This window comes from Homarus americanus, unplaced genomic scaffold (assembly GCF_018991925.1).
Source record: "Homarus americanus isolate GMGI-L3 unplaced genomic scaffold, GMGI_Hamer_2.0 scaffold41366, whole genome shotgun sequence".
Classification (NCBI taxonomy): Eukaryota; Metazoa; Arthropoda; class Malacostraca; order Decapoda; family Nephropidae; genus Homarus; species Homarus americanus.
The window spans coordinates 7660165-7732253 of record NW_024723541.1 but is presented as its reverse complement, the minus strand read 5'-3'; the positions used below and the strand labels follow the sequence as shown (position 1 = coordinate 7732253).

The following is a 72089-nucleotide window of genomic DNA, read 5'->3' as shown; positions in this document are numbered from 1 at the left end:
ATCAGTTATATCATTACAAAATGTTCCTAAAGCATTCTCATGACATATTAATTATATATTCTTATGACATATAATATGTCAGAAGAATGCTTTAGCCCTACATTTTGCAATGATATAACTGATGGACTGTACTGATTTAAGAACATAAGAACATAAGAATGGAGGAAACTGCAGCGGGCCTATTGGCCCATACTGGGCAGTCCCGTTTACACCCAACCCCTATTGCTCGTATAAGCATCCAACCTATGTTTGAAGCTATTCAGCGTATTCGAGTTAATGATGATATTTGGTAACTTGTTCCATTCATCCACTACTCTGTTAAAAAACCAGTGTTTACCTATTTCACGCCTAAATCTAAATTTGTCTACTTTAAAACCATTGTTACGAGTTCGCTCCTGGTTGGATAGTTTGAGTACCTTTGCAATGTCCCCTTTGTTTAGCCCTGCCTTCCACTTATACATCTCTATCAGGTCGCCCCTCGCTCTACGTCTCTCGAGGGAGTGCAAATTAAGATGCTTTAACCTGTCTCTATACTCAAGGTTCCTAATGCCCGGGATTAGTCTTGTCATTCTCCTCTGAATTCTTTCCAAGGATTCTATATCCATTCTGTAACATGGTGACCAGAACTGAACTGCGTAATCCAGGTGCGGTCTCACAAGAGCAAGATACAGTTTTAGGATGACCTCGCTAGTCTTGTAATTAACACTCCTTTGTATGAACCCAAGTACTTTATTAGCCTTATTACGAGCAAAAACACATTGTTTACTTGGCTTAAGGTTCCTACTTATCATTACTCCTAAATCTCTCTCGCAGTCGGATTTCTCTATGGCATCGTAGTTCATCTGGTATCTGGTTTCCCTGTTTACATCTCCTATACTGAGTACTTTACATTTGTCCACGTTAAATTTCATCTGCTATTTTTCAGACCATTCGAAAAATTTGCTTAGATCTTCCTGTAGTTTTGTGGAGTCCTCGTCAGATTTAATAACACGTCCTATTTTAGTGTCATCAGCAAATTTACTTATGTTGCTGTCTATGCCGATATCTATGTCATTTATGTATATACTGTAATAAATAATAATGGTCCAAGTACTGAGCCAAGTACTTATGAACTTAAATTAATGTTTTATTTAAATGAGTCAATCAGTAATGTTATACTGTAATATTGTATGTACACTCACCACAACAAAGTTCTCAAATGCTCTGAGGGTCATATGATATGACAAAATAAATGAGAAATCTGAACATTGTTCTCTGAGGAAGTTTTAATGCAAAATTAAATTACAGTACAGTACTGTACTTCTTTTTACCTGTAAACACTATTAGACAAGCAACATATTTTATTACAAAATATTGAGTCACTTCACAACCAGGCATACCAACCACTGAGATGACATGAGCCATAGTGCTCATTCTGAACTCTGTCATGCCCAGCTGTTGGAAAACTTTTTGTTGCATTTACATCATGAGCACAGCCTTCAAGTTTATACTGTCAGCAGATACTGGGCAGCCTTACCACTATTTCCTCATCCACAATGCTGGACAGCCTGTAGTGAATACTCTCCCCTACAACTGACAAGCCTAGCCGCATACTGTAGAGTAGCGGCGGGATTCAGCCAACCGGCGAGTTTCTCAAGGGGAGGGGGGTCGCCACCTGCGACGCTTACATCCGGTGGCCATGTATATAAGCTCCTAGTCTCACTGTTGAAGTCTATTCTACTCTACGTTCCTGAACCGGCAAGACCTCCAAACAAGCTTCTCACCAACCAGCTCCCTCAGCAAGCTCCTAGCACTGCAGTGTACATACAATATATACAAGAAATGCATTGTGAGTTTCTATTCTACCTCAATCCTAAGTGCGAGATATCTACATGTACGTACGTATGTGGGCCCATAGAAAGAGATAATAGACAAACAAAGAGAATATGACAACTGGCCACTTACAGTACGCTATAATTGGTGACCCCTGGAGCTGTGAACACCACACTCTCTCTCTCTCTGCTGCCGTGCCCCTGGAGCTGTGAGGACTGCCCTGTCTGCTGCCATTGTGGGCCAACTGACCTGCTGTACCCTCAGCCAAACCACTACTTCAGCGCCGACACCATCTCACGACTGTTGGGTTTATCGCGCATTAGTCTGTTCTCCCCACTGGCGGTGTGAGTGACCCACATCACACTCGGAGAACTGCTATTAGCGCGATATTCCAGACGTGGTTTGAGCTCTTTTGCCTACTCCTACCATTTTTCTTTTGTTTTTTTACTCTGGCCTAGGGACCTGCACCCTCAAAAAGTGTATTCATCCTGAAGTCCCCCCTGCAACTGTTCACCTCCCTCCCAGGAGATTGTGAACCTAACAGGTGTGACGCACTCTTGCAAGAATGGACGACAATTAGATCTCTACCAACCTTCAACCACAACATCGAGGACTGGTAAATTCATGTGGAGGCAGTCCTCACCGGCTCAGCAGCTAATGACGCGCAAAAGTACGTCACCCTGCTCTGTTCCTTGCCCACGGAAGTCGCCACGCAAGTCTCAGAGATCATTACCAACCCTCCAGCTGACAACAAGTTCGATGCCCTGCAGGATGCTCTGAAGACACGTTACCAGCGGTCCCACACCAGTCTTCTCCAAACCCTAACATGTCTCACCCTCGGCAACTCCACGCCTGCATGTCTCTGGGACGAGATGTGTAGACTGAACTCCCTGCACACGGACAGGCTTCCCGACACTGTCCTGCGCCAGCTTCACGCACAGAAGCTCCCCACACAAGTTCGCATCGCCCTGTCCGCAGTAGATTACTCTACGGCACCAGATACCTACGCAACCTCGGCAGACAGAGTATTCTTTGAGTGCAATGCTGCATCCCTTGCTGCCGCGGACAACCCTACGGCCACACCATTACTTACCTCCGATCTTGTCAACCGGATCAACACTCCTCAGTCGAGCGACACCTCACAAGACATCAGAGGTCTGCTGCAGTCCCTACACCGCAGGATGGACTCCATTGAGCAGTTCTGCTCCTCCACACGTGCTGCTGGGCCTGTTCCTGCCCCATGCACCACGTCCTACAAACCCCGACATCTTTGTCCTGCCCCGGACACCGCCGCCAGCTCCCAGCACAGTGGACCTACCCTCTGCTGGTGCCACCAACGCTTCGGTGCCAATGCTAGAAACTGTGAGGCTCCCTGTAACTACTCGGGAAACGGCATCAACTGGGATTGGTAGACGCCACAGCCTCCGTCACTTCAGGCGTCTCACTACTGCATATCACCAACCGCATCTCCTGCATGAAATTCCTCGTCGACACAGGTTCATCGGTCAGCATCATCCCTCCCTCACTTCAAGACACATCAAAGCAACCCTCTTACAACTTGTTCGCTGCCAACGGTAACCCCATCGCGTCCTACTGCACACACATCCTCGCCTTAGACCTCGGTCTTCCCAAGACTCTGTGCTGGTTGTTCGTGGTGGCAGACGTCTCTCAACCCGTTCTTGGCTTCGACTTCCTCACCTTCCACAAACTCGTCGTCGACCCAAGCAACCTCTGCCTCATCCATTAGCCTACAGCACACACGATCCGGGGTACACGTGCCGTAGCCGCTGACATTATCACCTGCCTCTCGCCGTCCAACGAGTTCTCCCTGCTCGAGAAGTTCAAGGAACTTTTCTCACCACAAGTCTCTCCACCATCACCTACGTCGGGAATCTTCCACCACATTGAGACTACAGGTCCCCCAGTCTTCTCACCGCCTTTGCCCTGAGCTCATGAACGCAGCCAAGGCGGAATTCAACAGACTCCTGCAAGACAGCATCATTCGCCCTTCAGAGAGTACCTGGGCATCGCCATCATCCAACGACTGGAGGGTATGTGGTGATTACAGAGCTCTGAACCTCGTCACCAAACCTGACAGGTACCCTATCCCGCATGTCCAGGACTTCCACCACAAACTCCATGGCAAGACCATCTTCTCGAAGATCGACTTGGAGTGTGCCTTCCATCAGATCCCAGTAGCACCTGCAGATACTCAGAAGACAGCCCTCACCACTCTGTTTGGTCTCTTCGAGTATGCCTTCATGAGTTTTGGTCTACGCAATGCAGCCCAGACTTTCCAGAGGTACATGGACCACGTGCTTTGCGACCTCGATTTTGTCACTGTCTACATAGACGATATTCTCGTCACATCTCCAACACCTGCCGAGCATCATCACCACCTACAGCTCCTTCTCCAATGCCTGCCGAGCATCATCACAACCTACAGCTCCTTCTCCAACGCCTGCAGGACAACATGAAAGCTCACCCTGCCAAGTGAGTCTTCGGAGCCTCCTCCATCGACTTCCTTGGTTACAGAGTCTCGCCGAGCGGCATCCAACCCCTACCACAGAAGGTAACTGCCATCAAGGAGTTCCCCAGACCTGAAACGGCGAAGAAACTCCGAGAATTCCTGGGTTTAGTCAATTACTACCACCGCTTCATTACCCACGCTGCTACCGTCCTCGTCCCCCACTACGATCTTCTCAAGGGACTCCCCAAAACGTCTCACAAGCCTCTCATTTGGACTCAAGAGGCTGTTACGGAGTTCACCACTATCAAGCAGCACATCACACGCCTTACCCGCCTGGCTCACCCTGCACCCAATGCCCGGACCACTCTCACAGCAGACGCTTCTTCTACTACTATGGGCGCCGTCTTACAACAGGAGATCAATGGAATTCTCATGCCCATTGCCTTCTTCTCACAGTGGCTTCAACCACCACACCTCAAGTACAGTGCCTTCGATCGAGAACTCCTGGCCGTATACCTGGCTGTCAAGCATTTCCAGCACTTCCTCGAGGCCCGTCAGTTCACCAAATTCACCTATCACAAGCCCCTTGTCCACGCCATTGCTTCAGCCTCCCAGTCACACATACATCGTGTCCTTCGCCACTTGGCTTACATCTTGGAGTTCACCAGCGACACAGCCACCCAGGTGTGCGGGCCTCTCAGCGCCTCCTCACGCAACGTGTCGTCTGGCCCAGCAACAAGGCTGATACTAAGAAATGGGATGCCCAGCGCCTGGCCTGCCAGTCCTCTAAAATACATCGACACACACGGGCTCCCTTAGAAACCTTTCCTATACCCAAAGGACGCTTCCAGGTAGTGCACCTCGACATCGTGGGACCTCTTCCATCATCTTGCGGCAACACCTACATCTTCACCTGCATTGACCGTTTCACCAGGTGGACAGAAGCCCAATGCTACAGCAGAGTCTGCCGTCCGCGCCTTCCTGTCCGGGTGGGTCTCCCGTTTTGGTCCCCCCACAACCGTCATCACTGACCGAGGAGCCCAGTTTGAGTCACAACTCTGGCACAGCCTCCTACAGTTCCTCAGCACTTCTAAGCACCGCACTACCACTTACCACCCTCAATCAAACGGCATGGTAGAGCGGTTCCACCGGCAGCTGAGGGACGCAATCAAGGCACAGCACGACCCTTACAGCTGGACGGATGTTCTACCCTTAGTGCTCCTTGGCATCTGTGCATCACACAAGGAGGACATGGATTGCAGCCCAGCAGATCTCACCCTAGGTGAGCCCCTTCGCCTACCTGGAGACTTTTCACTCCCTCCTGACCTCGATCACTCCATTCCTGCCGTCCGTCACGACCTACTGCAAAAACTACGACAAGCAGTTTCTACATTCAGAGCCACTGCCCCATGTCAGCCTTCCCGGCGCCCTGAACACATCCCTCCTGCTCTACTCAACGCTGAGTATGTTTTCGTCAGGTGCGATGCTCACCGCAACCCACTTTAATGCCCCTACGACGGACCCTTCCAGGTTGTTGCACGTTCAGCGAAGCTCCTGACGATCATCCGCTATGGCAGAAACAACACCGTCAGCATAGATCAAGTGAAGCCGGCCACCTTACCCATTGAATCCCCAGCCGAGCATTACCCCCAACAAACTACGCCTACACCAGTCTGCCCGCAGTTACCACTTGCAGCAACACCCCGCCCACAACATTTCTGGGCACCTTCTTTTCATCCTCAGGTACCTACTGCTCCTGTCGTGGACCCTGATCCTGTCGTGGACCCTGCTCCTGTCGTGGACCCTGATCCTGTCGTGGACCCTGATCCTGTCGTGGACCCTGCTCCTGTCGTGGACCCTGTTCCTGTCGTGGACCCTGCTCCTGTCGTGGATCCTTCCCCTGTCGTGGACCCAGACACCCCAACCAGCGACCCGGAGGACCTTGCCCCTGCCGCGAGAGAAGCACCACATTCCTCGCCTGTCCAACCTTCTCTCATCTACAATCCTCCTTCCCCCCCTGTTTCTCCCACAGGTTCTGTATCACTAGACGGAGTCGTCACCCGGAGCGGCCGAGTCGTCCACACCCCTGCCCGTTATGTCTCACATGTGGGATACAACCCTGCCGACAACAAGTCTCCTGCAGCGCTCGGAGGGGAGGGGGGGAGTATTGTAGTGGATACTCTCCCCTACAACTGACAAGCCTAGCCGCATATAGTAGCAGCGGGGTTCAGCCAATCGGCGAGTTTCTCAAGGGGAGGGGGGTCGCCACCTGCGACGCTTACATCCGGTGGCCATGTATATAAGCTCCTAGTCTCACTGTTGAAGTCTATTCTACTCTACATTCCTGAACCGGCAAGACCTCCAAACAAGCTCCTCACCAACCAGCACCCTCAGCAAGCTCCTCACCCAACAGGACCTCTGAGTAAGCTTCTCACCACATGGCAACTCCCTAGCACTGCACTGTACATACAATATATACAAGAAATGCATTGTGAGTTTCTATTCTACCTCAATCCTGAGTGCGAGATATCTACAGGTACGTACGTATGTGAGCCCATAGAAACAGATAATAGACAAACAAAGAGAATATGACAACTGGCCACTTACAGTACGCTACAAGCCTAATAAGCTTAACCATTCATATTAATATATTACTAAACCTTTCCTGTAATGTTCCTTTGTATCTGTTGTTGTATTTTAGATCTAGTTTTATTTTTGTAATAAAATTATCAGATTTGATTTAAATTGTGATCTTGGTTGACTGAGTAAGATTTGACTTTGCCATACCATACATGTACTGTACAGTCGCTCAAGAGTATCTGAAAAATATTGTTCCTGACAACATGACACATCGGAAGTATGTCTTTGGGAAATGGTAGAGGACCAGGCAACAGCGCCTAGACAACAGGGGTTGTATTGTTCATTTTGACATCTATCGGACCCCACTTTTCAGATACTTTTATGAGCAACTGTACAGGACTGACTGTACCACGATGATACTGTAGACATAATTATAACATGTACATTGTAAAAAAATCAGATTAATGTAAACAGTTGCAGTTACCTGTGCAGTCATTTGTATGTGGTGACTATTATAGAATTCATACCATAACCTATACTATACAGTATATGATATGAGGTGTATCTAAAAACTCATCCTCTACAGTTGTTGGTTTTTGGAGTGTGTGCAGCCATGCAGTTCCAGACTTCTTTAGTGGCATTTCAACAGACAACCCAGTCAGCATACATATTCCTGAAGAATTTTAACTCTCCTGAACTAAAAGTTATGAATTATTTAACATACAGAGTATTTGAAGCTGGATAATGACATACTTTATTAATTTAAATAATTTCTATTTCGAGGCAACATGTATAGACAAAAGTAAAGTTCGAGATGGTTTGATTTTTTTTTCAAATTTACCTTAAATTTTAAATTGCAGTAATATAAATCTATGATCGATTGTTCCCACGCCTCATATGTAGTGAGTAACCAAAATTAATGATCATTGCATAAAGGCCGTTAACACCGGATGCGATGCTAGCTAAACTGCAGATGGAAATTACGTGGCTTTGAATTGCTTCTGTTGCTTTTCAATGAGTCTGTTCAGACTGGATATGTACTCTTCCAGATTGGCTTCGTCGCGCACCGGAGCATTTTGGCAGTCGAACTGACAGTTGAGAGAGACGGCACATAGCGCCTGCTTCAGACCAGCCTTTCTGTGGGGCTTATAGACTGCCTGTAGTTTGTATCTTGTTTCTTGATATCCTTTTCAATTATTAATAAAACTTCATTGAACTGAGTGTGGGGTAATCCGAAATATTGTCTAAATTTTTCTCTAGCTGAAAGCTCCTGCACAAGATGGTGGTATTTGCCAAAGTTTGGTCTTTTCACATTTGTTTCATGTACCCACTTCTTTTTTTTTCTTTTCTTAGACATTCCTAGAGTCGGCAGTAAAAGTTTTCCTCCTCTTCCTCATAAAATCACTGTGCACTGCCTTCCATCTTCACTGATGGCAATGATACCGATAGGGTCTCAAAATACATGGCTTGCATATTATCCGGTGTGAACACTCTCATAGTAAGCATCGTGACAGAAAATCTGCAGTGTAGCTAGCATCGCACCCTGTGTGAAACGGCCTTTAATGAAATATGGGATGAAGTACCACAGCACCTTGTGGGAGTTGTGAAGTAAGTATACAAGGATGCTGCTGAAAGTGGGCAAGTCCCTGCCTGCCATACCAACTGTTCTTCAATCATAGTGTGACCTTGTACTCTAAGGAGTTACAACCAAGATGCTCATATTTACATGAACATGTCTCCTAGGGATGGCCAGATCAAGTTTGAATGTATAGTTCATTTAATGATAAAAGTAATCCATATGGTTCTTAAGACTCTTTAGCATGGACAATTAGCACTTTTCACTCCTGCAATCAAGATGTGTTGGGAAGTTATTATTTTCTTTGGTGTTAGCACATTTGTTTAGGATTATATTAATAACCTGGAATGAGTGGAGGCTCTGTATGTAGTGCCACCATATGGATAAGCTAGACAGTAGCCATCCCCCCAAACTTTAAATATCACGACTGGATAATAAATTTATTTCCATCTAAAATTAACTCTTTATTGTTTCCTGTATAACAGGACACTATATAATTAAATACTAGCTTCAATACCTCTTCAGCATTCTCATTTAGCTATATAAAAAATAGCTCAGCTATATAAAAGTCATACATCTATCGCATAATCAGATCACAAGACTTCAAGTTTCAAAAATTAAAAATGCAATATTCACTGAGTCTAGATAGCTTGTACAGTACTGTATCTGATAAAACATGACAAACTGAATATTCAGGACAAAACTTCTGAACATTTGAGAATCACACACACCCTCTGGTGGTGTGGGCCTACCGAGTCCCTCGGCCACCAAGAATAACTTGATATATATACTTTCTACAGCTCTTAGCACAATTCTTGACGTGTGCAGAACACAATACCTGTACAGTACTGGATGTGAAATCTGTAGAATGATTGAAGTAGCACAGTATACATTAATAAGCCAGGTAATTTCAACCATGATTTGATACTCAAACAAATACAAAACATCAATAAAATAACAATCTTTTATGATACATAATTTTACACTTGCATCACAATAAGAGACCAGTTATTTCACCTCCTGTTTGAGGTCAAAAGTGGTATTCAGGTAGCATAATTTTAAGTCAATTACATCAAGATTAAATATGGCATTTCTCGTTATGCAGCTCACTAAATAATACAAATATTTTAAGAAATTTCAGAAGACAACTAGCTTAAAATTACCTCACTCCATCTTGAAATCTTTATATAAGTGAAAAGTAACTAACCATTTGGGACAGTGTGGATACAACACACTGTCTACTAAGCCTTCAATATATAATGAGGCAACATGGCAAACACTGCACTTGACCACTATATTTAAGTAACCATTTACAGCTGCAAGTACTGGGAGTGCCAAGGAATAGAACTAGCTGCTGCACTCCTCTAGAATAGTACTGTACTGTAATTGATAACTTAGTGCACCTTTATTATTTCCTTTATGTAGTTGGACATCCGAATAAAGCCTTTTCCTAAAAATTCAAGTACGTATACAAGGATTAAATTAAAAAATGTAACTAATTATGGAATTTGGTATAAATATGGTACCTTCAAATTCAGGTACAGGTAATAAAATAATTACAGGTTGACAATCCCTTATCCGAAATCCTTAGGACCAGATGCATTCCGGTTTTTGGAATTTTTCGGATTTCAGAATGGTTATTTTTTTATTTTATTTTATTTTTTTTACAGGGATCAGCCCACCCGGACACAGGTCACTGACCCACATTGGGGCCTAAAATATAATAATAATAATAATTATATTAATAATAAAATAATAATACAGTAATAATAATAATAATTCATAGGTCTAGGTCATGTTTCTCACTTTTGATCTTTTTTTCATTCTTGTATTTCTTAATTATTATTATTATTTCATTATTACAGTATTATTGTTATTATTGTTATCATTCTTATTTTATTTTTGTGTATTTTTTATTGAAAATTTTATTTACTATGAATAATTGTTATTACAGGTTGTACCTCTCTAGTCCGGCAACCTCGGGACCTGACCGGTGCCGGACCATGGAAATTCACCCTTTTCCTGGATAGATAGTGACTTGTGCTTATGCCTGGAAGCACTAGCACCACTTTCTCTGCATCATGGTCTCTTTGAAGACATATTGAAGGGTTAAATGTCGTACAGTAGCTTCTCAAATTTCGTGAGTTTTTAATTCTTGACGTATTTTATTGGAACACACAAAAAAATAAATAAATAACAATTTTGAAGGCGGAAACTTGAATTTCAACGGGTTTGAACGGCCCGCCAACGTGCAGACGACGTGCATAATCGTGTAAACAGCGTCATTTCTCTTATGTACAAAACATTCATTATTGTTTATTACTGAAGGTCTTTTTTATTGAATTAATGTTTATGTGTGCAAAATGAGCAATACAATTCATTAATAATACGTAGAATATTAAAACACACGAAGAAATGACAGCATTGTTTTTGTTGATTACAAAACCAGTGACTGACTGGTTCTACATATAAAACTGAAGAAAATAAGACCTTGGTTGTAGCTGTAGTAAAATTAATATGGTTGTTTTAAGTAATGTTATTTAATGTTAATAAATGGAACAATAGAAGTAGCTAACGATAATGGTAAAGAGAAAAGAGAGATCGCGTATGTAAGTGCGCATGAGCACACATGAAAACATATCGTCATTACTTTACATAAGAATATGAAAGCAACACTTATTTACTGTTCATATATATTTTAATTAATGTTTCTGAATTTCTTTTTATTGAATTAATGTGTGTATGTGTGTGCAAAATTAACAATACAATTTATTAATAATACGTGGAATATTAGAGGAGACGAGACGGCTGCCGGCATTGTTTATGTTAAAGTCTTACGAAACCAGTGACTGATTGGTTCTACATATAAAACTGAAGAAAATAAGACCCTGATTTTAGCTGTAGTAAAATTAATGTAAAAAATGAATATGGTTGCTTGAAGTACCTGTAATGTTATTTAATGTTAATAAATGGAACAATATAAGTAGCTAACCATTAATGGAAAAAAAAAAGTGAGACTGCTCGTATGTAAGTGCGCACATGTGAAAATATATCGTCATTACTCTACATAAGAATATGAAAGCAACACTTATTTACTGCTCATATATATTGAAGGGTTAAATGTTGTACTCTGTATAGACAAGCAGAGAGAGAGAGAGCAGCCGAACTGCTGGATGTAAACAAACCTTAATTTCCCGCGGCTTTTTTTTTTAAGGGGATTAGCCCACCCGGGCATAGGTCACTGACCCACATTGGGGCCTGAGGGGCAAAAATTTAATACTCCTGTAATAATAATAATAATTCAGATAAGTAAAAAAAAAAAACTGCCTATCTACCTATTGGACAAACTAAAATCGTTCCGGACCACATAATGCCGGACTAGAGATGTACAACCTGTATTACTGTATTATCATTATTACCTGTATTATTATAATTATTATTACTATTACATTTTCACCCCCTCAGGCCCCGATGTGGGTCAGTGACCTGTGCCCGGGTGGGCTAAAAAAAAAAAAAAAAAAAAATTTGCTCCACAAACTTTTTTTTCTTCGGTTTTCAGAGCTTTTCGGTTTTCGGATAAAGGGTTGTCAACCTGTAAGACATTACTGCAATTATGGGGGTACAATAATCATTGTGCTTTGATCGAAATAAAAATAAATTTAACTTACTGAACAGTCATACAAATTTCCTATTACCATCCATATTCCATTCTAAGATTGGACTGGTTATCAAGATATCCGGCCAGATAGTATCTCTGGATATCCAGTAAAGTATCTGCCATCTGAAAATTTACACAAATTATTTATTCTACAAAAGATTTTAGCATAGAATTGTTTTCTCTTATTTCATTTTCCACCTATCTGTTGTACTGTACTTTACTTTATCTTTGATTGAGTAATTTCCCCCTAAAGTGCATTAGTATATTTATAAACTAGGCAACTGCAGGTGTTCTAATCTCTCTGGGTGGTGGAACTGCAGGTTACATGAGAGGAACTGGCTCGGTGACTGTGTGGTGGTGTAAGTGATGATTCTACTAGTCTTTATGTGAGTTTGTGAAGTAATTTATGTGGTTATTGTAGGAAAATAATGACACATTGAAAGCTTATTTGTAGATTTAACAATGAAGTGTGTGTTAAATAATAATGAAGTAAGTTAAATTATAAATACTACTGTATTTGAAGAAAAAAGTATAACCAAACAAACACAAATACATTGATTTTTTAAATGATTTTCTTGGGCACATGTTAATGATGGTACTGTATCAACTTTGCATAATTATCCATTGTACAGAGGACTCTTGGTCCCTCAGTTGACAGATACTGTACTGTACTGTACTTTACTGCAATTCTAGCTATCTATTGTGGCCTTGTTCTGTTCTCAACTAAACAAGAGGGGTTAGTGTTAAAATTAAGACACCAGCATTCCATTAATTGCTTCATAAAGTGAACATGTAATTAGATAAATATAATAACCAAAAAGAATATGTGCAGCAAATTTTGAAGAAATATCTTTCCTTGATTCTTGCATGGTAACACTACATAATTCTAATTTGAAACATACCTAGTATAGGATATATAGGTTATAACTGCAAAATAGATGCTACTATATAAATATTGTAGTACTCTTAAAAGCACCTTCACCGGGCTCAAAATTACATTCAGTACAGCACTTGATTATTTATACTTATCTGATTGTTGGATGTTATGTACTAAATTCTTTCTTGGCTTTCTAAAACAAGGGTTGGAGAGAACATCTGGGGAACACAAAATTATGTTCAGGAAAAACAGTATGGAGGAGGAAGCTGGAGTTTTGGATATTTCATCAATTCCCGAGTCATAAATAAAAACAGCTTCCTGAGAGGATTTATAAAAGGTAGTACAGTATACAGGTACAGTAAATTGTACTGTACAGTACTACCAAGTACTGTACTTGTGAGTGCACAAGTTGGAAAGAAATCGGTGGACACTCGGAAAAATGTGGAAAATGCACAAAAATTAGAATATTTTTATATTTTTTTACACACAAATGATGCAAATAAAATTACTCACTAATATGGAATGGGAATTTGGAGCATAATGAAGCAAGATAAGTGCAGAATGAGACAGGAAGGAGCTAAGGTAATGCATAGAACAAAAAAATATGAGTAAGCATATGTTAATATGGCATGACATGGAAGGTATGTATAAGCTAAATGGGGGAAAAACAAAGGGCACAAGTTAGTGGGGGACTTACACCTTACTGGACAAATGAGAGTAAAGGATGCACATTTTGCTAGTACAGCACTGTTGTGAAGAATATTGTAAGATGAATGAAAATGTTAATGACTACATCTAACGTCACTGAGTACAGAGTGTAGTAATCAGTTCATTAGAACAAATGAGCCTAACACAAACATAAATTAATACACTATACCTTCGTTAATTCAACAAAAAAAGGGGCTCTGGGTCACTTGAACTACCGGAAAATCCGAATTAACCGAATCTGGAATATTTTGACATTATTCGACATTTCCGAATTTTGTTTGTTTGATTATTCGTTTGTTTTCTATTCAGTTTTTGCACCTGCCATGCCTTGGCTGCCACATAAAATAATCTATTTATAAATACTGTGCAAAAATAAATATTTTTTTAAATAAACAAACATTAATAATAAAGTAAATAATAGTACCTGTAATAAATAAATGTAACACTGCGAAGTGAGTTGAAGAGACGAGAGGCGAGGTGAAATGACAATGCATTTACACAGCACTTATTAATAACACTACTGAACGATTGTCTTATACATTTTAATTTATAATTGCTATCTTAAAATAAATTTTTATACGATGGCTCGATTTGGCTATTGCACTTAAGACAACTGATCAGTGAATAAACCAAGGCATATGGAGACATATTATACACAACAATAATATTGATTAAGTTCTGAATAATATGCTACAATATTATTTACTAAGTGCTTAAGACAGATCCTGTGGTAAGCATCAACCCTCTTGAGCAGTGACAACAATGGTGCTTAAGAGATGGTGAGTGCTGGCAACATTGTTAGGGAGAGCAGGAATGATCAGCTATTACCGCTCTAGGAATATACTATGGCGCAATAGCTCATCTGGGATTGAGTGTGGTATTTTGGGGGAAAATTAATTATTTTTCAATAATAATATATGAATTATGGTGAAATTGCAAACAGGTACTGTCGTTATAGAGGGAGCGCGGGAGGGAAGTCTTCCTCTCCTCCCCTCTTCTGGCTTATGCACCCAAACGTAGTTTTGTACATTATCTTAATATGTCATATTCTATTCTTATAATTCACTGATCTCGTCTATTTCATAACATATTCATATACTGTACACGTAATAATAACTGACTTTTTGGAATCACTGTTATTTCAGATTCATTCCAAATTCATATCATTTAATTAATTAATAAAAAAAAAAAAAAAACATAAATTAACCTGAAATCTGATTAATAACTATCCGAGTTAATGAGGGTACAGTGCAGTATCACTACTAACCTAACCTAATTTTGGTATAGTACAGTATGGTCATGTTATGACAATAAATTATGTCTTAAATCGGTAACTCTGAACCTTTTATGCTCAGTGTACCACTTGGTCTCAGTGAGAGAACTTCATGCTTTCCTGCCAGGAGGGAAGGAAGGGGTTCCTTGATCATTATTACATGTTAATATAATAAGATTGTGCATGAATAGAAAAGAAACATCTACCAGACGAGTTGTATGGTACGTAAATTTTGTCTCCATATTCTGTTACTTTGCCTGCTTGTTTATACTGTAATTCATTCAGAAAATTTTATTTAATTTGCTTAAGAATTAAAAAACAAAATTTTTCCACATACAGCGATTACCCAATTTTTCCATAGCTACAGTTTCAGGGTTAATTAACTACTGTACAGTACATGTATCTTCAGAATAAGTTACATTTATCATACAGTATTTTGCACTGTATATGCCCAATATGCCTTTGGCTCCTTGAAATGTATCTCATGTACCTCCTGATGAGGCTTCACATACTTCCTGGGGGACCATGGACCCCAAGTTTAGAACCCGTCTTAACATTCGTGCATTTTGAATGCCACTCGTGTGTCAATGAAAATTAGGTGCACTCGAGCATTCTGGGCACCGCGAGTGCATCGATTTAAAATATTTTTAAAGTAAATCTGTATGTGTATCGATGATGTCTTAGATGCATACATTTGAATCAAGTGGGTAGGTTAGGGGCTGAACTTAGCTTGCTGAGTTATTCTCTGGGGAGGCCTAGGGTGATAACAGCCCGGGTACACGAGGATTTATTACCTTTGGTTCCACATGACATTCCCATTCTCTATGCTGTTTTTGTGTTCTCATTTACTTGTAATTGTTTATTTTTTAAAGCAGTTACTTATACTGTACATAATTACTCATCATAATTTTTCATGAGTACTGTATATGCAGTCAAATTTCAAGATTTATTTTTATTTTTAACATAAAATATTTACTTTTACCCTTAATTCAATTTGTTTTACACCCTTCTCTTCAGAATTAAATTTTGTACCTCCTGATGTAGCAAAAATGCTGCTTTCAGAAGATAATGAGTAATATAGAGGGAGAAAGTGAGTTAATAGACATATATTTGGTACATCTTACAGTAGGTGTATTTACTTACACAAACTGATAGAAGTCTCTTTTCTTCTTCTTCCCTATGTGGAGGGGACAGAGAAAAGACTTAGCTACTTAACACAACAAACTATGTTATTCAACATTCATAAATAGCGAAGCTATAAAGCAGAACCCAGATGCTTCTCATATCAGCTACCAAGCGATCCTCACTTGCCCACTGGACCTAATGTGTTTAGGTAAAAAAAAAAACCACAGACCCACCCCCCCTCGGTTATGTGCAAGAGTGTTAAGAAATAATAAGCAAATTTTATGAAACAAACAACAGTGCGAGTAATTTCTATTATGTTACGACTACAAAATATTCATCAGTCAAAAATGTCAACTGCATTTTAAGGCTTATTAGGATGATTATCCCTATTTAGCATCAAACATACACAAACACAAACACTTACAGGTACACTGATTTATACATCTTGAAATATGTAAAAATAAACATCTACTGGTAAACGTCCTTCCCTAATTTCTTATGCGAATATTTGACATACATATCATACCATTTTCACTTGAAATTACTGCTCTCTTTCATGATATAAAATTACTATACTAAACCTGCAAAATCTTATGCTGTGCAATACTTATAATATCTGATGCAGAAGTTTAAATTCTTTTTTTCTTTTTCTTTTTTAAGCATATTGTACCATCTTCCACAAACAGCATTAGTCACACCAGGACATTGATGTTCAACTGTTTTAACCTTTTCAGAATAAGTGAGCTCCCTTAGTATGATGACTGAATCCCCTCAGTACAATGACTTAACCTCTTGAGTATGGTGATATCATATTCAATGAGTTAAGGTAGACTTGGAGGTTTAGGATCAATAACCAGTAAATGTTTGGCTTCATCACCTCACTCCTCAGTTGGATCATATGACAAGTTCGTGCTTAACCACCTTTCAACTTCTGAGATGTCTGCACCACGACGCTGAGAGTAACTCACGACCTGTAAGGCAACAGAAATGGTCACTATGCATAATACTGTATCTATAATGACCCTGCTCTACTCTGTTACACTCTACACCATCATACTACCTGCTACACAGCATATTATGTTATCTAAATTTTCAATAAACAAACTGTGGGTTAGTACTGTACTGCACCATTTACAGCATAAAACTTGATTACTGCATCTCCAAAAAATAATAATAATAATAAATTGAAAGTAAGTTGAGGATATAACTAAATTTTTGTGAACGTTTCTACTTATCAATTAGCCATTTTCCTGTCACTCTTCCTTAGTTTTCCGTATCTTCTTTGAGGTTGCTGTACATGCTGATCCATCCCAAACAAAACTGGGAGAGGAGTATAGATATTAGGTAGGTAAAGAAGTATAAATTCTAGGAAGATGTATTTACCTGGTCCCTCGCCACCTTCCCTACAGAGAAGTAATGACTTTTAGGATTGGCAAAGTAGAGTCCTGAGACTGAGGCTGCGGGAGTCATAGCTAGCGCCTCTGTCAGACCAATTCCTGTCAGATCCTCCACGTTCATGACGTTCCACATAGTTAATTTTTCTTGATGATCTGGCTGGATTGGGTATCCAGGAGCTGGTCGTATTCCCTTAAAGAAATAATGAACGAATAAGAGTTGACAATGACCATGGAATAGTCACAATACCAGAATCATGGTTTTTACTTACAGCCAACACACAAGTTTGTTCCTCTAATCAGGCTAGATTGATAAAACAGCTGTAGAGAGCTGGTTAGTCTGACTCAAGGCTCAGGGCTGGTTAGCCTTTTATTACAGGTAGAGGACCCAGTACCTTATTTGTGTGCTGGAACTAAACAGGGTTAGGATCAGTGAAGATTAAGAAATAAGGTAATGTATTAATTTTTTTATTTGGGAAATTCTCTTATTTCTTTATCTTAACCCTAATCAGCTCTAATCCTAACAGCCTGTGTATATATAAACAATATCTCTTATTCCTAAACCTTAATAACCTACTCTCTTTTGTTCCTGCAGCTCAGTTCCTCACAATAAAGCAGTTAACCAAGATGAATGCAAGGAAAACAGTAGAGTAATTATAGGGGGTCCTCGTTATCCGCGGTTAATTGGGACCAGAAAAACGCCTCTGATAATGAATCCACTTAAAACGAGGAAGTAATCCCATAAGAAATAATGGAAATAGGTCAAATTGGGACCATGACATTGTACACAACACTCAAAAAAAATTTATATGATATCTTTAACAATTATTTACCTTAGAAACATTTGTCAAACATTTGATAACATATTATTTTCAGAAATTATTTAACTTTACAAGTTATCTAACATCTTTAAAGTTCATTGGGGTCGGTGTGTTGAGGCAGCATAAGTTGTGCCAGAGACCAGGTGGTCCACAGCAACCGTTGCTGGTGCACACTCACTCCAGTGGTTCATTGAGACAATGTTTTAAAAATAAATAATTTTAACATAATCAAATATTTTTATTTACTTAGCTTCAAAGGTAGAGATGTTTGGCTTGATTAGATTGATGGAGGTGGGTGCTGGGGGATGGAGGAGTATTTGGAGGATGAAAAAGAAACAGGACTAGGTGGATTGTCCACTCCCATTCTTCTTTTGTCTAATCATTTCTAATTTTACATCTATACTATAGCTAGTGTGCTTCCTTTTGAGTGCTGCACCACCCTGTTTGAGTTGGGAACTCAACAAAGGTAGGAGTAAACACAACACAGCACTGGTCTGGAGAAAACAAAGCGAGAGGCTGGCACGGGGACAAGGGTGTGCATGCATGATGCCAGAAAGAAGATGAAATTTCAAACGCTTCAGCTAAAAATTCATAGATTTTATCTTGAGTTTTAAATCTGGAGATTTCATCAGGAGTTTTCAGAGTTTTAGAGTGAAATCCACTTAAATGAGGGAACTTTTTACGTAGATGGTTGACTGCAAAACCACGAAGAGTGAATACTCTTATAACGAGGACCTCCAGTCATTTTTCAACACAATTAAGGGCGATTTATGAATACCTGGGGGATTGTACAGTCAACAAAAAATTATTCTGCACCCCTGGGTGCGATGACTCTCACAATGAACACTGAGACTGTCGCCATGTATTGGTAGGGTTGGTATCTCTGATTGTGTGATTCATAGTAAAACTAATGTGCTGTTATCCCTTATATCATGTGTAGTAACCACCGAGAAATTATCAGGAATACATATAAAACCCATAGCACTTAAACCAGATAATGTCATAGCATTATATACTATACAGTAGTACAGTCAACCCTCGTTAATTCGGACCCCTTTAATCCGGATTTCGGATAATTCGGACAAAATCTGAACTTTTTTTTTTTTTTTTAGATTTGCAGAAATATTACCTATGCAGACCTTAAGCTAAAATGTTGGTCCACCCACTGCTGGGATAAAACACCAGCGTCTTTTTGGTTAAATCTAACATCTCCACCACTAGTGTGGGGGGGGGGGGGATGCAACTTTTAGCTTCAGACATGAAAAATATTTACCATTTACTGCCAGTAAACAATGGAAACGTAAAAATGTACCAATTAGTAATGAAAAGTTGTGCAGTTCCTTCAGCAAATGAAGCTCACCAACTTACAATAGGCTAAATTACCTTACAACGTGTTTTCAGTAGTCTATGTTGAAGTTCTTAGCACAGGCTAACTTATCATATCATATACAGTATCACAGTTCTCATTGATCTACAAAAAATACTGGAAAAAAAACCTTTTCGGTATTTCACACTTAATATAATACCCGGTAATCTACTTCAACCTCCTATTGTTTACAACGATGCATGAAGGCACCACCAGCTGTTGAGTATCAGCTACACGGTACACGTGTTTTTCGAATCGTTTTCAGTTAACAAACTGTTACATCACATGTACATTTTACCTTAACTGTGCCTGAATGAATATATTCTCGGAAATAAATAGTAGTTTTGCTGAAACGTGATGTATTTTAATGTAAAATAGGATAAAATACATGACGAAAACAAAAGATTTTACCTAACCTTCCGATGTTCAAGAGAAGTTACTCGTTTTTTTAATAGTTTTGGTTAAAATACTGTTATATTACAATGGTATTCTATTCATACTGTGCTTGATATAATGCATTCACGGAAATGTCATATTTTTGCTGAAATGACGTGCGTATTACAGTGGAAAGTGGGATAAAATCATGACAAAAACAATGACTTTCGCTTTCTTTCGTTGAAAAGATGTTACCGTAATCGCTTTTCGATTGGTTTTCAGTTAAAAAAACTGTTGTATTACAATAATATTCTATCCTAATTGACTTGAATAAATACTACAATACACCTAGACCCCGACTTACGACGGGGTTAGGGACCCAAATCCAGGTCGTAAGTCCGACATGGTCGTAAGTCCGACATAGATATAAAAAATCTACAATGAAATACAGTACAGTAAAAGTAATGAATAATGATGAATGGATACAGTACAGTGAAAGTAATAAATAATAAGGAATGGATACAGTGTGACTGAGCACTTAACCTTTAATGTAGTCAGCTGAATGCACATGGGGCCCCCATAATTTTCTAATTATACATGGAGACTACATTAACTGGAAACGTTTCGGTATAGAAAATGCGTGTCATTTTTTTTATCTATATCTGAGGCGGTCGTAGTCCCGACGGTCGTAAGTCCACGTAGTCGTAAGTCGGGGTCTAGGTGTGTATATATATATATATATATATATATATATATATATATATATATATATATATATATATATATATATATATATATATATGTGTATATATGTTTATATGTATATATATGTATATGTATTAATAATATGTATGTATATTTATATTATGATATGTATATGTATGTATACATTACCGTATATCACGGCCTATAAGGCGGCGGGGTGCATAAGACGCCCCCCCCAAATTTCCATTTAAAAAGTAGCTTTTGAGCTCTATTTGCTGTATAAGACCAGTACCCCAAATGTGACACTTACCCACTGACTCAGTAGTCCTTTACCAACCATCCTTGATTTTTTAAAATAAGGCCAATTCACTTCAAGTAATGTCATCAAATTATACCCGCTGGTGTAGTGTAAACACTAGTGACGTCACTGAAGCGTGGTGGGAGTGTTCCCTCGTCTCGGTGGTGTGGCTGTGTTCCGACTATTTATACAACATGTGGTTCAACAGCAACCACCGTATTCTAATTGTGGTGTTTCATTAGGATTTGAGTGAAAAAGGTTACCAGTATGTACTTACTACATACATTTATTACACAAATATATATATATATATATATATATATATATATATATATATATATATATATATATATATATATATATATATATATACTGAATATACTATGTACAAAAAATGAATGTTCAATGAATTATTTATGGTGCATTAGGGTACTGGCCACTTCAGATGGGCTATAAATAGCCTTGTTATCTCCCCTCCATCTCACCCTGAGCCAGACGGAAGCGTCTTGGTAAATAACATGTTTGCTTATTTTCCATTTACTTTAAATAGATTTACCGAATTATTTGTTTTATTTATTTATTTATAATATACTGTAATATATTAAACACACTGTAATTATTTTCTTTAATTTATAAACTGTTTTGCGACAAAGGAATGTTCTCCAGTAGTGTTTCATTAGGATTTGAGTGAAAAAATATTACGTACTTACACAATTGTTCCTCTTACTTTGACAACACAACATACATACAGTATATTATTTCTCAGTTTTGATCTTTTTTTTTAATTTTTGTATTTATTTATAGTTAGTTACTTAAAATAAGGCCAATTCACTTCAAGTAATGGCATCAAATATTACCAGCTGGTGTAGTGTAAACACTAGTGACGTCACTTGAGCGTCTGTAATTAACCGTCGATAGTTTCAAGAATTAATGCACTCATTTACTGAATATTCTTTGTAAAAAAATAAAATTTAAATCAATTATTTATAGGAGATAAATATTATTATGAGTAAATATACCGATACCGGTATGCATTACTGACCACCTCCACGGCTAAAAATAGCCCAATCTCGCGGTCACTTTCCCTTTCTTGTCTCCTCACTGGCAAATGGGGGGGGCGTGGGGAGGGGTGTGTGATGATAGCTGTGTTTATTACAGGGGTATAAATCTCTTTTACGGTATGTTAGACAGGTTTATAATACATTTTTATTATTTTAATATACCGGTAATCTTAATTTGAATCCAGCTTGCCAAACGTAAGTTTCAGTATAAAATAATTAGTGGTAAGACCTTGTGAGTGGCTTACGATGTTTTCATCACCACTCTTGACACACTAAACCACAATATTTAAGAGGTAAGAATTTTAAACTTGGTGGTTTAGACGACCCCCTAACTTTGGGCAGATTTTTTTAATGTTCAAATTTCGTCTTATAGGCCGTGATATACGGTAGTTTTGCTGAAACGTGATGTATTTTAATGTAAAATAGGATAAAATACATGACGAAAACAAAAGACTTTACCTAAGCTTCCGATGTTCTTGAGATGTTACTCGTTTTTTTTAATAGTTTTCGGTTAAAATACTGTTATATTACAATGATATTCTATTCATACTGTGCTTCATATAATACATTCACGGAAATGTAATATTTTTGCTGAAATTACTTATGTATTACAGTGGAAAGTGGGATAAAATTGACGAAAACAATGACTTTGAAATATAATGCAATATTAACCCCTAAATCGGTTAATTCGGACAATCGGCTAAAACGGACACCCTTCCCCCCTTATTAGTCCGAATTAACGAGGGTCGACTGTACTACGTTTAGTCACCCACATATGGTAGGAATGGCAGGCACTCTAGAAACTGAGGTGCTGTATAGGAATTTCACATACAGTATTACCCCGCCTAACGCGGTTTCACTTAACGCGTTTTTTCATATACGCGGTGCCTCGCCAGAGCTGAACTTTCACTTAACACGGATTTTTTCCACATATATGTGGTGAGTGTCCGGCTCGAGACGCTATTTTTAGATTTGCCCCACCCGCCACCCTGCCTGACTGCCTGTTTTAGCTCATAAAATTCATACAAATTACCCAGCCAGAATATAATTTACATTGCTGGAATTCTTATAATTTGGTGATCATTTTGAATATAAACATCATAGATTTTGCATTAGACATACAAATTTTAGATGTAAAGTTTATTCTGAGTAAATATGTTATCTTTTGTGAAAAATATATGACATTTATATTCAAAATATTCCTGGTCTTACAAGGAATCCAGCAATGTCAATTATATTATCCTAACTTTAGTTTGAGGTATTATTTATTACTAAAAGGTAAATATTCTGGTTTTCCCACACATCTGGTGAGACGGTTGGTGGGGGGTGGGGGGGAGGGAGGGACCGACCGACCATCTGTTACAGTGAAGAATATTTTTTTTTTTATTAACTGAAGATATTTGTTTTAGCTCATAAAATTCATACAAATTACCCGGTCAGAATATAATTTACATTGCTGGAATTCTTATAATTTGGTGATCATTTTGAATATAAACATCATAGATTTTGCATTAGACATACAAATTTTAGATGTAAAGTTTATTCTGAGTAAATATGTTATCTTTTGTGAAAAATATATGACATTTATATTCAAAATATTCCTGGTCTTACAAGGAATCCAGCAATGTCAATTATATTATCCTAACTTTAATCTGAGGTATTATTTAATACTAAATGTTAAAAACTCTTGAAGGGAGGATTGGTGGGGGGTGGGGGGGAGGGTTGGGACTGACCACGCGGTTGGAAGAGGGGGAAGGCAAGGTGGGGTACTTTGATTGACAGATAGTGTTGTGAAGAATATTTTTTTTTTTTATTAACTGAAGATATTTGTTTTAGCTCATAAAATTCATACAAATTATCCGGCCAGAATATAATTTACATTGCTGGAATTCTTACAATTTGGTGATCATTTTGAATATAAACATCATAGATTTTGCATTAGACATACAAATTTTAGATGTAAAGTTTATTCTGAGTAAATATGTTATCTTTTGTGAAAAATATATGACATTTGTATTCAAAATATTCCTGGTCTTACAAGGAACCCCAGCAATGTCAATTATATTATCCTAACTTTAGTTTGAGGAATTATTTATTACTATACCTGCTTTTCCCCCCAAAATTTCTCAGAGGGAAGAGCCAGTGAGTGTAGTGTGAGAGGGGGAGGGAGTCGAGTCCATTATTTGAATGGACATTAACTTGGCGACTGTAATTCTCTATTTCTCTTAAGTATTAATTGTGTGCATGTACCATCATAAAATTAAGATGTTATTTTTACTACAACATAGTTATGCGTCTTCAAAAAGTGGAGTTTGGGGGTCGGGCTGGTTTCTATTGGAATTAATCCCATATGTTCTGTTGTTCACTTAACGCGGATTTCACTTAACACGGGACCCTCTGGGTTCTATTGACCGCGTTAAGTGGGGTACAACTGTACTATGAGATGCAACGAAATTGTGTAAATATTGTACTCATGATTATAACCCCTATCTGAGAAAGTGATGAGAAGTGGCATAATACAAGACCTCAACCAGAAAAAAAATGAAACATTTGTAACGTAGGAAAGTTATACAATATTATGCTTGGGTAACTGAGCTACCGGAAAGATGTGTTAAGAAATGAGCTATATCTCTTTAATATATCACAATATATGATAAGAATAGGGGGTTGACCGAGGGTAACTGGTAGTAAAATTCACAAATTAAAAACATATCAGTGTTATCTAAAACAGTGTAGCAAAGAATTTTGCCAGAGGAAGTGTGATCGTTTAAAAGAATGTAATGAATCTGTTCGAGACGGAGCAGTTTCGATCTGCAAAGGGCAGACCATCAGAGCAAACTGCAGGAGTTGTAATGGCAATTGCTTTTGATATTAATTTGATTATTTTATAAATTTAGTTATATGATGTTAACTGCCCTATTCGCATCTTGTAACACATTTTGCACACAGACACACTGAAACACCTTATGCTAAATACTAAGTACAGAGTAACTGGCAACTCGGTAAGCCAGGGCTACTAACATACGCTTGGACTCCTGAGTGTTTTCAGAATTCTTGGTCCTGTGTGTCATACTGTAGGAACCCATAAAGGTGCAGAATAATATTTTGCTGACTGTACACTGTATCTAAGTACATGACCGAGAGCAAAATGGTGCCTTATGGGACGCCATGTCCAACTGCCTTACGTATTACTCTGTGGGTTTCTTCCGCACTATGCTACACTACTCGAGACGTAACAGCGGATACTCGTCCGCACCCCGAAAATGGACTTATGGGAGACTATCTGTAAAGTCAAAATCCATAACCCTGGGAGTGTCTGTATACAGTAACCCCATTTGATTTAAAAAAAATCAACTTCTCTCCTCATTATTTGAGTCTAGCAACACGGCAACTTTATCCACATAGAAAAGATGAGGCAGCTTCAATCATATGCCAGTCTGTGTAGTTATACCCACACAAACCCTCTCCTCTTATTCTATGCCTTCATATTTAACCATGATGGTAACAGAACTTCACACACAGTACTGTTGCACTTCCAAGTTCACCTGAAGGCACTCATACTACCACTTACTCTAATACAAACTATGTCTTCTGGCAGCATAGAGTAGTATACAGTCTTCTCTACATGATTACTTCCATTGAACATCTCTTAAGAGTAATAATAGATAAGGTGTTTCACACGCTCTTTCTATTAACTGAGTCGGGTACAAACACTTAGCAGCAATCAAAACTCCATCAAAAGTATCTTACCATATACTTAAGTCTGTGCAGGTCATTAGCTTCCAGGTATTCATCACTAGCATACCCCCATAAATCTTTCCTCACTCTCTCATGGAGCTCTTCAGCAAAGGCTTCTGCTAATCTATCTGCAATTGCTTTCACCAAAATTATACTGTAGTCATCAAAGTCTTCCTGGAACCTGCAAGATGAAGCATTTTTATTTTACATCTACATTATTTCACATGATGGGTAATCTTTAATATATGCAATACAATAATACTTTTTTCAAATATAAAAATATTCATGAAAAAAGGTATAATCTTTAGTTTAATATACAGTAATTGAAAATATATTCATAACTAATAATAAAAAAAAAAATCAAGAGTAGACAGTGAAAGATGCCATCTAAGTCCAGCTAATACTTACTCAGCACACAATTCATCTGCCCCAAAGCCTGCAGTCACAGCAAACATACCAATATAATCCTTAATCCCAGAATTTTTGTGAGCAATAAAGTCTGACATGCAGCAGAATGGGTCTTGACTTTCTTTCACTGCCTGGGTGAGAGAAGATGATGCACACAATGAATTAATGTTCAGATTGAGGATCAACATATTTAGTGTACATGTAGATTGAAGATTTTTGCAAGTATGTGAAGACATTTCTACTTGTTATTGGAGCCCTTTTCTTTTACCTTCTACATATGACTTGCACAACTTTCTCTTTCCTATGACATTCAAAATATCTTAAAAACATTATACTGTACTAACTTTAGGGAGATAATTTGTTCTTAAAGTTTAAAATATCGGAATATTTAAGTACCTGCTGTCTTAGACCATACAGTTTGGCGATAACTTCTGATCTGGACTCATCGCTGTAAAGTTCTATGTCGTCCTCAACAGAATTGGCAGGATAGAAACCAACAATACCATGGGGTTGTAAGGATCCTTCTGATATGATTCTTGACAAGAGCTTCTGTGCATCATCAAACACTCGTCTAGCTTCATTTCCTGTCATATGGTTAACAAACTCCATTAGTTGCAAGAAAATATATGGTATACATCAGGGCTGTGGAGTCGGAGTCGGAGTCGAGGAGTCGGAGGAAATTTCGGCTTGTGGAGTCGGAGTCGGAGTCGGTAAAATTGTCCAGACTCCGACTCCGACTCCGACCGCAGCAGCGGTAGACATTAAAAATACGAGATTTCAGCAAGATTTCTTTGGTGCACTGATGGAAGTGGAGAAATTTGACCGGTCTTCAAAAGTGATAGTGGAAGAAGCCATACCTGCTTACCCAGAGATTGTAAAAGATGTAGCTAGAGCTGTGACAGCAATGCCACCCACTCAGGTCAGTGTAGAAAGACTGTTTTCTGCACTGAAAATAATCAGATCAGATTTAAGGGCTTCCATGAAGGAAGATCTGACTGAAGCTATTCTGTTCCTAAGAACAAATATATGAACTCAGGCATATTCATTGCAGTGATTCCACTGATCCCACTAATTTTCTTAAATTATTAAAAGAATTTATTTCCATTTTATAAGCATTATTATGAATTTATTGTAGCAGGCACAGTATAGCACTATAATTTTGGACGATAGTCTCTTCTTTACCATTTGAAATTTTGAATTATATCAAATTTTGTTTCGTTGAAAACTGCACAGAGGCTCTCAGCTACAAAACAATTAGCTACAACCTGTTTTTGGTGAGATTAAGGCAAATTTAATTTAATAACTTAATCATGTAAGGTTTATCCATTTTCCTTAATAAGGTATTCATTTCTTTAATGTACATAAATATATAACTTTACTTTAAAAGGAATTGTAGGATCATCATTTAGATCCACATCAGATTATGAGCTTAAACAAAATTCATGTGCTGAGATCGAACTTTTAGATATACATGTAAATGGTGTTTTCTAGTTAATATCTTGAATTCTTAATAAATTTATTTTTCTTTTGATTGAAACTTTGAAAGTCAAGCCTATCATCTTTTTGTAGTTCTTAAATATCGTCCAGATCATTAATAAAGCTGTAGCAGTATAGCCACGGTGTTTTACTTTTTACCTACGCAGGTTACGACATACAAATTACAATTAGGATGGTAGAAATAGTTGTTACAAATAGGCCAAGGAGTCGGAGTCGGAGTCGGAGTCGGAAGCATAAAAATTTGAGGAGTCGGAGTCGGAGGTTTTGTCTTCGACTCCACAGCCCTGGTATACATGATGCATAATGGCAAGTTCTGGTTTTCTGTCCATCAACCAAAATCATTCATAAAAAATATATTCCAACTCACCGACTGTAGCATCCTTGAAAATTTTGGGATAGCCTCGGTTGGGGTATTTGCCTCGTAGCTGCCATACATCAAAGAATGGCTTCCAGTCAATGTAGGGCAACAGTGCAGTGAGGTCATAATTCTTGAATGCTTTTGTGCCAAAAAACTTTGGGATCACTGAAAACAGAAGTGCAGCTTAACACACCCTATGACATATATAACTTTACATATCAACTCTCTACAGTTGGTACTTTAATAATCTCAGGTTGACTCTGGGTGAAATATGAGGGACTTACCAGGCTTTGGTATACTTTCCCAGTCTATCTTAAACCTGCCTCTGCGGGCTTCCTCAAGACTGACATATTTCTTCTCTCGTAAGTTTTCATAATGTTCTTCCCTGATCATGTCATAGTCTTCATTCAGTTCATCAATAAAATCATCATATGAAGAGGTATCAAGTAGAGATGAGCACTGTGGAAATAAGAAAAAACTATGAACTCTGTAATTAAGGAAGAAGCAGCAATTTTGGCCTTTGAAATAATGAAAAAAAGTAATCTTCTCCCATCACCTTGGTCTACTCTACACATACAGTAGCTACTCCCCAACTTACGTCCACCCGCACTTACGACCTGCCTCAGTCGCACCAAAATTTGGTCAAATTACGTATTTTCGAGTCCCAAAGTCAGTACACAGACAAAATTTTCATCAGTAATTCACTTTAAAATGGCTGGCACGCTTAAAAGTGAGTGTTTTGTGGTGCTGAGAAGAAAAAGAGACCCCCCCCTTTTCGATTTTCTATGTGTGATTTAAGCATTTCCGACTTACGACCTGGATGTTGGTCTCTAACCCCGTCGTAAGTCGGGGAGTACCTGTATATGAGCTGCCGAGTGTGACAAGGGGACAAGCGCCAACAATCACAATTGAGAAAAAGACGTAAATTTTGAACCAATGAAGATATCGAGTGCATTCAAGTGGCAGTGTGTAGAGCTTTTAATGCTGGTTTCGCAGATACTAAAGTCATATTAATTGAAAAGATTATTTATAGTAACAAATTTATTTTTTTGATGGGTAGTGTTTGCAGTTTCATTAATAAGCATTGTTTAGGCATAATTTTCATTACATGGAAGCAATAATGTATTAAGACCACACCAGAAAGTCAAAGGCCATATTAGGAATTATCAATATTTCGACCAGGGGCCAAGAACCAAAAAGGACACTAAAAAAAATGTAGGGAGAGTACTTAAGTCTTAGTAATTATTAGAAAAATTACAGTAAATAATGACTTTTCAGACAAGCTTCTGGACATCATAGTTAGCCATGCCCCAGAAATTGTTGAAGAGTTTCTTTATTATTGGCAAAGTCACATTGTTGAAGCAACCATCTCAACAAGGCTCCCTGACAGCACGACTCGTCCTTGCCGGTCTTAACACTCACATAGGCTTGCCCACCGTTTCTCTTCATTTTGGTGACATTCTTGGCCCAACTGGATGGATCTCTCACCCTCTTCCTACCTTTCTGCTGTGAGGTAGTGGCCTCCTGTTTATTGTCTCTTGACATTACTGTACAGTGATCCCTCGGTTAACGAACGCCTCGGTTAACGAAATTTCGGTTAACGAACTGCCTTCCATAAGAATCTTCAATTCGGTTAACGAACAAAAATTCGGTTAACGAATTTCTTACGAACCGACCTCAACATGTTTTCGCTTGCACTGGCCGGGCAACCAGCTTTAGTATCAGTCCGCCAATACATTAATCGGTTCTAGGGCTTAAATTCCTTACTATTTCATTAAATATCAAGAAGTTTATACTATTCAATAATTTTAAAAGTTTAATATTCAATTTTTTAGTCATTTTAACAATTATTGAACATAATTGAAGGTAAAGTGACTAGTTTAATGCGCGGCATCCAGCCTCTTAACACAGCAAACAGGCGTTAGTCTCTCTCTGTTTTCACTGGAGGTAACATCTTGCTTGAGACTCTCTTCAACTAAACGTTTTTTTCTGTGTTTCCAAGCAAATTGTTGGTCATTTTGAAATTTATTTTACATATTGACAATATATAGCGCAGTGCAGTGTTATTTTAAAGAAAATATTCTTTATTTACAACAAGTTTAACTTTGAAAAACACGTGTTGACATTGTTTGAATCCAGCATGGTGCCTAAGAGATCAAGAAAAGCTATTTCAATCCAAACCAAGCAGGAAATCATAAAAAAACATGAACAAGGCATTAAATAAAATGTGCTTAGCAAAGAATATGGCATGTCGGCATCAACTGTGTCGACAATTCTTGCACAGAAAGACAAATTTAAAGAAGTGAAAGTGAGAGACAAATCTACAAGAGTGTTTAAAAGTAGATCCCTAATCGCAGAAACTGAGAGGTTACTTATCATCTGGATTAGGGAAAAACAGATGAAAGGTGATTCAGTTTCTAGTGAATTCATTTGTAAAAGAGCCAGGGAGATTTATGAACATTTAAAGGCAGATCAACCTGGTTCTCCAGGCACAGAATTTGAAGATTTTCAGGCCAGCAAAGGCTGGTTCGAAAAATTTAAGAAAAGAAGTGACATTTTAAGTGTTGTTAGGCATGGTGAAGCTGCTAGTGCTGATAAAGAAGGGGCAGCAAAGTTTTTAGTTGAATTTAAAAAACTGATGGAAGAAGAAAATTATCTTCCACAGCAAGTGTTCAATGTGGACAAAACTGGGCTGTTCTGGAAAAAGATGCCCAAAAGAACATTCATCACCAAAGATGAAGCCTCTTTACCTGGGCACAAACCCATGAAAGACCGTCTCACTCTATTGCTTGGTGCCAATGCTTCAGGGGATTTCCAACTGAAGCCTATGCTTGTCTACCACTCTAAAAACCCCAGGGTGTTCAAGCAACAGAAAGTGGTAAGAACAAAACTTGGAGTTTATTGGAAGTCCAACCGTAAGGCATGGGTGACAAGACAGCTCTGTAATGAATGGGCTGTTGATGTGTTTTGCCCTTCTGTCAAGAGCTACCTAACCACCAATAAACTCCCTTTAAAGGTTCTTCTCCTCATGGATAATGCTCCTGGTCATGACCCTGACCTTGCCAGCAATTTGGAGTATCAATTTGACTTTGTGAAAGTGTTGTTTTTGCCTCCAAACACTACATCAATCATACAGCCAATGGACCAGAATGTGATCAGCAACTTCAAGAAGTTGTACATGAAGAAAATGTTTAGGAGGTGTCATCAGGCAACTTCCACGGATCCTGAACTAACACTGAAACAGTTCTGGAAGACACAATTCAACATCCTGGAGGCTGTAAAATTGATTGTGTCATCATGGCAAGAAGTCTCCACTAGATCCCTCAATTCTTCATGGAAAGCACTGTGGCCATCAGTAGTCCATGATTTTGAGGGATTTGAGGAAGAAACAGAGTTGGACAAGGAGATTGTGTCCATTGGTCAGTCATTGGGCCTTGAAGTGGAGGAGGAGGATGTGGAAGAGCTTGTGATGTCTCATGAGGAGGAACTTACTCCTGATGACTTGAAGCAACTGGATGAGATGTTACAGGTAGAAGCTGACAGTGGTGAGGAGGAAATTGAAAGTGATGACCATATGTCAGCTAAACAGTTGAAAGATGTGATTTACTACTGGGAGAAGTTCAGGGAACTGACTTCAAAGCACCCAGAAGTGGAAAAAACTGAACTAACTTTGTGTCATGTTGAGGACTCAGTGGTCTCCTTCTTTAAACATAAGTTAATGGTGAGGAGGACAGATGCCCCACAGACCACAATTGACACTTTCTTCAGTAAAAGGCAGAAGGAACAAGATGCTAGCCCTCAGCCTTCCACTTCAAGAAGGAGAGAGGATGTTCATGGTGGAGAATCTGTCAGTCCAGAGGTTCCTGACATTTTCATGGAAGGTGACTCACCTTCCAAGAAGCAGTAAAATGCTTCTCCTCCACCTCCACTTCCTTCTCTTCTCCCTTCTCCTCTTCCACCTCCCACTTCAAATGCACATCATCATCATCCAGGAGCCTTCTACATACACACCTCAAAGTACTAAGTGAACTTTTCTACCATTTTTGTTGAATTTAGGAAATTTTCGGTGAGCTGGAACCAATTACCCAAAAACCCATTGAAACAATGGTTTCGGTTAACGAACAACCTGCTGGAACGGATTGAGTTCATTAACCTAGGGACCACTGTATTGGAAGATGAAGGAATAATGCGTGGAGAACAGAACGGCACTTCCCTCACTTAGTGCTATAAGCCTCCTACTAACACGCACCACCCACCCTCGCTCCCAGTTGCCTCCTCCTCCCTCTGTTTCCCTCTTATTGGTGCAATAAGACTTGTCACTCGGACAGGAGCATAACACGCCACGTGCCACCAGCCCTCCCTCCTCTCTGTTTTGTTTATTTTTCTCTCAATGGCCCTCACTCCCTCCTTTCTGCCAGTTGGAGGAAAAAAAAAGAAAAAGAAAAAAGGTTAAAGTGATATCACACAGCATTCCTTTGACATTTTTGTAGAAACATGGACTCCTATTAGCTAAGAAACGGGAAAATAATAAGTCGTTATAAGCGATAGAGGCTACGATTGGAGGCCGCAGGCGCTTGTTACCTTCTCCACCTCAGTCTGCCTCGAGGTGCAGATCACGTGCAATAGAGACGCTTTCATCTGCCTTCACTAATATGGCTCTCAGCCTTACAAATATTGCATTACTGGGACAGTTTGTTTTTCTGGAGATAGAGGAAAGTTTGAAGAGAACAAATAATACTATTAACTAAATTTTTTGGGGGTGGCACTTGGCCCCTTGTCACACTCAGCACCTCATATATAGTACAGTATACATACTGTACTGTATATGCAGCACCTTCTTCACTAGTACTTGTATGCCTGTATATGCACCAGGGATTTGTTGTCAGATTGTCAAGTAACAGGTTAAAAGAAGGATTTATAACAGGAGATGACCATTGCTTCCTCAACCTCTCAGAAAATACATACTAGTTTTATCTATTCCATTCCTGAAAAAACCTTTCATATTAATTTTTCATAAACTGGATCTCATTTTCCCCACAGACTCCCATTATAAAGGCTGACATATGTTCATATGAAAAAAAAATCTCCAAAAAGTCTTAAAATGAAAAAAACAAAAAAAAAAAACATGTTTTTATTAACTATTTTTGGTATACAGTTACTCAAAAAACTATCTGTACCTGAATTTCAAAATGAACACTGCAACTCCTGGTGTCTAGGTGGGGTTGCCAAAATCCTTCATCCATTACGTTATGCCATATTTTTCCACACAATTTTGTATAGATAAGTGTTTGAATGACTGTACATAATGATTTTAAGCTAATAATAAAGGTAGGAAATGAAATACATGTACAACCAACCGAAGGTGTATTGACCCCCACCCTGGGTCTCATGCTAGCAATTTTACCTGGCAATCCTTAAAATTAGTCGGGATTTGGGTCTCAAAATGGCCGCGAATAGCCAAATCCGGGTTAAAGTTTTCAATCATATGCAAAGAAATGTATATTCCCTTTATGTGTTTGCCCATAGGACAATTACTTCTTTTACCTGTACAGTGAACCCTCACTTTACGCGGTCAATTGAACCCACGGAGGCCCGCGTAAAGCGAGAAACGCGTAAAGTAAACAACATAACATATGGGATTAAATGAAATAGAGACCGGCTGACCCCCAAACTCCACTTTTTCCGACACAATACCAATGTTCTAGTAAAAATAACATCTTAATTTTATGATGGTACATGCACACAATTAATACTTAAGAGAAATAGAGAAATACAGTCGCCAAGTTAATGTCCATTCAAATAATGGACTCGACTCCCTCCCCCTTTCTCACACTTGCTGGCTCTTCCCTCTCTGAGATGTGTTTGGGGGAAAACCACTAGATTTTAAGGTATAGTAATAAATAATACCTCAAACTAAAGTTAGGATAATATGATTGACATTGCTGGATTCCTTGTAAGACCAGGAATATTTTGAATATAAATGTCATATATATTTTGCACAAAAGATAACATATTTACTCAGAGTAAACAAAATTCTTACATTAGATCTAAAATTTGTATGTCTAATGCAAAATCTATGATGTTTATATTCAAAATGATCATCAAATTGTATGTAAGAATTCCAGCAATGTAAATTATATTCTGGCCGGGTAATTTGTATGAATTTTATGAGCTAAAACAAATATCTTCAGTTAATAAAAAAAAAATAAAATATTCTTCACGACACTATCTGTCAATCAAAGTACCCCACCTTGCCTCCTCCCTTCTTCCAACCTCGCCAGATGGTCGGTTGGTCCCTCCCTCCCTCCCCCCACCCCCCACCAACCCTCCCTACCAGAGAAATGTTTGGGAGAAACAAGAATATTTACCCTTTTAGTAATAAATACAGTCGGCCCTTAACATACGCGGGTTTATAATACACGGATTGCCCCGCCGGAGGAATATTCTGTACATTGAAGTAATTGAAGTACTACATTCAAATCGCGCGCCATTCAACTCGCGCGCGGCACCGAACACGGGACACCGCCCGCTCCCGCAACCTCACACACACACGCATAGCTCTCCCTCACTCAGTCAGTCTCGCTGTAACCACGCTTGTGTTGACATCAGCATTGTAGTTGCAAAAATATTACATTTCCGTGAATGTATTATATCAAGCACAGTATGAATAGAATATCACTAATATAAGAGTATTTTAACCGAAAACTACTAAAAAAACGAGTAACATATCTTGAACATCGGAAGGTTAGGTAAAGTCTTTTGTTTTCATGTAGTTTATCCTAATTTACATTGAAATGCATTACATTTCAGCAAAACTACTATTTATTTCTGAGAATATGGAAATGTAATATTTTGCTGAAATGACGTACGTATTACAGTGGAAAGTGACGAAAGCAATGACTCGCTTTCTTTCGCTCAAAAGATGTTACCATAATCGCTTTTCGAATGGTTTTCAGTTAAAAACTGTTGTATTACAATAATATTCTATCCTAATTCACTTGTGATGCAACAGTTTTTTTAACTGAAAACCATTCGAAAAGCGATTACGGTAACATCTTTTGAACGAAAGAAAGCGAAAGTCATTGTTTTCGTCACTTTCCACTGTAATACGTACGTCATTTCAGCAAAAATATAAAATTTCCGTGAATGTAGTACATCAAGCACAGTATGAATATAATATCATTGTAATATAACAGTATTTTAACCGAAAACTATTAAAAAAAACGAGTAACATCTCTTGAACATTGGAAGGTTAGGTAAAGTCTTTTGTTTTCGTCATGCATTTTATCCTATTTTACAATGAAATACATCACGTTTCAGCAAAACTACTATTTATTTCTGAGAATATATTCATTCAGGCACAGTTTAGGTAAAATATACATGTGCTGTAACATTTTTTAATTGAAAACGATTCAAAAAACACGTACCCTCTAGCCCTGTTCAAGGAGAAGACTGTGAGGAGCTGTTTGGTGCTTAAGACGATGACAAGGAAAATGATTTTGATTGATTTTAATGAAAATATTCAGAAAGACCCTGGCACTGTCAAGGAAAGTGGCTGCTGAAGGCTTCCAGGACATGACAGAGGACGAGATTAGGGAGCTAATTGAAGAGCACGACACTGAGCTGACCGAGGAGGATCTACAGAAGTTAGTAGACTCAGGCAAGGAAGAGGAAGCGAAAGGGAAAGAGGATGAGGAAGAGCACCAAGAAATAACGTTGGAGAAGTTGGGGGAGATGACCAGGAATATTGAGGCACTGAAAAACCTGGCCTATAGTATGGGCCCCTCCATGGTGCGTGCCCTGAAATTCATGCGAGGGATGGATGACGTTTTCGCTCCATACAAAAACATCATGGAAGAAATGAAAGAAAGAGACGACAACTCCCCATCACCATGTTCTTTGATCACCGAAGGAGAGATTTAACACCATCAATCACTGGCGGCAGTGAGGAAGCAGCTGAATCCACCGTCGCCCCCACTTCACCACCCGTTATGGAATTGAGTGACGATGAGCCCGATGACCCCCGTCCTGTCGCCGAGGATAGGTACTGTACAGTAAAGTGAAATTTTTATCTCTTTTTTTTTAATAGCTTTTCTTGCCATGTTTATTGTTTGTAAAAATGCACAGCACAGTACAGTTCAGTACTGTACATAGGAAGTGGAGGTGCAGTTATTCACAAAACATTTGTGTTCGTTGTCAGCAGTAGTGACGGGGAGGAGGCAGAGGGGGTGGAGGACGCAGAGGAGGTAGAAAAGGGAGCGGAGGGAGCGAGTTGGGAGGAGTGGTGACCTTGGACGCGGGAGCAGGGACGAGTGGAGATGCCAGCCAGTACATTACGGGTGTATTAATTGTTTTTATAGCTATTTTTGCATTTTAATATTAAATATTGTACATTACGTTTCAACAAAACTACCATTTATTTCTGAGAACATGGAAATGTAATATTTTTGCTGAAATGATGTACGTATTACAGTGGAAAGTGGGATAAAATTGTGATGAAAGCAATGACTTTCTCTTTCTTTCGTTCAAAAGATGTTACCGTAATCGCTTTTCGAATGGTTTTCAGTTGTGGGATTATAAGGCTAATGATAGGATAGAATATTATTGTAATACAGTACGAGTACAACAGTTTTTAAACTGAAAACCATTCGAAAAGCGATTACGGTAAAATCTTTTGAATAACGAAAGAAAGCGAAAGTCATTGTTTTCGTCTTTCCACTGTAATATGTACGTCATTCCAGCAAAAATATTATAATTCCATATTTATTTCTGAGAATACCTATATTCATTCAGTCACAGTTAAGGTAAAATATACTTGTGATGTTATATTTTAATGAAAATACCAGGTATTTAGAAATACGGTATCGTAGTTTTCTTTTGTTTCAAATTTAATTAACAAAGATTGATGTTTCAAATGTAATGAACAAAAATTTATGTACAGTATCTATAAATAAACTTTAAAAAATGAATACTTTATGTTTTACATCGTCCTGTGCATACCATACCATGCATTTGGCTACTTTGGGCTTGCTATGATGACGCAAGAGATCTGCCCTAGCAACTGTACCGACACTCACAGCTGGTGGTGTGTTGGTGTGTCATTTCCATTGTTTACTGGTAGTTACTGGTAAATATTTTTCAACCTAACGAAACTATTACCCGTTTAGAGGTCGACCCCCAATTTTTTGCCAAATAATTTGGTCTTAAAAACTTGAACTACACACAGGTATATACGGTAAATAAGGACATGGGGGGACCAGGTTTTTTTTGGGGGGGGCAGCACATATACACGGATTTTTAACATCCACGGGTATCTCTGTTACGTAACCCCCGCGTATGTTAAGGGCCGACTGTAATACCTCAGACAAAAGTTAGGATAACATAATTGACATTACTGGATTTCTTGTAAGACCAGGAATATTTTGAATATAAATTATCATATAGTGAACCCTCACTTTACGCGGTTAATTCAACCCACAGGGTACCGCGAAAAGTGAGAAACGCATAAAGTGAACAACATAACTTATGGGATTAATTGAAATAGAGACAGGGCCGACCCCCAAACTCCACTTTTTCAGACACAATACCTACGTTGTAGTAAAAATAATTTCTTAATTTTATGATGGTATGCACACACAATTAATAATTAAGAGAAATATCAATAATATTAGGTTTTTTAACACTTACATTAGTAGAAAAGATGGCTGGGCACACGGGGATGGGGGGTTGGTTCCGAGGCAGAGGGCAGATTATTGGCCTTCTCCTGTATCACTTGTATCACTATGAACCACAGAGGCTTGCAGGGCCTCTTTGTCAAACCCCTCAAAGTCCATATAAGTCCATATCCTCACTATAATTATCACTGTCACTGACTTGGGCCGGCTGTGGTGGGTGGTGGGTGAAGAACTCAGTAATGTTTTGATGACTGGGCGACCTTGTGCGCACCCTGCTCGCGCCGCTTACACAACATGGCGGATGGTGGGAGAGGGCGGGAGAGATGGCGGGAGGTTTTGATCCAAAAATGGCGCGGCTCGCCAGCTGCTCTCCGCGTAAAGGGGTACAAGCACCGCGGAATGTGAGCATTCCGGTTTCGGCAGGGTACCGCGTAAACGTGGAAACGCGGAATGTGGGACCGCGTAAAGCGAGGGTTGACTGTATTATGCACAAAAGATAACATATTTACTCAGAGTAAACAAAATTCTTAAAGTAGATCTAAAATTTGTATGTCTAATGCAAAATCTATGATGCTTATATTCAAAACGATCATCAAATTGAAAGAATTCCAGCAATGTAAATTATATTCTGGCTGGATAATTTGTATGAATTTTATGAGCTAAATAAAAAAATTATACTTCACCCGCGTATATGAGTAGATGCACGGCGTAAAGTGGGAATTCCGGTTCTGGCAGGGTACCACGTAAATATAGAAACGCGTAAAGCGAGGGTTCACTGTATTGTATATATGTGTGTGTATGTACAGTGGTCCCTCGGTTAACGAGCACAATCCGTTCTAGAAGGTTGCTCGTTAACCGAAAAACTCATGAACCGAAACCATTGTTTCAATGGGTTTTGGGGTAATTGGTTCCAGCTCACCGAAAATTGCCTAAATTCAACAAAAAAGGTAGAAAAGTACACTTACTTTGAGGTGTGTATGTAGAAGGCTCCTGGATGATGATGATGATGATGGGAATTAGAATGGGGGTGGAGGAGAAGAGAAGGCATTGGGGTGGAAGAGACGTCACCCCATGGTGCCATTTCACCCATAAAATTTTAGTTCTCTTGGTGTAATTCAAGATTAGGGTATGTTCTTTGAATCAACACTGCACTGCATTATATATTGTCAATATGTAAAATAAATTTCAAAATGACCAATAATTTGCTTGCAAACACAGAAAAAAAGCATTTAGTTGGAGAGTCTCAAGCAAGATGTTACCTCCACTGAAAAGACACAAAGACTGACGCCTGTATGGTGTGTTGGCAGGCTGGATGGCATGTTCAATAATTGTTAAAATTACTAAAAAATTTAATATTAAACTTTTAAAATTATTGAATAGTATAAACTTCTTGATATTTACTAAAATGGTAAGGAATTTAAGCCCTAGAGCAGATTACTGTACTGGCGGACTAATACTACAGCTGGTGAACCGCCAAATGCAAGCGAAAACATGTTCAGGTCAGCTCGTAAGAAACTCGTTAATCGAGGGATTGCTCGTTAACCGAAGTTAAGAATCTTATGGAAGGTAATTCCTTAACCAAAATCTCGTTAACCGAGGCGCTCGTTAACCGAGGGACCACTGTAGACACATGCACACACACATATACTGTACAATACAGGTTAAAGAAATTACATGTACTGTCTCAACAATGAATGACTCCCTGTCCCGGCAGCAAAAATGCCGACAACTTTAAAACTACCCGCAGACATTCTTGGGTACATCCAGGGTGTCATCCGCAAATAATTGAGGATCACGAATTAAAAATCTGCAAATTGTCAAAGCATGCTGTACAGTATTACCTCAAACTTTATAATAAGATAATTTACCAGTGATCCAGCTAAACATAATTAATTTTATTTGTATGATAATGAAACAAGTGAAACAATTCCTTATCAGCTAATTTCAGTGTTGTTACTATCTAGAAGTGGCCAGCAACCACGGCATCCATTGACACCATCCTTACTCCATGCCCTAATACTTCACTTATAGTATTCTTTCTTTCATTTGCTGATTAATTATATAGTCAGTTATCTATTACACACTGTTGGCAGGTACTGGGCATGCGCAAGCTCTTAAATATACCTGAACATGGTCTGTGATTGTCTAGCCCAAACTTATGAAAAAAAGATTTGGTATACTGTATGCATAATATTCACTAATAACTACAGTCAACCCTCACTTTACGCGGTTAATGTAACCCACAGGGTACCGCGGAAAGTGAGAAACGCGTAAAGTGAATAACATAACATATGGGATTAAATGAAATAGAGGCCAGCTGACCCCCAAACTCCACTTTTTCCAACACAATACCTATGTTCTAGTAAAAATAACATCTTAATTTTATGATGGTACATGCACACAATTAATACTTAAGAGAAATAGAGAAATACAGTCGCCAAGTTAATGTCCATTCAAATAATGGACTCGACTCCCTCCCCCTCTTCTCACACTACACTGCTGGCTCTTCCCTCTGAGAAATTTTGGGGGGAAAACCAGGTATAGTAATAAATAATACCTCAAACTAAAGTTAGGATAATATAATTGACATTGCTGGATTCCTTGTAAGACCAGGAATATTTTGAATATAAATGTCATATATTTTTCACAAAAGATAACATATTTACTCAGATTAAACATTTTATCTAAAATTTGTATGTCTAATGCAAAATATATGATGTTTATATTCAAAATGATCACCAAATTGTAAGAATTCCAGCAATGTAAATTATATTCTGGCCGGGTAATTTGTATGAATTTTATGAGCTAAAACAAATATCTTCAGTTAATAAAAAAAAAAAATATTCTTCACAACACTATCTGTCAATCAAAGTACCCCACCTTGCCTCCCCCTCTCTTCCAAGCGCCAGATGGTCAGTCCGTCCCAACCCTCCCCCCACCCCCCACCAATCCTCCCTTCAAGAGAAAGAGTGGGTGAAAACAATAAATTTTAACATTTTGTATTAAATAATACCTCAGATTAAAGTTAGGATAATATAATTGACATTGCTGGATTCCTTGTAAGACCAGGAATATTTTGAATATAAACGTCAAATATTTGGCACAAAAGATAACATACTTACTCAGAGTGAACATTTTATCTAAAAATTTTATGTCTAATGCAAAATATATGATGTTTATATTCAAAATGATCATCAAATTGTAAGAATTCCAGCAATGTAAATTATATTCTGGTTGGATAATTTGTATGAATTTTATAAGCTAAAATAAAAATCTTCAGTTAATAAAAAAAAAATATTCTTCACACAGTAACAGATGGTCGGTCGCCGGTCCCTCCCTCCCTCCCCCCCACCCCCACCAACCGTCCCTACTAGATAAATGTGTGGGAATATCAGACTGTTTACCTTTTTAGTAATAAATAAAAAATCAGACTAAAGTTAGGATAATATAATTGACATTGCTGGATTCCTTGTAAGACCAGGAATATTTTGAATATAAATATCATATATTTTGCACAAAAGATAACATATTTACTCAAGAGTAAACATTATATCTAAAATTTGTATGTCTAATGCAAAATCTATGATGTTTATATTCAAAATGATCATCAAATTGTAAGAATTCCAGCAATGTAAATTATATTCTGGCCGGATAATTTGTATGAATTTTATGAGCTAAATAAAAAAATTATACTTCACCGTGTAAAGGGGTACACCCACCGCGGAATGTGAGCATCCTGGGTTCTGGCAGGGCACCGCGTAAACGTGGAAACGCGGAATGTGGGACCGCGTAAAGTGAGGGTTGACTGTACATAAATACCTATGCCAGCTCAGCCATGAGGCAAGGAAGAGGTTAAATGATTCTCTTATATCCTTCTACTTCATATGAGAAATGGTTTATAGATAAAAAATGATTCAAAGAGAGAGAGAGAAAAAAGGCATATAATTTGGAGCCCCTTTGTTACTTGACCTTGATTTCCATAATATTTCACTTTATATTCATACTTTGGGAAAAAATAAAATAAAAAACTCACCACCACCACACTCTTGGAAGCATCCAGAACGTGAACGACTGGATTTGTGTACTTTGGAGCGATCTTAACGGCTGTGTGAGTTCTGGAAGTTGTTGCTCCACCAATGAGTAATGGCACCTGATGCATGAACAAGAAAGATGTTCAATAATTAATACTGTACCAACATTTATCAGAGTGAAATTTTAACTTGTACTCTTGGCTGTTTGCAATTACTGTACTTATATACCACATAAAGGTACAGTATTCTGAAGTATAAATTATATAGTATTTCTCTATCATAAGTAGTACTCAATTATGACTATAGTTCTATATATCTTCAAGATAAAGCTTTAGCCCAGCTTTACATAAAGAAACTCTAAAACTATTGCAGACACAAAACATCACAAGGCAACTGCATGTATACAGAGCAACTCTGGCTTGTCCAAGTGGCCAGTTTGGAACCTGTTTTAAAGAAGGATATACATCTTGTGGTTAGATATAAACTGAAGCTCCTCACCAGCGCCGTCCCAAAGGTATGGCCCTTACCCCACCCAACACCAGAATTAGTGACCACGTTAAGCTGACCTCACCTTACCACCCAGATTCAGGAGGACACCTGAAGGATTAGTGACCAGCATAGTTAGGCAATGCATCTGCTGACATGAAATCAAAGGTAAGATTAAACCACCCCATCTTACCACCCAGGCTGAGAGCAATGTGATTCTTTACTGTGCTCTCTGTCGAAGAGGAGTGAGGACGTTGACAGCGGTCACCTGTCAGTGTTGTCGAAACTCTGTATCTCCAGTTGTCCGTGATTTGTGTTTTGTGAAATTGTTGATATACTGTACATTATTTTACTATCGTACACAGCCCTAATTTTTTATTATACCATGGCCAGCAGGGATAGAGACAGATACAGAAAATACATCTCGGGTGCAGATAAAAGGCAGAAAAAAGGAAGAGAGAAGAAATCGAAATGTCAATGAAAGGTTCCCAAGAAAAATATGGTTTTCAAAAACACCAGAAACTAGTGCAAAAAAGGACCTGAGCGACAGTGATGGTAATAATATGGGTCATATTCAAGCTGAGGAAGAGGAGAGAACTGAAAAAAATACTAAGGCTTTTAAAATGGACAGCTCTACCTACGCTAGCAGGCATGCTGATAAAGATCTATGTGATCCAGCCAAAAAATGGTGAAAATCGACACTTTTCAGAAGACTTTTTACATGCGAAGATTGTCAAAAGGGGAAATATATGAAAGATGTTATAACATAGTAAATTACATAATACTTGGCATAGTAATACAGTGACCCCTCGTTTAACGAACGCCTCGGTTAACAAAATTTCGGTTAACAAACTGCCTTCCATAAGGATCTTCAATTCGGTTAACGAACAAAAATTCGGTTAACGAATTTCTTACGAACCGACCTCAACATGTTTTCGCTTGCACTGACCAGGCAACCAGCTTTAGTGTCAGTCCACCAATACATTAATCGGTTCTAGGGCTTAAATTCGTTACTATTTTAGTAAATATCAAGAAGTTTATACTATTCAATAATTTTAAAAGTTTAATATTCAATTTTTTAGTCATTTTAACAATTATTGAACAAAATTGAAGGTAAAGTGACTAGTTTGATGCGTGGCATCCAGCCTCTTAACACAGCAAACAGGCGTTAGTCTCTCTCTGTTTTCACTGGAGGTAACATCTTGCTTGAGACTCTCTTCAACTAAATGCTTTTTTCTGTGTTTCCAAGCAAATTATTGGTCATTTTGAAATATATTTTACATATTGACAATATATAATGCGGTGCAGTGTTGATTTAAAGAAAATAATCTTGAATTACACCAAGAGAGCTAAAATTTTATGGGTGAAATGGCGCCATGGGGCGACTTCTCTTCCACCCCAATGCCTTCTCTTCTTCCTTCTCCTCCACCCCCATTCTAAATCCCATCATCATCATCATCATCATCCAGGAGCCTTCTACATACACACCTCAAAGTAAGTGAACCTTTCTACCATTTTTGTTGAATTTAGGAAATTTTCGGTGAGCTGGAACCAATTCCCCAAAACCCATTGAAACAATGGTTTCGGTTAACGAACTTTTCGGTCAACGAACGACCTTCTGGAACGGATTGAGTTCGTTAACCGAGGGGTCACTGTAGTATGATTGGGGAATTAACAATTTGTATATTACTATGTATGTAACTATATAAATATAAATAAATTTTAACCTGCAAAGGGATGAATTGCCCCTCACCCCCCTAGGGGCAGCTCTGCTCCTCACTGGTCTCTCTCCCTCAACAGACAGAGGTGATGATTTGCATGTGCACAAAACTGCTCACACTTTGTCTACCGTACTTCAAAATTCATATTTTTTCGGTACTAAAAGGTCATGATCGGATTTTGAGGGCATAAAAAGATGTTACTCATGATATGATTGAAAATGTTGACCAGTTAAAAAGAAATAATTATGCTTGTTTAAGTTGATTTCCAAAAACCTGACATATCATAAATACAGGTATTAGCTAATTAATTCCAGAATGTATGAACTTGAATTAGAAATAAAGAAAAACTTACCTGAAGGCCTAATCTTTCCATCTCCCGTGCAACGAAGATCATCTCATCCAGTGATGGAGTAATAAGTCCAGAGAGCCCAATGATGTCAGCCTTCTCTGCAATAGCACACCGCAATATTTTGTCACAAGAGCACATCACTCCCAGATCAATAACTCTGTAGTTGTTGCATCCAAGCACAACACCCACAATATTCTTACCAATATCATGAACATCACCTTTAACTGTTGCTAACACTATAGTACCGTTATATCTGTCTGTGTCTGACACACTACCACCAAGTCCGTTCACCATTGCAGCCCGTTCTGCCTCCATGAAAGGAATCAGATGCGCCACAGCTTTTTTCATTACACGTGCACTCTTAATCACCTGCGGCAGAAACATTTTCCCAGCACCAAACAGCTCACCGACAATGCTCATTCCATTCATAAGGGGTCCTTCAATAACCCTCAGTGGCCGGGGATATTTTTCTACTTGTAGACGAGCTTCTTCTGTGTCTTCCACTATGAATTTATCAATACCTTTCACCAAGGAATACTTCAGCCTCTCCTCCACATCCTTACCCCGCCAGTCATCTACAACAGCACCAACTTTTACTTGAGATGAACTTTTTTCAGCATATGCTAATAACTTTTCAGTACCATCAGGGTCAGTGTTCCACAAGAGAGATTCAGAGAGTTGCAGCAGCTCACGTTCTATATCATCATAGACAGGCAAGCATCCTGCGTTAACAATACCCATGTCCATGCCAGCTTTAATGGCGTGGTACAGAAAGACAGCGTGCATTGCTTCACGAATTGTTTCCTTCCCACGAAAGGAAAAAGAGAAGTTGCTCACCCCACCACTAATGCGTACCCCTGGGCAGGTGTCCTAGGAGGAAAATAATAATAAACAAATATTACTGTCAGGAAAATGTACCCTTTTTGTTCTTATCATTATTGCCATTTTCCACATGTTCATATACCTACTGCCATTTTTCTTCCAAGCTTTAACAAACAATATAATTATGTAAAACAGTTACCTCCTATTGTAGATTCTGCATAAAATTATACAGGACTACAAGAGAGATTTTATTTCAGGACATACAGTAATAATAATTTTGCTTCCTGAATGTATCTCTGTCAACAGCAACTCTTTTATTAAACTTCCAACCACCCATCTATGATTGTCAGTTTATCTACTACATTAATGTACTTATTAAATCACCAACTCTACCATTATCCTGTCAACTTCATACCAAAATCTGTCAGAAAGAAAAGCCTCACTATAGTGGCACCTGTACATGGCTTCTCCCACTCCACAATATCTCTAAGAAGTTTACTGACAAAAGCTCTTATGCATCAGCCAGTACTTACTCACCTTAATTCTTTTTGTAGCTTCAATAAAGTTAATGCCATAGTTATTGTGATCTTCTATTCCAGTAGCAATTGTTAAGATGTTCGGGTCAAAGATGATGTCATTGGCGTTGAACCCAACAATTTCAGTAAGGATTTTATAAGATCGCTGACATATCCGTACTTTATTTTCCACATCCACAGCCTGTAAGTAATACAACAAATTTACCAAAGATCAAAATTATAAAGGTAGGCTCAATGTAAAGCCAATATGAATCCAAAAGTCCTGGAGGTTATGAATAAATTCAAATAAGTGAAAACAATGTTCAACACAGAGGGATGGAATAAAAGGAAGTTAACAACATAAGATAGAAAAAAGTGAAGCCTTAAGAATATTAATTAATGGGGGAATGGTAACAGGATACTGGCACAACAAAATGTTTCTTTCACACTTATGTAAGTACAATATGTGAAACTGAGGTTTGCATGAGTAGTTACAGAAAAATGATGAAAGCAGTCGAGATGGATAGTTTACAAAGCATTATGGGAGTTCAGAGGAATGATACAGTTTGGAGTGAAGAAGTAAAGATAATGTTTGAGGTAAAAAAGAATTTGAAGAGTTGAGTAGATGAGTGTGCACTAATATGGTACTGTACAGGTATACGAGTACTGTATATGGCTTATGATGAATGACATCTATAATAACATGTCCCTGAAGGCATGACCGTGAGAGGGCAAGTGTGTGTGTGCATATTTCTACTTTCTTAGCACCATCTTCTCACTTTTACACTTGTCTTTCATAAATCATATAACTACTTCCCTTTATCTGAGGTTCATTTACTCCTAAATCCACACAACACAAACAGATAAAGAGTACAGTATATATGTGTATATATATATATATATATATATATATATATATATATATATATATATATATATATATATATATATATATATATATATATATATATATATATATATATATATATATATATATATAGATATATAGATAAATAGATAGATAATCAAAAAGATAGACGATGGACTTAAAATCCACATAAATCAAATAATTTTATATCATACATTATTTCAGCATTATTATTTAAAAGAGGCCGAGTATTTCTCGTAGGCGAACACAACCACAAGCATTCAGGTGTCTACAGGAGGGTATATCTTGTATCCTGTATGTGGTAAAAGAAAAACATACTGTAGTGTACTTTTATTTTGCAGGCCAGGTCCCAAGAAGTGTAGTACAATAGTGGCCACTTAAATCTTGTCTCCTTTTTACTAAAAATTTTTCTAGCAACAAGCAAATTTTCTTAACTTCATACAACCTTCCCTGACTTGTCCTAACAGGTAAATTTCCCTGACGTTTTCTGGACGACACACAAATTACCACAAATTACCCAAAATTTTCCCTAACATGCAAATATCAATAGTATTTTCCTGGCTAAAGAAATTTCCTTAATCTTTCCCTGACTACATATTTTTTCTTGACCTTTCCCTAGTTACATACAAAATTCCCTGACCTTTCCCTAATACGTAATATACAAATTTCACTGACTCGCCCAGTCACCAAGACTAACTACATACAAATTTCCCTGACTCACCTATACACCAAGATTTGGGATTCCCTTATTTCCCATCCTACTCACTGTTAACTATTTATGGTCATGTAACAGATCCCTGCTAATAGTGGTGTGGAAGGGTTATCTGGGAAAAAGAGTGCACACCATATTTACAATGCAGTCAATGTCGTCTTTGAGGCTTTAAATACGGTATGTAGCTCTTTATATTATACGTCAATATTTATTTACATTTTATTTCTATTTATCATTTCACCATTTATCAGTTGACTAACCATTTGGACAGACGGTTTGTTCTTTACTACTTTATTATGACCTTTATCCAGTGTTAGTACTGGAGGAAAACACACTATACAGCTCCTCCCCGACTAATGACGAGGTTAGGGACCCAAATCCAGGCCGTAAGTCAAATTGGTCGTAAGTCGAAAATGCTTAAATAAGACATAGAAAATCTAAAATGGGTGTCTCTTTTTCTTCTCAGCACCACAAAACTCTCACTTTTAAGCTTGCCAGCCATTTTAAAGTGAATTACCAAAAAAAATTTGTCAGTACACAGCACAATCACTGACGTTGGGACTCGAAAATACGTAATTTGACAAAATTTTGGTACAACTAGGCGGTCGTATGTCCAGGTGGTCATAAGTCGAGTACTGTAGGTCGTAAGTAGGGGAGGAGCTGTACTTGGAGAAAAAAAATGCCATGTCTGGTAGTGTCACAACACCCTTATCACATCTTTCCTTTGCCATGGACTGAATCCAGGACACAGAGGTGAGAGTTACATGCATTACCACTGCACCACCGGGAATGATTCATCTCAACTTTAAGTGACACATCACTTAAAACATTTATCATTTTGCTGTCAGTTGACCATGAACATTGTAGATTTTCTCTTTACTGCAAACACTACAGTTTAGTCTTTCCTCGCTTCTCCCTGACTTTCTAGAAATGTACTCGTAGATCCTCTGAGAAATTAAATACTGTATACCAAGATTTAGTTCATCCAGGTTCCTCACCAGACAAAGTCACACTGGGAAACAAACGTGACCACAACTCCCCAACATGAGAAGGGAAGTGACAAATTACTGAACTCCTCAAAAGACCTACATAAAGCAACACTGCCAAAGGTCACAACTCTTAGTTTAATTGTTTTTTATATATCATGTTCTCAATTCAGATTGTTACGTCCTTGTCGTATTTTTCTATTTTTTTTTTAATAACATGCTTCCATGTTGTTCCATATTATTCCTGTAATGATGTGTTATATTTACTACTATATATTCTAGTCACCTTACCCTGTGCTGTTAAGGTTTTAACTGTTATTATTTGTTCAAGCCCATCTTATTTCTTCATTTAGTATTGTAACAAGCATTCCTTGTTTCTCTAACGACCATCTGCATCGTTAAACGACCCATGTTTCACCGGCGTGTAACACTGGCGGGAGCCGACCTTATATATAGTACCCCACCAACAGACGGAGTTCAGTCCAGTCCTCCTGTCATTCAGTCCACGTTCTTTGGAGTGACACCCGTCACCTGTTACTTATACTTTATTTTATTTCTGTGTTGTTCCTGTCGCCACCAATGTGGTATATCTATGTGAGTACCTATTCATGTCTCTTATGTGTCCATCAGTGCTTGCTTAGTTACATTTAAATAATTCAGTGTTGTTTCACGTTAGTTAATTTCAGTGTTAGTTATTTTATGTTTATGCAGTGTTAACGTAATCCAGTGCTTTATTATTATTCTATATATTTTAGCAGTTCTTTTGATGTTTCGATGTTTTAGTATCATTTGTGTCTTAAAAGTTTCGATAGTGAATCAATTTGTTGTGACAGCCTACGAGGCTCTTTATTGTGTTAGTATTTAATTTAATTAAATTCTTAAAGGTTTACTTTATCTATTTTTATTCCCTTTTGATTTACTTCACTTTTTTTTTGTTTGGTTACGCCTAGAACCTGGATATTAAAGTAAATTAAGAGACGGCGTAACAAGATATACAGACAATATTATTTTCACTTCCCCCCCACCCCCCCTAATGTGGTGGGAGACAGGGGCACCTACAGGCCATTAGAAGACAGCAGGGATCTTGAATGGAAGCTTTCCTTGTACAGGTATCTCCTTCCCATTTATAGTACTGTAACCATTTTGATGTAAATTCTTCCCAACATATCACAAACACTACTAAGTAATTTCACATTTGCTTCAAAGTGGGAAAGTTTACCAACATTATCGACAATAAAGTTGGTCATGATTAAGATGTACTAAGACATGATTTGAGTTAACTTCTTCCTTCCTCTTATATATCTAAACCTTTTTCTTCAAAGTTTATGCCTCTCTATTACATGTACGGTATTCATTTTAACATAACAGCTATAAAAATACATTTTACATGATTTATTTCTCACCAATACAAACTACCGTATATACTAGTGTATAGTTCGAGTTTTTAAGACCAAATTTTTAGGCAAAAAATTGGGGGTCGTCCTATACATGCGTAATAGTTTTGTTAGGTTGAACCCGTGCATGATGGGAAGGGCGAGGAGCAACTTTTAGCTTCAGACATGAAAAATATTTACCATTTACTGCCAGTGAACAATGGAAACGTAAAATATGTACCAATTAGTAATGAAAAGTTGTGCAGTTCCTTCAGCAAATGAAGCTCACCAACTTACAATAGGCTAAATTACCTTACAACGTGTTTTCAGTAGTCTATGTTGAAGTTCTTGGCACAGGCTAACTTATCATATCATATACGGTATCACACTTCTCATTGATCTACAAAAAATACCGGTAATAAAAACCTTTTCGATATTTCACACTTAATATAATACCCGGTAATCTATTTCAACCTCCTATTGTTTACAACGACGCATGACGCACCACCAGCTGTTGAGTATCAGCTAGATGGTACACGTGTTTTTCGAATCGTTTTCAGTTAAAAAACTGTTACATCACACGTATATTTTACCTAAACTGCGCCTGAATGAATATATTCTCAGAAATAAATAGTAGTTTTGCTGAAACGTGATGTATTTTAATGTAAAATAGGATAAAATACATGACGAAAACAAAAGATTTTACCTAAGCTTCCGATGTTCAAGAGAAGTTACTCGTTTTTTTAATAGTTTTTGGTTAAAATATTGTTATATTACAATGGTATTCTATTCATACTGTGCTTGATATAATGCATTCACAGAAATGTAATATTTTTGCTGAAATTACGTGCGTATTACAATGGAAAGTGGGATAAAATCGTGACGAAAGCAATGACTTTCGCTTTCTTTCGTTCAAAAGATGTTACCGTAATCGCTTTTCGAATGGTTTAGTTAAGATACTGTTGTATTGCGATAATATTCTATCCTAATTGACTTGAATAAATACTACGATACCACATTTCTGAATATTTTCATTAAAATCCATCAAAATGATTTTCCTTGTCATCGTCTGCAGCACCAAACAGCTTCTCCCAGTCCTCTCCTTGAACAGGGCTAGAGGGTACGTGTTTTTCGAATCGTTTTCAGTTAAAAAACTATTACATCACACGTATATTTTACCTAAACTGCGCCTGAATGAATATATTCTCGGAAATAAATAGTAGTTTTGCTGAAACGTGATGTATTTCAATGTAAAATAGGATAAAATACATGACGAAAACAAAAGACTTTACCTAAGCTTCCGATGTTCTTGAGATGTTACTCGTTTTTTTAATAGTTTTCGGTTAAAATTCTGTTATATTACAACGATATTCTATTCATACTGTGCTTGATATAATACATTCACGGAAATGTAATATTTTTGCTGAAATTATGTGCGTATTACAATGGAAAGTGGGATAAAATCGTGACAAAAGCAATGACTTTCGCTTTCTTTCGTTCAAAAGATGTTACCGTAATCGCTTTTCGAATGGTTTAGTTAAAAAACTGTTGTATTACAATAATATTCCCTCCTAATTGACTTGAATAAATACTTGAATGGAAATAAACAATATTTTTGTTGAAACTACCCGCATTTCAGTGTAAATTGTCGTAATAATAAATGGTAAACAATTTGCCTTCGGCACTCGTGTTTCATGCACGGCGAGCCTCAGTTTATAGGACGTAGAGTGTTTTTACTGAAGGTTTTGTTGTTCCATTACCCTCAAAAACGTGGGTCGAACTATAAACGAGGAATATCGTAAATTAACGATTTCTTGGTCAAAAAATCAGGGTCGACCTATAAACAAGGGGGGGTTATAGACGAGTATATACGGTACTTTGACAGTAATGAACACAAAAGCTGGTATAAATCCAAGAATTTTAAGAGAAGTTCCGTGAATTTTAACCCATAGGCCCCGGGTGATGTTCCAGAACGTCCACCTATTTTCCCGCTTTTTTTTTTTTAATTATTTTGGGAAAAGTTTATTTTTTTCACAATTTAACCCCATGGGGGGAGGGGGGGGTGTACTGCCAGCAGCACCCTAACCCAGGGCTTAAGGGTTAAAGATATGGATCTAGGTTCACTTTGCATAGTGTGGCACACAGTGTAATAACACTGGTAATATAGTAATAAAAAAGTAATGGCTGTACTAACCTGGCCCATTTCATCAAAAGCCATGACAACAACTGCAGATCCATACTTCTTTATGAGGTTGGCCTTGTATATAAACTCTTCCTCGCCTTCCTTAAGTGAGATAGAGTTGACAACACATTTTCCTTGAGTTACCTTAAGACCAGCTTCTATCACATCAAAATTCGAGGAATCAATACACATTGGGACCTGTAGGGAGCAACAAACAATAATTTCTGTATAGGCTACAGTACTTATTTCTAAACATCTTTCCATTCATAATTTCTTGTATTGAAACTAATGCATTAAAATACCAATGTACCATTAAGAAATATACCCTGTACATATTATCTTTCCTGAAATTGTAAGTATAAACTGTCTGTAAATATTCTTCATTTATAACATAGTTTGTCCCCAAAGTATCTATGTCCTTTGTATACTGGTCTTTCAGCCTACCTTCCTTGCACTTTACATTGTATTCTATAAGCAGGTACTGTACTGTACTATCTTTCTGGGATAGTTTGTGCTGTTCTTGACTTTGGCTAGTCTGTGTCATGCAGGAAAAATCTTGAAAGTGTAGGGGGAAAAAATACGGTATAAATTATCGTTAAGCAAACTTACTTTGCAAATATCTGGTTCAGTTGCTATCAAGTTAAGAAAGCGTGTCATTGCTGCCTTGCCATCCAGTAAACCTTCATCCATATTAACATCAATGATCTGTGCTCCATTTTCAACCTTCAAAGAGAATTAAGATATATACTATAAATTACATTATAATGTAGTTAACAACAGGTTTATTCTTTTATATTTTACATATTGTATTTTAAAAACTTAAGGGTGATTCCTGTTGTAGAGCTACACCTGCCGGGGTAGGGAAGGTATTAATTACTGAGACAAATGAATTTTTCCTGTTGGTTGACATTAACTAACAAATCTGCCATTGTTATGTTTATAAGACTAGAATCTACAAGTACTGACTAACAATTATAGTGCCTGCAACTCTGAGCTCATAACAGATGTATAAAACTTCAAGTTGCTTTCATCTCTAAACAGTCTTGTATTCAACTACACTGCAGTGATTGCAATTAAATTGAAACAATATTAAGGTGGGTGATGATAGCACTGCCTGAGACACACAAGTTACCAAATATGAAGAACACAAGACACAGACCAGCAGTTGTACAGTACCATGACACATAATTTACCTGAGCCTTAGCAATAGAAAGGGCTTCTTCATACTCCCCATTCTTAATCAGTCGACAGAATTTTCGGGAGCCAGCAACATTGCATCTTTCACCTAAAAATAAGGAAAAAAGTTAAAACCAGAGCTCTACATTATATTTTCCCCATATTTTAAATTATCCCTTAAATGAAACATGATAACACTGTCTTGCAACAGGGTCCTACCTATGCCGATTCCAAATTTATTTTTCAATATTTGTAATTTTGGTATAATTATGAAATTTCCAGGTTTTCATTACTTGTGCTACTCACCAATATTTACAAAATTAGTTTGACTTGTGATTCTCATAGGCTCAAGGCCACAAAGAAGTTGTGCGTCTTTGTATAAAACTGAAGGAGGAGTTCGGGGTTTGATGGCGGCAACAGTTTCAGCAATAGCTCTGAAACACAGGACTATATTTATAAGACAATTACAGTACTGTAGGTTAAATTTATTCAATAAAACATGTACTTGGTTGAGAATGTGAACATATGAATCATTTGATGAAAGTAAAAAATGAATATTATTATCATATACAGTGGTCCCTTGGTTAACGAACGGTTCGGTTAAAAAAAATTTGGTTAACGAATTAGCTCCCATAAGGATTTTCAGTTCAATTAACGAACAAAACTTTGATTAACGAAATCCTTACGAAAAACACGTTTTGTTGTGCGCATCAGCTGATCGGCTAGTCTGCCAATACAGTACAGTACAGTAATTGGTTCTATGTTTACATCAGTGAAGTAAATATCAAGAAAGTTGGTCTCTTGAATATTTCTACATTTTTTATATTAAAATTATTGGTCATTTTGAAATTTAGTTAACATATTGATAATATAGACAGTACAGGGAACAGTTTTTGTGTGCCCATCAGCTGATTGAATCACCCAACAACGCTTCTCAGTTTAACTTTGTTTACAGTAGAGTGAACATCGATTTTGTTGGTCTCTTGAATATTTTTGCATTTTTACATTCAAATTATATTGGTCATTCTGAAATTTAGTTAACATATTGATAATATACAGTGCAGAAATTATTATGAAACACGAAGAAGGCATTAGGACCAATGTACTCTGTAAAGAATGTAGCATGACATCATCGACTGCCTCTACAATCAGCTGTTTGATATATAAACAAAGCTGCCGGTAATACGACATACACACCTCAAAGTAAGTTAAAATACAGTATATTCTATTGTTTTTTATTTATTATTGTACAGTATACTGTACAGTACAGTACTGTACTGTATTTAGTTTATATTTAATGTTTTGTAAATTCTATTACTGGTATACAGTACTTTGTATGTACTTTTTCTGTGAGTTGGAACCAATTACCCAATATCCCATTGAAATATTAGATTCGGTTAATGAAATTTTCGGTTAACGAATGACTCTGTGGAACGAACTGAGTTCGTTAACCGAGGGACCACTGTCTTTCACATGAGAGGAAATGGAGATACAGTATAACAAAGTACAGTAATTAGAGAAGGAGAGGTTAATTTCAAAATAAGTTTATCAAGAATTTTTCAAGTACTGTACTTGAATACTGCACAATGAATAAACGGAGTTAGTTAAACCCTTTTTTGTGCTTTGAAGGGCCAAGACCACGGACTGGGAGGAGATTGTTAACTGCTTCAGCTGTAGACATTGTGTGGTTGCTGACAAAATGTAAAACTCGACCAAACAGGCCAAGTGGAGTCAAATTGCAATCTTACCATATTTGTTAAATGTGAAACAAGCACAAGAGTTCTAAGTTAATAAATCTTCTTACATCACAAAACAATTAATCCATAGTCTCATTGTTCCTTCAAGACACCATTAGGTCCTGTACTAATGGATGTGGCAATGTGAGCAGCACAGCGAGGGGAGCGAGAAGAGGAACGGGCTTTGGGAACAGGTTTTTGGAGGCGCCAAATCAGCCAAGCATGCAATTTTTTAACATGACATTTGCATTTTTTACATCCACGGCTGGGGGGCAAGTTTTGACATGTATCATAATCACAGACAAGCGCACCGAGAGGCCAGGTTCTGTACGCTTGCCATATCACATCATACACATGTAATAATACATATCATAATACAGAAGCAGTGAAGCCAATTATTGAGCATTTAAATGACCTAGCAGAGCTTCTCGAGAGCATGGCTGATGATCCCAATGAAACTGCCAATATGAGAGCAACACAAGTTAGTTGTTGCACCAGATTCTGACTTTTGAATTTTTGGCCCTACTCGGCTTTTGGATAATGTGCTTGGAAAAATTGATCATGTCTAAAGGCGACTTCAGGACCGTGCAATGAACTTCCATGATGCTGCTCTTCATTTAAAAGCTCTTCAGGAGCATTTCCTGAAGAATGAAGAATAGATATGCAATGAATCACTTGACAGAGCATTGAAACTGTGAGGATTGGGACAACAAGGTGGAAAGATGCCACAGAAGGAAGAAAAAGATGCCTGGCAAAAGAGCTGAAGATCTGGATCTTTCTGCAGAGAAGGAAATTATGCAGCTGATGAAAGAAACCATAGACAGACTCCACGCCAAAATAAAGTAAAGATTCTTTCAACTGCAACACTTGGTTCTCTTTTGGATGTAAAAGGACTTTTGTCAACATCAAATGACGAATGCAAAAGGCAAAGTTGCACTCATGTGGGGTGATTTTTACGAGATTTAGATGGCAAAGATCTCAACAATAAAATGATGAATTGCAGAATCCTTTTCAAAAGTCAGGAAGACAGTGAGATCTCAAAAGCAGAGGAGTTCCTTCAGTTAATTGTGTATTATGGCAATCAAAATGTCTTTCCGTTGCAATTCAAATCATGTTGACCATAGCAACTTCAATCGCTAGTTGTGATGGCTAATTCAGCAAATTAAATCTTACCTTGGCATACCAAAGAGCCTCAATGGGGCAAGCGAGACTCGGTGTGTTGGCACTCCTCAACATTGAGCGTGAAGAGACAGAAAACATCAACTTTGATTTATGTCTTTAACCATTTTGCCGTAGCAAAAGCTTGAAACTCAAATGTGATTTGCTTACCATATGCTTGTTTTGTTGATAAAAATATAACCAAAAGGTAATGGCAAAATTGAATACAGAATGCACAAAATTTTATTTTTTTAAGTTTTTGTTCATTGCTGTACTTTGGTAAAGTATACTATTTTCAAATTTTCATGAATACAGTGATATATGCAGTAAAATAAAATAGGTTGAAGCACTGTAACCGATAATCTTATTAAACTTTGAAAATAGGGTTCAGAATGCAAGAAACTGTCACGTAAAAGTCAAAAGCATCCTGGGGTAGGGCCCCCAGACTCCTCACCTAAGTCAGGGCTCAGACTGCCAGAGGGGGCCCCATTCTCTACCCTTGCCCCTAGGAGCCACAAACCCTCACTACACCACTGGGCAGTGATCATAAAAGAATAAAAAAATTCTATTAGATCAAAACTATCACGGATATTTTCTCTTATTTCCATTTACTGTAATAGTTTTCACTTTTAAGATTAAAGTGATGGACACTACAGCAATAGTACTCTATTATTAAAAAGTCTCTGTTTTTGTTTTAAATTCAAATCCCTTTGTATCTTTTGTCACACCCTGTACATTTCAATAGTCGAATGAATAGTTCTCATCACATTCTTATATTTCTTTAGCCAAAAAAGGTGATTTAACACACTCAATCATTTATTTGTACAGTAATGTAGTAATGTACAGTACTGGATGGGGAAGCAGTGAACATGGTTGTATGCAACATGAGTAAGCTGACTGTGTGTGAGTCAGAGGGAACAAAACAATAATTTATTATTTTCTAGTTAGGAAATTAGATAGGGAGCTTGTTAGGGATGTAAAGGTTATAGCATGGGAAGAATGGGCCTTGATGCACAGATTGCTTGTGTGACATGTTGCTTAAAAGGTGCAGAGAAAGGAAGGTGTATGGTCCGAGAAGGAGAGTGTGGAAGTTGAAGGAACAGAATGTAAGAGAAGCATTTTATGCAAATCCTGAGTTAAGAAGATTGAAGACATCCAATGTGAGTGAGAGGGGTAGTGTAGCAAGATGCTAGGACAAAATAAAGGATGTTTTCCTAAATGTGGCTGGACGAAGAACCAAGCTAAACATGCAGTAACATGGTGGTGGAATGATGAAGCAGACAGTGATAAAAGAGGGAAGAAGATTGTACAGGTCCTGGAAGATAAATGGTAACAAGGTGGAGTACCTGGAGGTCAAGTGCAGGGCCAGAAGAGAGTTTGACATGGCTAAGAAGCATGAACAGACACATTGCAGATACGTTGAACAGTGCAGACACAAAAGGAGAAGTATTCATAAAAGTTAGGCAAATTGTGGGTAGAAAAAAGGATGTTGTTCGTGAGCAGTGTGTGTGTGTGTGTGTGTGTGTGAGAAATGACCATGGTAATGTGGTTGCTGAGAATGAGGATATCATGAATGCCTAGAGAAAATACTGTGTATGACTATTGAATGAATGCAAATGGGATAGGGGCAGCCTAGGGATAGTATAACCATTACAGAGACCATGCCCTGGAAGCTCTGGAATAGTTGCAGAAACACTGAATACATCAGGCAAATGGTGGTGTCAATGGTGACCGTACAGACTTATGCAATCATGATAGAATGTACTGTTCCAGACAACTGGAGGAAGAGTGTGACTGAATAGTTATGAGGGTAAAGGTGATGCACTTGAACACAGCAACTACAGGGGCCTGAAGCTGCTACATCAGGTTATGAAAGTTGTGGAAAGAATGATTGAGAAATTGATAAGGGAGAGAGTAGACATAAATGAAATGCAGTTTGGATTTATGTCAGATAAAGGAACTACAGAGGCAATATTTATGGTCGGGCACCTACAAAATAAATATCTAAGAAAAGAGAGAAAATTTTACTTCATATTTGTAGAATTGAAGTCATTTGACAGGATACCACATGAAGTAGTAAAGTGGGCAATGAGAAAGCTAGGAATCAAAGAGTACGTACCTTGCTCAAGTGGCTATAGTATTACATATATGAAGGCTCAAAATCCTTTGCAAGAATAGATGGTGAGGAAAGTGAGTACATGTGTGTGGCTGGGGTGAGAAGTGTGATGTGATGTTGTATAGCAGTGAAACATGGGAAGTTAAAGAGGATGACTTACGTAAACTTGACCGAGCTGAAATGAGAATGGCGAGTTGACTGTGTTTTGTGACACTGAAAGACAAGAGGCGCTGTTATGAGCTAAGAGGACAGCTAGGTAATGAGAGTAATGGCAAAGTTCTGCAAAGATGCAGGTTGAGATAGTTTGGGCAAGTGAAGAGAATGGATGAGACCAATTGAGTCTAGGAGGTGCAGGAGTCTAAATGTGGAGGGAAGAAGAGACAGAGGTAGGCCAAGAAGGATATGGGAGAGATTGTAAGAAATGACGTAAGATTTAAGAACCTGACAAGAGACTGCAAGTAACCATGCAGCATGAGAGCTGCTATCAGGTAATTGTAGCTAACCCAAGCACGTGTGATAAATGTCCTTAAAATGTTAATGATAATGAATGGAAGATGGCATTTATGACCCATGGAAATCCAAATAAATAGTACTGGCATAACTGGATAGAACCTATTTATATTTTATCTCATGCTACATCCTTTTCCAATCTTACATCAGAAGTCTATTCTCATATACTGTACTTGACAATGAAGGTCATAACAAAGAACAGACCAACCACCTGAATGGCTGGTAAGCTGATAAGTGCTAGAGGAAATGCTAAATCAAGGCATTACATAATTTATGCTAAAAACAAATGCAATACCTGATATGGTCTGGGGTTGTGCCACAACATCCTCCTACCACATTAACAAGTCCATCTTTGGCAAATTCTCTGATGTGGTTCGCTGTTGTCTCCGGAGTCTCATCATAGTCTCCAAACGTATTAGGGAGACCAGCATTAGGGTAGCATATGACATAAGATGTTGTATTTAGTCCAATGTTTTCAATAAAGGGCCGCATCTCCCTGGCTCCCAAGGCGCAATTCAAACCAATGCTGAATGAAAAAAAGGAAATAATTTCATGATACTCTTAAAAACTACTGACTGAGTATACTGTAGTACAGTATATATATTCAATAAAACAAAACACTGAAAAAGCAACTCGCATACAGGTCAGTTATGTGGGACACTGAACAAGTATACAGTAATTTATTACACTACAATACCTCCTGTACTTATACCTTATGTTACTTTACTACAGTATTCAGTGAATAATGACATTTGTGACATACATATATATCAATAAGCATTAACAAAGTGACACGATACCATGAGTGATAAATAGAACTGATTAAAGATTAATTGAGGTACTGTACTAGTATATACAGTAGCTACCTACCACAAAGGCTGTGCATGAGATATACTAATAACGAAGGCCTCCCCAGTCTGTCCTGAGAGGGTTCGACCAGACTTGTCCACAATGGTTCCAGACACCTGGTTATTCATAAAGGAAGTTTTAATGTTTACTGTAACTAAGGATTTTGAGGGAAGTACATCTTAAGCTACTCTGATGTATGACAGATAATGAAATAGAGTATTGTCATGGATATGAAAACTATTAAGTACAGTACACCTAATCTCAAGTGTACAACAACTACACGGTCAAGGTTAACTACCGAGATAACAGACTATCCAAAGATTAAACACACATTATCAATGCTAGTCTAGGTTACTGTAATACATAAAGACATGCTATTCATTATCACCAATGTAGCTTGACTCATGAGCTTCTCAAAATTTAAAGTGATATGCTATATGCACATTCACCATTATTCTGTATGTTGTATTCATTTAAATATACAGCCATCTACATTTATAACATAGTAAAGTTTTCCTTAAACAAAAACCTCCATTAAGTGAATCTCTGAATTAAGTGGGTTTTTTCCTGAGATGTTTCCACTTTTCCAAATTACAGCACAAATATGTAGTTTAAAAAACTATTGTCAGATTTAGAGAATATATACTTGTAAGAGGAACTCTCACTTGACCAGTCTAGCAACAAATCAATTAATCTACTAAAGGGAGACTGTATCTACATCCATATCAATACAACTATGCTACAGCACACCTATTTACCAAATTCATATACATTATTGTATCTACAAAATACATCTAGAGACTTCATATCTATATGTACTGGAAATTAAACATGCGTTACTGAAGTATTGTACAAACTTTCTATGATGAACAAACAAAATCTGTCATAACTCACAAATATGGGTAAAGGTTCATACTCTTTCTCAAACAGAGTCTGTATGGCAAAGAGCGCTGCTTTAGCATTAGCTGTGTCAAAGACGGTCTCCACCAACAGTATATCAACACCTCCATCTAAAAGCCCTCTGGCCTGTTCAGTGTATGCTGAGACCAACTCATCAAATGCTAAAAGTAAATCATAAGATCTCATTAACTTGTGAGTTATTATACATTAAATTTGAAAATAAATATTAAAATAATGAAGACCTTGAAAAATTAACTAACCAGCTTTTGGGATAAAAAATATTCAATGCCATTACATCAACAGCAGCAGAAATAGCCAAGGTATTCACACAAAAACCCTGTCAGTCAGTTTTTAGCAACACTAACTTTCAGATTTGATCAGTGACCCTAAAAGATAAACTCGGTATGGATATCTCTGGCTGGTGATGATGATGCTCACCAAGTTTCAGAATGATCTATCCAAAACCATAAGACTGATTACATTGACCAAGTTATGGATAAACATACACACAGACACACTGTTGGGTACTGACAATAACCATTTTCCAAGTAGTAGGTAGTAGGCAGCTACCAAACAGGGAGGTATTACTGCCTGGGAAGATATTGGAAGCGTAATATGTTGTCTATGGTAGACCCTGCTGCCATATGGCATCACGAAAATTGTGACAAATCCCAGGTTGCTGATCTGACTTTCTGCCTCATTTACACACAATTGCAGGGTCTCAATTGTTTCAATTATTATTGACAACACAACATACATACAGCTGCTCCTCGACTTATGATGGGGTTAGGGACCCAAATCCAGGTCGCAAGTCGAAAATGCTTAAATAATACATAGAAAATCTAAAATGGGTGTCTCCTTTTCTTCTCAGCACCACAAAACTCTCACTTTTAAGCTTGCCAGCCATTTTAAAGTGAATTACAAATGAAAATTTTGTCAGTACACAGCGCAATCACTAATGTCGGAACTCAAAAATACTCTACGTAATTTAAATTTTTTTTCGTACAACTGAGGCGGTCATATGTCCAGGTGGTCGTAAGTCGAGTAGGTCGTAAGTCGAGGAGTAGCTGTATATTGTTTCTCACTTTTGATCTTTTTTATTTTTGTATTTATGGTTCAATATTATTATTATTATTATTATTATTATTATTATTATTATTATTATTATTACTACTACTACTACTACTACTACAGGTTGTACCTCTCTAGTCCGGCAACCTCAGGACCTGACCGGTGCCGGACCATGGAAATTCACCCTTTTCCTGGATAGATAGTGACTTGTGCTTATGCTTGGAAGCACTAGCACCACTTTCTCTGCATCATGGTCTCTTTGAAGACATATTGAAGGGTTAAATGTCGTATAGTAGCTTCTCAAATTTCGCGAGTTTTTAATTCTTAACATATTTTATTGAAACACACAAAAAAAAATAAATAAATAAAAATTTTGACGGCGGAAACTTGAATTTCAACGGGTTTGAACGGCCCGCCAACGTGCAGACGACGGGCATAATCTTGTAAACAGCGGCATTTCTCTTATGTACAAAACATTCATTATTGTTTATTACTGAATGTCTTTTTTATTGAATTAATGTTTATGTGTGCAAAATGAGCAATACAATTCATTAATAATACGTAGAATATTAAAACACACGAGGAAATGACACAGCATTGTTTTCGTTGATTACAAAACCAGTGACTGACTGGTTCTACATATAAAACTGAAGAAAATAAGACCTTGGCTGTAGCTGTAGTAAAATTAATATGGTTGTTTTAAGTAATGTTATTTAATGTTAATAAATGGAAACAAATGGAACAATAGAAGTAGCTACCAATAATGGTAAAGAAAAAAGAGAGATCGCGTATGTAAGTGAGCATGCGCAAACGTGAAAACATATCGTCATTACTTTACATAAGAATATGAAAGCAACACTTATTTACTGTTCATATATATTTTAATTAATGTTTCTGAATTTCTTTTTATTGAATTAATGTGTGTGTGTGCAAAATTAACAATACAATTTATTATTAATACGTGGAATTATAGAGGAGACGAGACGGCTGCCGGCATTGTTTATGTTAAAGCTTACAAAACCAGTGACTGATTGGTTCTACATATAAAACTGAAGAAAATAAGACCCTGATTTTAGCTGTAGTAAAATTAATGTAAAAAAATTAATATGGTTGTTTGAAGTTCCTGTAATGTTATTTAATGTTAATAAATGGAACAATATAAGTAGCTAACCATTAATGGTAAAAAAAAGTGAGTTCGCGTATGTAAGTGCGCACATGTGAAAACATATCGTCATTACTCTACATAAGAATATGAAAGCAACACTTATTTACTGCTCATATATATTGAAGGGTTAAATGTTGTACTCTGTATAGACAAGCAGAGAGAGAGAGAGAGAGAGAGAGAGAAAGCAGCCGAACTGCCGGATGTAAACAAACCTTAATTTCCCGGGGCTTTAATTTTTTTTTTAAGGGGATTAGCCCACCCGGGCATAAGTCACTGACCCACATTGGGGCCTGAGGGGCAAAAATTTAATACTCCTGTAATAATAATAATAATTCAAATAAGCAAAAAAAAAAAAGCTGCACATCTACCTGTTGGACAAACTAAAATCGTTCCGGACCACGTGAGTTTCCGGACCACAGAATGCCGGACTAGAGAGGTACAACCTGTACTACAGAATTATTATTATTATCATTATTATTTTATTTTTTATTATAAATTTTATTTACTATGAATTATTCTTATTTATTATTATTATTATTGTATTTTCGCCCCCCAGCCCCGATGTGGGTCAGTGACCTGTGCCCGGGTGGGCTAATCCCCATTAAAAAAAAAAAAAATCACGAAGGTCTTAGATCTTTTCCTTCGACGTTTACGTGAATTTAACTTTCATTCAAAGTTTGATATGTCATTTAAGATTCTGAATTCTTACAAAAGTATCAATTAAAATAAAAAGTTTTCTAGAGGATTATGAAATAAATTTGACATAAAGCATTTGCATATTATATTATAACTTGAATGCAATGCAAGTGCCTGCACAAGAAAATCTCCCTTCGCTTTAATGACTTACATCGCTCTGGCAATACACCTAATGTAACATCTGGCTTGAACACTCACAACAACTTACTGTAGTACTAGTAACCAGTCTTCTTTCTATAAGCTAAAATGCATCTTAATCAGCAGCCATTCTCCAGACGAATATTATGATTTAGAACTTATGCACCAAAGCATCTCTGCTTTGAACCGAATACAAAAATAACTTACTGATATTCCTGTAATCTGGACGTTCAACTGAAGGTGATATAGAGAGTGTTCGGTTGGTTGGGCCCATGGCACCAGCCACAAAACGCTGCTTCCCTGTGGCTGCTGTAACTTCATCAGCTGCCCGTCTGGCCAGTCGTGCTGATTCAAGGTTAAGCCTGGGCACATCAACAATAAAATACTGTACAATTTAATATCTGTAAGAACTTCATGTAAATAGGAAATTTTTATATAACATTTTACGAAGCAGACCACAGCCTTAAGAATAACATATAACTCAGACTGAAATACCTTACACATCCTAAAGCATAGAAAAGGCTTCAAATACATTAAATTAATACACAAACAAATAGGAGTAAAAGAGTGACCCAAGCGGCTAACAAGCCGATCAGTGGCGAAGAGGATAAAAGTAAAATGGCATTTGGATGTTTGGGCCATGTAGGGTGGAAGTTTGGACCATTGACCAAGAATTTTTTGACAGTAAATTAGAATCCCTTTAATAACCCGAAGAACCTTCCTGTCAGGAATCTTCAGGTTAGGTTAGATTATTATGTTGTTATTTATATTACTTTGGCCCATGACCCAAATGTCCTAACCACCCTGGCCCAAACTTCCAGGGGTCATGACCCAATGTCCAAACATACCTAATCTAAGCTAACTTAACCTAAATATCTTGTAGACCGCATGCTATAGTAGCTCATAAGGTACAACTTACCGGTAACAGATGTGTTCCAGGTGGTAGTCTGCCTGAGCTACCCAAGTTCCACTGAATGTGTTTGTCTCAACAATGTCCGAGCCAGCTTCTAGGTATGCCTGCAGCATAAGAAAGAAGACTATTCAAAAGCCTGTGATAATGTATACCTGACAGCCAAATTATTGTATTTTATGTGTAATGGTAACTCACAGATGATCTGGAAGAGGCTCAAGCCTGTGACTCCAGCTCAATAGCCTCTTCTCTACTCAGACGGTGGCTGTGTGTGGCGGATATTTGTGCCCTATAATTATATACTTGGTCTTGATTTTTCCAGTATTATCTAATTTTGCTTCAAACTTTTCCACCTTCTCCACATTCACTACCCACTCAGGTAACCCATTCCAGTTGTTGACAACCTACTCGGGAACGAATGTCTTCTGAGATTTAGCCTCGCTCTTGTTTTGTAGACCTTCTTTGTGTTTCCCCGTGTAGTGTCAGCCTCCCTCATCTGGGACATTCCTGCTGTACATGCCTGGTCATAAATGCCACACACTATCTTGTATGTTTCCACTTGGTACCCACGAGATCTTCTGTACGCCAGTGTCGGTAACTGTAATTTCCTTAGTCTTTCCTCATAAGATAAATCTTAGATCTGTGGTACAAATTTGGTAGCCCTCCTCTGTACATTCTCTACTGCTTCAATATCCTTAATGAGATATGGGCACCAAATTTGATTAGCATAATCAAGGTGTGGCCTAACCAGCGCAGTGTACAGAGCCTTGAATATAGGTGCATCCAGATGAACAAAAGTTCTTCTTATAATGCCCACTATTTTATTAGCCTTGTTGATTTTCTCAGCTAGATGGTCAGAGAAAGTCAGCTTATCATCGATGACTACCCCCATATCCTTTTCTACAGTGGTCTCCTTGATCGTGGCGTACATATGATATCCCTGGTCAGCAACTTCTGTTCTTCCTATCCTCACGTATTTACTTTTTTCTGGGTGAAAGTTCAGCATCCACTTCTCAGTCCAACCCCTGATCCCATCCAGGTCCTCCTGCAGTGTGTCACAATCATCATCTTGTTCTATTTTCCTAAAAATCTGTGTGTCATCCGCATATAGATATACCTCAGACGTGTTAAATTGCCTCAGGCAGGTCATTGATAAAAAGGACAAATAGCAGGGGGCCGAGGACAGAACCCTATGAATGCTTATACTGTACTGTATTTTAAATTATGTCAACTTTAATAACAATACTACAGTATTTCTCACAGCCTTTTAAACTAACTGTACTTATATATTTTACATACGTGCATACTTCAGTTTTCAGAATTATGGTAAAAACTGAAGAGTTCAGCACATCACAACCAACACAATACATCATCTTTCTAATTTGCAAGTACCTGTATGATGATTAACTAATTACTGAATAACTATGACTACTGTCAGGTCACAACACAATATGTTCTTATGATTCTGAAACTTACTTTATGTATTTCAAGAATAATTTGTGGTCTTGTTAGAGAGAGAAGGTCATTGTTGCCTTTCAGGTGGCTTTCATGGTCTTTAAATTCTTCTCCTTTATAATCCTCCTCTGACAACTTGTGGCGCTGAATCATGGTACCCATGGCTCCATCGATCACCAAGATACGTTCTTGTAACGCTTGGTGAATCTCCTGTGACCGAGCTGTGGATAATACTATATTCAGTTTAAGGCTGTACCCAGGTTATTAAACATGAGGATGGGAGGGGGGTGGAGAGGGACTCATTATGGGTAGTGAGCAAACTTGGGGAGACACTGGTAATGTTTTCAGGTCTAATGAATGTAAAAAGGTAAAAAATTAACCAATAAAGTGATCATGCTTCTTAAAATCAAAATAATATATAGCTGTTAAATGTTTCATGAACTATAAAATCTCTTCATCCATGACTTCAAAACAACCTTATAAGAACTTGTAACATATACTGTAGATATAGTAAGTAGCATAGACAATATTGAAAATGTACAACATATTTTTTGTCTTATTTCAAACTTAACATACTGCAGTATAACCCGACAAAATATAATGAAACATACTACTGAACTGTATAGCCCATTACTTTATTTTAATTTTGGTGGGCAGAGGACAGTAGTAAATGGTGGGAATCAACTTGTTTTATGGGGACCTCCTGAGTGACCTGCATTAACAATGATCATAAGAAATGATGAGATTATTTAGTGATTTTAATAAGACGTTTCCTATGACAAACATATCAGTTCAGATTTTTAATAAGGTGGTAGGGTAATAATGTTTACTCATTAAGCATTAAAACAACATTCTACTATACCAAGTGACATATCCAGTTTTAAATCCTGTACTATTTTTAAATAACCTGATGATGCAACAGTGCACTCACAGCCCATCATGGGTGTTGTATGTCAAGTGAAAAATATAAATTTGGCGCAAAAACAAGCCTAATATTTCATTACCTGACATTGCAGCGGGACGTTTATGGGATGCCATTTTCGTTACAACTCACACCTGTAACGTGTTTGGACGTTCTGGATACCGTCACTTCACACCCGCCTCAGCGATGGACCATAACTCGAGAGACTTCAAAAGCTCATCGCGTTCCTTTTTATAACCGTCTAACTTTATATCCGTTTTCTGACCCTGACTTCGGCTTTAGGATAATCGGAATATAAACTAAATTGTATGGCTTGAGGGCTATAATTTATTTTATTATTATTATGCCTTTTAAAAAAAGTAAAATAATATGGGATAATAATCAATCACCTTCAATCAATGAATCTTGGTAAATAAATAATCAAACTATTGAAGACTCCATCGGCAGATTCTGGCACGTGATCATCAGCTGATCCTGGCAGGCTGGCACCCAAACAAACCCTGCAGCGGTGCCACGCGCACGACCACATATGGTCTTTCTGAAAAGCGAAAAAAAAGCAACAGAAAGTTTTCATGATCACCAATATTCAAATTCTGAAGATACATATCCCACGTGTGTTTATAAAATGCATTTTCATAAAAATATTATTTTCTATTTTAGAAACATATAATAAATCAGCATTCGGCACAATTGCCCTGCAGAGTATAAATGGGATACTTTTACTTTTACTTTTATCCTCACCACCACTGATCGGCTCGTTAGCCACTTGGGCGATCGGTCACGTCTCTGTCACGCACTATTGGCAAGGGTTCCATGACAAAACCCCAACGGACAAAACCCCAACGGGGTTGTCATTTGTCAACACTAACCTAACCTAACCTAAACATAAAAGTGTTTTATTTTTTATTTTATATATGAGACTGGGGTTTTGTCGTTGGGGTTTTATCCGGTCACCATTGGCAAGTACTAGTCATGTACTGGCTCTCTGTTACGCACTGTTGGCAGGTACTGGGCATGCATCGTTAACTTTGAATTTACACAGTATTGATATAAAACTTTGATATGAATCTTCTACTTACATACACAAATAAAAATATTTCCGCTAAGGAGCCAGTTAGTGGTGAAGAGGATAAAAGTAATATTTACCGGACGAAGTTACGCTAAAATAGTAAAGTTCTATTTTCAGAGAATGTGCTTATCCATGGCATTTGTATAATGAAAAATATTACAGTAAGTCATTAAGAAACATACATATCCATAAACAGCTTTTCCATTTTGGATTATCATACATGGCCTTGAATATAAGCTATTAATAACTGGGACAAACACAGCAGAGATATCTGAATTTCCTTGAAAACAGATAATGACAAATCTGGGAGTAAATTCTGAAGTGGCGACGCCAATGTGGCGTGACCTATCGAGTGATCTCTGACCAATCACTAGTCCAAGTTAGAGACATACTATTTCTTTATAGGAAAATAATTGCTGCTAAACTGAGCTTTCGACGTTACTCTATAGACGTGCATTCCATTATACACGGCAACAGCTAGGTGTCATTAAATTTTTTTCTCCTCTTCACCATTTGTGAACTCACCACTGTTCAAAATGCTGCTCCCGCCGTTAACACGTCAGTGTCCGCGTTCTGTCTTTCGGGAGATAAAACCCCAAAGGCAGTGTCGTGTCATCACTCACAGAAATTGACCGCGACATCACCCTAGCCAATGATACAGTGGTACTCAGTTTCGACTGGAGTCGCCTGTCAGTATAAATCAATAATGCACTGTACATTTCTTGCTTGTCAGTGTCACCATGGTGTCTTTGCCTCACTACCCACGTCCTCCTCTACCCACCTCCTCGCCCTGCCAATCTGCATACCCTACTCACCTCCCCGCCCTGCCAACCTTTCAAGGGCGGATCCAGAAATATCAAAAGGGGGTCCAAGAAGTTGTAGGTGGGGTAACATGACGAGCCTACCAAGCTGTTTTTTTAGGGGGGGGGGGAGAAGCAAAGGGAGAAGGAGGGTTGTTGCTAAGAGAAGGTTGAACAGGCAAAGAATGTGCTGCTTCTCTCGCGGCAGGTGCAAGGTCCTCATGGGCGCCGGGTGGGGTGTCCATAGGGCCGGATGCAGGAGCAGGGTCAGGAGCAGTAAGTATCCGAGGAAGAAAAGAGGGTGTTGTGGACTGCAATGGTGACCAGACAGGTAAAGGGAGGGGGGAGGCGTGGTTTGCTGGGGGAATGTGGTGATTTTTTGGCGGCAGGTGCACAGTCCTTGGGGGCGCTGGGTGGGATGTCTGAGTCTACAGGGCGAGGTGCATGATCCCCTTCAGGAGCGGTAGGTACCTGAGAATGAAAAAGGGCACATAAAAATGTTGTGGATAAGGTGGTGCTGCAAGTAGCAACTGTGGGCAGACTGGTGCAGATGTGGTTTGTTGGGGGTAATGCTGGGCTGGGGGCCCATCGGGTAAGGTGGCCGGCTTCACTCGATCGATGCTGACGGTGTCGTATCTGCCATTGCGAATGATTGTCAGGAACTTCGCTGAGTTGCATTGCGTAATCCAAAACTCATGTAGGCATACTCGAAGAGACCGAACGGAGTGGTTAGGGCTGTCTTCTGGATATCTGCAGGAACCACAGGAATCTGATGGAAGGCACACTCCAAGTCGATCTTCGAGAATATGGTCTTGCCGTGGAGTTTGTGGTGGAAGTCCTGGACATGCGGGATAAGGTACCTGTCAGGTTTGGTGACGAGATTCAGGGCTCTGTAATCACCACATATCCTCCAGTCGTTGGATGATGGCTTTGGAACCATGTGAAGAGGAGATGCCCAGGGACTCTTTGAAGGTCGAATGATGCCGTCTTGCAGGAGTTTGTTGAATTCCGCCTTGGCTACGTTCAGGAGCTCAGGGCGAAGGCGGCGAGGTTCGTGAGAAGACTGGAGGTCCTGTAGTCTCGATGTGGTGGAAGATTCCCGACGTAGGTGGTGGTGGAGACTCGGGGGTGAGAAAAGTTCCTTGAGCAGAGAGGAGAACTCGTTGGACGGCGAGAGACAGGTGATAGTGTCGGCGACTGCGGCACGTGTACTCCGGATCGTGTGTGCTGTAGGCTCATGGACGAGGCAGAGGTTGCTTGGGTCGACGACGAGTTTGTGGAAGGTGAGGACGTCGAAGCCAAGGATGGGTTGAGAGACATCTGCCACCACGAAGGACCAGCGCAGAGTCTTGGGAAGACCAAGGTCTAAGCCAAGGCGATGTGTGTGCAGTAGGAGGCGGTGGAGGTACCGTTGGCAGCGAACAGGTCATATGAGGGTTGCTTTGATGTGTCTTGCAGTGAGGGAGGGATGATGCTGACCGATGCTCCTGTGTCAATGAGGAATTTCCTGCCGGAGATGCGGTCGGTGATATGCAGCAGTGAGACGCCTGAAGTGACGGAGGTTGTGGTGTCTACCAATCCCCGTCGATGCCGTTTCCTGAGTAGTTGCAGGGAGCCTCACAATGTCTAGCGTTAGCACCGAAGCGTTGATGGTACCAGCAGAGGGTAGGTGCACTGTGCTGGGAGCTGGCGGCGGTGCCTGAGGCAGGACGAAGACGTCGGGGTCGGTAGGACGCGGTGCGTGGGGCAGGAACAGAAGCAGCAGCAGGCATGGAGGAGCAGAGCTGCTCGAGGGTGTCCATCCTGCAGTGTAGAGACTGTAGCAGGATCCTCATGTCTTGTGAGGTGTTGCTCGTCTGAGGAGCATTGATCCGGTTGACAAGATCGGAGGAAAGTGACGGTGTGGCCGCTGAGTTGTCCGCGGCAGCATAGAGCACAGCAGTGTATTCATGGAATACTCTGTCTGCCGTGGCTGCGTAGGCCGCCGGGGTTGTAGAGTAGTCCAGTGCGGACAGGGCGAGGCGAACTTCTGCAGGGAGCTTCTGAGTGTGAAGCTGCGGCAGGATAGTGTCAAGAAGCCTGTCTGTGTGGCGGGAGTTCAGTCTCCGCATCTCGTCCCAGAGACATGCAGGCGTTGAGTTGCCGAGGGAGAGACCAGATAGGTCTTGCAGGACACTGGTGTTAGGCCGCTGGTATCGCCTCTTGAGAGAGTCTCGTAGAGCTGTGAATTTGTTGTCATCTGGGGGCTTAGTGATGACTTCTGAAACTAGTGTGGCGACTTCTGTGGGTAGGGAACAGATCAAGTCGATGTACTTCTGTTCGTCTGTAGCTGTAGAGCCGATGAGAGCTGCCTCCATGTGGATTAGCCAGTCTTCAATGTTGTGATTGAAGACTGGAAGAGTGATCCGTTTCTCATCTATCCTGTGTGAGCGCTTTACTTCGTAGGTCACCATTTGTAGCATAGGCTATGTAGGAGATCTCGCACTAAGGATGGAGGTGAGAAGGGAAACTCACTATGGCGTTTTCTATATATATATATATATATATATATATATATATTATATGTACAATACAGTGCTAGGGAGTTGCTGTGTGGTGAGGAGCTAGTTGAGAGGCGGTCTTGTCTGTTTGAGAGCATTGAGAAGAATCCTCTTCGGTCGGTCGGTCGGTGATACGGAGAGAAGAGAGCATTAGCTCTGAGGGTGCAAGAAGGGTACAGTACAAGGTAAAGTTCAGAAGTGGGAAATAGAGAAGGAGGTTAACAGCAGGTGGGCTATCCACCTTGCGGAGACGGGTTTTTTGTCTTCCGTCAACAGTGCTGCATTAGAGGGCTCATGCGGTTAGGGAAGGCCGGTCTCAGCCCAGCTGAGCTAAGTTGTTCTATTTGATGTTTCCTTGGGGCATATTATGATAGGGGGGGGGGTCCCTCCAGGTCCTTGTGGCACTAGAGGGATGATCCCCATCTTTTTCGTTTTTAGTTTTTTATTGTGGGTGTTTGTGAACTATTTAGGTCTTTGTTTATTTGTGGGGTCCCTCCAGGTCCTTGTGTGACTGGAGAGTTGTGCCCATCTTTTGGTTCTTTTCTAGTTTGTATATAGAGGCTCTGGTTCTTCGTTATCATTTTTCCTGCTTCTAGGCCACCATCCGTGTGATGTGCTGTTGTTTTCCTCAAGTAGTTTGTTTAGTATGGGATCCTGTTCTTGCTGGATTGTTCCCATATGGCATTTGCTTGGGTGTGTATTCTGGTGTTGAGTGGGTCTATGCCGTGTTCTGTGTGTATGTCTTGTGCTGTTTGTGTGTATGGTGGGTGGTGTTTTGCCGCTCTTCTGAGGGCTATATTTTGCACTGCTTGAAATTTAAGTTGATTTGTTCTTGCGATTGTGTTCAGAGGTATCGGAGGGTATTCTAAGTGTGGTCTGATCAGTGCTTTGTATAGGTGCAATTGCGTGTTGGTGTTTAATTGGCGGAATCTTCTGAGCTTTGTAAGTTGTGATTTTGCCATAGCTATTCTTTCATTGATGTGGGGGATTATTCCGTTTCTGGTTATCTTGAGTCCTAATATTTTTCCGTTGGCAGCT

General features: G+C 38.5%; 1 protein-coding gene across 1 annotated transcript; it reads right to left on the bottom strand.

The window, feature by feature from the left end:
• Positions 1-16307: 16307 nt before the first annotated feature.
• Positions 16308-66858, bottom strand: LOC121863622 (methionine synthase-like). Its single transcript, XM_042362368.1, has 21 exons — positions 66725-66858; positions 65742-65941; positions 64275-64372; positions 63563-63717; positions 60280-60446; positions 59407-59501; positions 58832-59062; positions 53323-53450; positions 53034-53125; positions 52450-52563; positions 51853-52038; positions 45721-45900; positions 44365-45231; positions 41808-41924; positions 28385-28559; positions 28110-28265; positions 26642-26829; positions 26246-26376; positions 25850-26018; positions 17463-17666; positions 16308-17050 (listed from the first exon to the last, which is right to left on the bottom strand). The coding sequence occupies exons 1-21, from the start codon at positions 66756-66758 to the stop codon at positions 16958-16960; spliced, it is 3780 nt and encodes a 1259-aa protein (XP_042218302.1). The 5' UTR covers positions 66759-66858; the 3' UTR covers positions 16308-16957.
• Positions 66859-72089: the final 5231 nt, after the last annotated feature.

Coding starts and splice junctions, on each gene's coding strand:
- LOC121863622 (XM_042362368.1), bottom strand. CDS start 66,758: ATGGCATCCCATAAACGTCCCGCTGCAATGTCAG. Junction 59,063..59,406: donor TCTCATGCACAGCCTTTGTG/GTAGGTAGCTAC, acceptor TTTTTCATTCAG/CATTGGTTTGAATTGCGCCT. Junction 52,039..52,449: donor CTGAACCAGATATTTGCAAA/GTAAGTTTGCTT, acceptor TGCTCCCTACAG/GTCCCAATGTGTATTGATTC.